The 67,989-nt window shown below is 39.9% G+C and overlaps 2 protein-coding genes and 2 pseudogenes across 2 annotated transcripts; 2 read left to right on the forward strand and 2 right to left on the reverse strand.

The window, feature by feature from the left end:
• Window positions 1-3,176: 3,176 nt before the first annotated feature.
• Window positions 3,177-4,418, reverse strand: LOC146618546 (spastin pseudogene; annotated as a pseudogene).
• Window positions 4,419-16,413: 11,995 nt separating this feature from the next.
• On the forward strand, window positions 16,414-17,594 carry LOC146618547 (uncharacterized). Its single transcript, XM_085371624.1, has 2 exons — window positions 16,414-16,580; window positions 16,723-17,594. Exon 2 carries the CDS (start codon window positions 16,768-16,770, stop codon window positions 17,551-17,553), a length of 786 nt encoding a protein of 261 aa, XP_085227750.1. The 5' UTR covers window positions 16,414-16,580; window positions 16,723-16,767; the 3' UTR covers window positions 17,554-17,594.
• A 4,368-nt stretch (window positions 17,595-21,962) lies between these two features.
• On the forward strand, window positions 21,963-50,597 carry LOC146618548 (polypeptide N-acetylgalactosaminyltransferase 17-like). Its single transcript, XM_085370088.1, is given in 11 exon segments — window positions 21,963-21,979; window positions 23,032-23,142; window positions 23,144-23,190; window positions 26,709-26,883; window positions 40,307-40,504; window positions 41,004-41,121; window positions 44,866-45,051; window positions 45,221-45,358; window positions 45,703-45,798; window positions 49,297-49,458; window positions 50,463-50,597. Coding segments are annotated over 11 exon segments (1,383 nt in total).
• Window positions 50,598-59,415: 8,818 nt separating this feature from the next.
• Window positions 59,416-62,832, reverse strand: LOC146618549 (spastin pseudogene; annotated as a pseudogene).
• Between the last annotated feature and the right edge of the window lie 5,157 nt (window positions 62,833-67,989).

Below are 67,989 nucleotides of genomic sequence, written 5' to 3' on the forward strand. Positions count from 1 at the left end.
TCACTTGTGAATATTCATATTTAAGAAACTGGCAATAGTGATTTTGTTAACAAGAAAGGCTTTTTGCTGATTGGTTTATGGGTGTCTGGGCAAATAAGCCTTACTTTCATAAGACTGCATTTTTAGTTATGTTTTTGGCAGAATTTCTCTCAGGAAAGCTTCAACAAGCTCCAGCGTGAGCCTGTCTGTGTGTGTCTGATGCTTGGCCTCTGACAGCAGCCAAGTCATCTCTCTCAGAGAGACTAGCCAAGTGAATACGGACAGCCAGTGATGTGTAAACTGTGTCCTGCCACAGGCGACTTTAAAGTCTGCCTTATCAGTGGGTTATACATATATGCTGAGGTCAAAGGAAAACTAAATATACACACACCAGCACTTTGGTGAATTAACTCGAGTCTTTGCTTTAATCTGTGCTAAGTACAGTAGGAGGTTTGGTAGTACATATGAAGATAAGTTCACACATGCACAGAAACATCAGAAGACACATGAAAGTATAGATATTTCTATTTTAGAAAAAAAAATCCATCGTATCTTGTTTTTTTCTTTACGTTTCTTTGAAGCTGTTTAATATAATCTAAGTTGTAGCTCGTTTGTGCAAGTGTCTCTCTTTTTTTCCTTTGATGCTTTTGATGATATATTTTCCCTGTTCTACCAGACCCAGTGAAAAATGCAGGGAGCTTTCCTGTAGTTTAATATTCTTCAGGCTGCAATAGGTTTCTGCTCAACCACTCTGCTCAGAATATATGTCTTATTCAGTTTTGAGAGTGTGGTAAACCATGTTTTATCTTTGCAATCATAAATTCTTTTTACATTTTGTTTTGCTTTGAATACTACAGATATTATTTGTCATATTATCGGTAGTGTTTGTAGTTGAATAGTGTTATATTATTATTATGTGTTAGGATTTGATCAATCCATGACGTGCACAAATGCATTCACAATGGTCTTTAAAAGCAAATACATTTTTTTCTCTCTAACAGCTGCTGTATTTACTTTCCTCTTCAGTCCTTCCTGTACTTGGTCAACCTCCTCTCCTCTTCCCAGTCGGTGTGGCAACTGCTGGGCCGACAGTCTTTGGCCAACAAAAGCGAATACACCCTGAGGGAGATGCCAACCTCCATACCTGTAAGTGTTTTTCTTCTTCTTCTTTTCCACACACTGCAGTTTTTTTTTGTCATCCATCTGAGGGCATGTTTGCACTTTTTATTTGGCCTCCAAACACCACCCACCCATTTGTTTTACTTCAAACGCATTCAAATAAACCCTCTCACACTGAGACTGATATACGTTCTCCACCTTACCCATTGTAAATTTCCACACAGTTTTCGTTTTGCACCCTATCCGGTGCATTCTTGTTCAAAGCCTCTCATTTTACTCCACAGGATTTGATTGACAGACTGATTGCCGTGAATTCGGATGGGAAGATTCATTCTCTCTTCCACTACGAAGAGAGTCACACATTCGGCCTAAGGTGGGATTCATTATTTTTTTCATATTACTTAACATCAGTGGGGAAGTAGACGATATCAGATTATCACCTGGTGACTGCACACACACTTCAGCCTCTGGCAATAGGAGACTGGCATGGTGACGTAATCGGCCTTAAAATGCGGCCTTTAAGGCTGCAGACCCTGAATTGGGATACAGCCTCTGAATCGCTGCATCTTGTAGCTGTGTCGTCTTAAATTGGTCATGTGATTTTGACGCGCCGGCGCGTCCGGCAACCCCAGAGGTTTAACTTAATATTTAAGTGTCTCTTGGTTTTAGACTAGTTGTTTAGTCTAATTTGATGTTTTAAACCAGAAAAGGAAGAAGAGGGCTTAGAATTACAGGTAAGAACTGCTCAGTGGTATGTGATAAACTGTAAATGTAAAGCTTACAGGTCAGTCCTCATGTTTTTAAATCAGATTTTGAGTCTGTACATGGCACATTATGCTTTTGCATGTTGTGAAATGTGCTGCAAAACAAACTGAGGTAAACTAACTGGTTTACTGTGATGGATTTAAAGTGCGTGTGACTGGTGCGCAGTGGCTGTGGTGCTCACGGTCAGAGTTCAGTCACAAAGAGGGTAACAGAGATGAATTTAAAGTTAAGGTGATGGTGCTTAGATTCATTCACAGACTGAAACCTTCACACCAACTTTATCCTGTGTCTCTTAGTTTTAGACTAGTTGTTTAGTCTATTTTGATGTTTTAAACCATATCACAGGGTTTTTACTTCACCATTTACGGGGTTTTAACAAGCAAACAAAAGACAGATCGTGATGTTTGAAAATGTTTTGGAAATATTCTTTAAAGATTAGATGTAAAATACGCAGAGGATAAATTCAATTGGTTTATTAGTTTATTACATAAGTTGAAAAAAAGTTAAACAAGTAAATAAAGAAACAACGTAAAAGAAAAGTAAACAAAACAAATCGGTAAATAAAGGAAAATGGTAATAAGAAGGGGAAAAAAAAGAAAAGAGAAAACCCCAACAATCCCCTCTGAGCAAGCACTAGGCGACAGTGGGGAAGAAAAACTGCCTTTAAACGGGCAGAAACTTCCGGCAGAACCAGGCTCACGAGGGGCAGTCAACTGCCGGGACTGGTTGGGGTGAAAAAAGATGAAGGAGAGAGGGAAGAAGTGTTAGGAGAGAAGGGGAGAGGAGAGGTGAAAATTAAGATGGAACAGAGGTGGAGGGAGACGAGGTGACGTCAGCAGTAGAAAAAATAGAAAGAGTAGAAAAAGCAGGAGTGTCCCTCCTCCAGAAGAAGCGGAAACGTTTTTTCTTCTTTTCCATGAGCTTTTCCACGACCACTTTTTTCTCTAGGATGAGGGTTCTCAACTGATCGGTTGTTTCTTCAACTTCCTTCTCAAGTTTCTGGCATCTTTGCTCCATTTCTTTTAATAGATTGCACTTGTCTGTATTTTGCTGTTGTTTTTCCTTGTGCATCTTTTCTAACTGCTCATTTCTTCTTGTGATTTCTTGAAGCTTACGCTGCAGGTCTTCATTTATTTTCTCTTGTTGCTGCTTTTGTGCAAGCATTTCAGCGTTTTCACACTTCAAGTTGTCTGAGTTCAACAACATCTCATTAATGACCTCTGAGTGTTTTTTCGCCATTTCATTGATCCTACGCTGCATCTTTGAACGTCGTTTTTCCAATACTTCTCCTTCCAGTTCAGGTGTTCTGTCCTTCATTGTATTAATTTGTTCAGTTGTAGATTTCTTCTCTCCAAGTCCTGGAGAATACGTTTTTTTTCTTTTTCCTGTTGCTCTTTCTCTTGAAGAAGCTCTTTATTTTTGCACTCTGTTTCATCCAGCCTGACTGGATTTGGATTTATTGAAGAAGGACCACCAAAATCTTTGTTCTATTTGGTGTACATGTTAAGAGTTGCTGGACTAACAGTTGGTTTGATTTGCTTCAGAGAATCCTCAAAGTCTTTCATCTTAATGTTGCGCACCTCAGCAGCAGCTATAACACGGACTTGTTCTGGTGCCAACTCTCTTATTGGGCCAAGTGCAGCATCTTTGGCTAATGCTGTCAAATCGCTCCCTGAATATCCTTCAGTCACTTTTGCAAGACAGGACAGTTCGTCTTGGCTCAGTGGACTCCCGTGCGTTCCCAAAAGATTTTTCAGCAGCGTAAATCTTGTCTTCTCATCGGGTAAGGTCACATATACTCTTTTTGCAAAGCGCCTTAATATTGCTTCATCGAGCTCCTGGGGCCTGTTCGTTGCTCCCATTACAAGTACTCTGTCATCCTTTCCTGACTGCAACCCGTCAAACTCAATGAGGAACTCAGTTTTTAAACGGCGAGAGGCGTCGTGCTCCCCCTCCCTCCTTTGACAGAGCAAGCCGTCCACTTCATCGATGAAGATTACTGAGGGCTGTCTCTCTCTTGCAACTGCAAAGAGTGCTCGTACGAGCTTCTCGCCTTCTCCCACATATTTGGAGGTCAAACTAGCAGCACTGATGTTGAAGAATGTTGCATTAGACTCTGCAGCAACTGCTTTGGCGAGCATGGTCTTCCCATTTCCTGGTGGGCCAAATAAAAGCAAGCCACGTGCAGGAGCTCTCAGACCAGTAAAGAGATCAGGTCTTAAGGCAGGAAGGATGACAATTTCTTGAAGTGCTTGCTTTGCCAGATCCTGCCCTGCGATGTCATCAAATGACACAGTCGCTCCACTGTATACAATTTCATTTGTAATTAAGCTGACCAGTTTACTGTCCACATTCTTTTTCATATCCCTCTTCGGGGGCTGTTTCACAGCTGCCGGTCTTCCATTCTGAGTTTTTCCCACCCGAGCGGTTTTCTTTGCATCAGTTATTCTTAATGGAGGTCTTACAGAAGTGGAGGGTCTGATGGTGGTGGAAACACCTGCGGGTTGACTTTTAGGAACTGACTTTGGCTTACTTGCAATTGTTTTGGTCGACATTTCTCTTGCGCGACTTCCCCCCTGTTCACAGTCATAACACGGTAAACTAGTCATAAACGAAAACGTTTAGGCTATTTATCGCATTTAAAGGTCTTTCTTTGGGACAACGTCACAGAACACAGAAACGTCACAGGGCTTTGGAGCGTGATGTTACAGAGGTTTACAAATACTTTCAAATATAGCTCTGGTCGAACGTTTGAAGGCTGCGAACAAACTGACTAAAACTTGCTGCTCCTGACCCCTATTTATAGAAAAACTTCAAAGGCTCAAAGGCATGTGCTTGTGACATCATCACATGTCCTTGTGACATCATCACATGTCCTTGTGACATCATCACTCTTCATGAATCAGATTGTCACATGACATTTTAGAATGGGGATGTTTTTTTTTAAACCGTTTTCAAATTTAACCCTCTGTGGTCCAGGGTATAATTGGCCGTTCTTGACTATTTTTGATTTTACCTCTATATTTCACCTTTAAAATATGTTTTTCTTGCCTTATTTGGCACCATTATTTTCAGCACAACCTCAAATATCTGAAATTTGAGTTATTGTTTTCATTTTGGTATACTATATTAGCACAGTTGATCTAAATTAATAACACAATAAATTGTGTGTGCATCTCCTGTTTTGTCATGGTTGTATGTCCCGGTTCGTGACAGGCTGCATGAGCTCATCTGGTGGGAGTGTAGTACTGTAGTATTTCAGGCATAAAAACGTGGTTTTCACAGACCTTGTCACAGGGTCTGAGTCTAAGATTCAAATTGTAAACACACAAACACTCAGGCTTGCTGCAAACCTTAGCTGATCCCCCGTGGGCTTAATTTACTGCCATTGTTTACGCACCATTGTAATTGCTTCTCTAGTTTGGCATTACACTTTAATTATGGAATGTAATTATATTTTGTCTATTTTTAGTTGTGGCATTGTGTTGTAATTAATGAAGGGCCTGCACACTCCAATATCAATTTACAATTTAAATTCTCCACAGCATGTTTAACTACATTATGTTGTGCCTTTCCAGAATCCCAGATTTACTTACACATCTCCCTTTATGATACATTAGTACTACATTTGACCTAAACCTTTTCCATCCTTTTTCCAAACTCTCATTCATTTTTTACCTGATAACCAAAAACTGTGATAGTGAAAGGCTGAAATATTTCTAGGGGTATGAGATTTCTGTGTGTTTTCTGTAGGTGAGCAGCTGCGAGAAGTTTGGCTACGGGGTGATGGTGACACAGGTGGCAGCAACTGCTCCGGGAGTTGTGGCTCTGCACAGTTCAGGTACTATTGCAGTTATTTGGACACAACAAACACTTGTCAGCTGTGATGCTTAAGGCTTATATTATAAGTTGTTGTTGTTGTTTTTGTGTTGTCGGTATAAAGGAGACTTAAGGCAGCTTAGGGAGAAATGTATTTGTCAAACCGTTTTTGTTTGGGTAAGAAAGAGTAAGAAGAGGCGTTCTTTTTTGATAAATGGATTCACATATCAGTTGTATACTGATACTAGGTTTATCCATATGCAAAAGGCTCCAGGAAATACCGTACTCTTGTCAAAAGAGGTCAAAAAATGAAGCTAGTGAACAAATATTTTAATCCTGCATTCTTTCTATTGGCTAGAAGGGGCGACTCAACTGGTTATGGGAAAAGAAGTCTGATTACTTATCAGCCCTTCGCTTATAACAGCACCGCTGCGTTCTGAAACCTATTCTCTCCTATGACTTTACCCACGCAAGAACAGTTCCCTGCTGTGTTGAGCAGCGCTGGCTGTGGAGCACTCATGTGTTCCATGATGTGACATATGTTTGTGCCATCGATAAAAAGGCAGACTGACAGAAAGAAGGATGACCTCAAAAAGTGATATAGTCCAGACAGAGCTTACAAATGATGGGCCATTTGCTAAACCTGCAGCACACACTGCTTTCTATTAAATACTGCACGTGCAAAGTATGTATAATATGTGCTTGTCCAATAGATATGCTGTCTTAGCAGCTATTTACAATGTTACATAAGAAACAAATGTGGGATCCAACCACCATGCTACTAAAGAGACACTGTGCGTTTCCCCTCCAAAGCAAACCCTCCACTTCAGTGATGGAGTCATGCAATTATTCTACTGGGGTGAAGACAGTTTAATTACAGCATCACTGCAATAACAGTATCCATCCAAAAAAAAAAAAAACATCAAATAAAATTTTAATTATTTCTAAATAAGAAATTCGTGATAAAACAGTTTTCCAATTAACCACTACATAACAGTAGTGTCTAGTTCTTATTTGGTAGGAAATGTCCACCAGTGCTGTAACGTTTTCAAAAATAATAGTAAAAGAAAAAAAGCATTTTGATGAAAAACTAAACCAGCGTGACCTACTGTACAAGTTTGTTTAGGCTGCTTTTGCAGCAGTGCTCTTTATAAAGTCTCCAGGGTGTGATAGTAATAAATCATCTGTGAATGAAACCTTTTACACGTTTAAAATCACTTTGTCTGCCATAGGCAAGAAATCTGTTCCTATAAATACACCGTTTAATTATGTGTTCGCATTGCAACTGCTGCTCTGCCAGAAGTGTAGGTAGAGCAAAGTCAACCTATACATTATACATATCCTCATATTTGAACATTCAATATCAATATATTTTCCACATATTGTGAATATAACGCTGAGTCCTGCCTGACAGCACATTCCCATGAGTGTGCAGAGAGGGAGAAACACGCAAACACCGTGACGAGACAAGAGCACGGGCAGTGTGATGTTACTTCACCTCTAGATGGCACTATTGCACAACCTACAACCTTCTGCATCGTTTCACTGGAATGGATGACAAGTACAGTGCAAAAACAATAACAGGAACAAACTGAGTCCGATATGATATACATATTTATGCCAAAAAAAAATGCCCGTTTGATCTTGTGTTTCCATGTAGGAACAGGGAAAAATGTCTATATTGTGTTGTCTGGTTCACCTCGGCAGAGTTCTATGGCTTTGGCAGGAGGGTTGAGAGGAAACAGAAAGGGCCTTTACCGCCTGCACCTGGCATGTTTGTGATGAAGCAGCTGCCTCTACTCCTGCTGAGCCTCCTCCCTGTACCTCTGAACCCGAGTGAGCAGAGAGCACCGACGGTCATGCACACACACAGATACTGTACACTTCAACAGACACTGGAGATACAAATGATGGGCCATTTGCTAAACCTGCAGCACACACTGCTTTCTATGTGAAAGAACCATTCTGTGAGAAAAACTCTACTGCTCATTTGATCTATGACCTCTGAAAAACAGTTCATGATTTCCATTACTATTCAATTATAAAAAAAAAAAAAGTACATTCCCTGGGTTATACAGCACTGATATGCAAAGCTTAATTGTATATCTGTAACTCTAGAACTGCAGTATTTATAGTTTTCTTAGTTTAATATTTCAATTTCATATTCTTCTTCTAAGTATAAAATCCCTTTTGTTATATTTGTCTCATTAATTTAACTGAAATACACTGAAAATTGCTCACAAATTAAGGTTTATGTGTCAATACAAATGCAGGTTTTATTGCTGGGAGCTTCCCGTGATGCACTGACTATTTCTTCTTCCATGACACTAATGTTTTGTCTTTGCTTCATCATTTATGTACTGTACTGTATCCCCAGTTTTCCAGCGAGGGCTGCGTACATTTTGATTGCATTAACGTTTTTATCCAGCCTTTATGTGCAAGCTTGAGCTGCAAAATTCAAATGTAGTTACTGACAGGCCAAAGTGCAACAGGGAAGAGATTAAATGGGATCAAAGGGAGTGGCATTATAAATTCCTTCCTTCCTGAGATTCAAATCCTCCAATCAAAACGGTGCCAGCAATGCAAAGACAGATTTCTTTAAAAGATTGGACACAATAACAAAGTCAGTCGTTTATTTATTAAAGCACTGTTAATAATTTTAGTTGCTGCTATTTCAAATAAATGTTTGGTACAACAAATTTCTCCGTGTTCTGTCTCAGGCTTTATTCGGGCCCTGGTACTAGAGCTATGGTCTGTTCTTGAGTGCAGCAGTGACGACATCAGAGTGGTCCGTCCCAAACCAACTCCCATTGACCCCACAGATAGGAGTTGCATTAAGGTATTGTATGTATGTGCGTGCGTGTGTGTGTGAGAGAGAGGGAGAAGGAGAAACTTCCTGGAGCCCACAATGCCCCAATTTTTAGATATCTACATAATAGTACAGACACAGATCTCTTAGAAGTTTTGCTTTTCCATCATGTTTTTAGCTCACTGGTTACAAAGGTGTTTAAATTGATTAAAATTAAATTGATTCCAATTATTATTAACCCAGGACTCAGAATAGTGGTCCATGTGTTGCTGTGATACCAGCAGCCATGTAGAAAATTCACTTGTGAATATTCATATTTAAGAAACTGGCAATAGTGATTTTGTTAACAAGAAAGGCTTTTTGCTGATTGGTTTATGGGTGTCTGGGCAAATAAGCCTTACTTTCATAAGACTGCATTTTTAGTTATGTTTTTGGCAGAATTTCTCTCAGGAAAGCTTCAACAAGCTCCAGCGTGAGCCTGTCTGTGTGTGTCTGATGCTTGGCCTCTGACAGCAGCCAAGTCATCTCTCTCAGAGAGACTAGCCAAGTGAATACGGACAGCCAGTGATGTGTAAACTGTGTCCTGCCACAGGCGACTTTAAAGTCTGCCTTATCAGTGGGTTATACATATATGCTGAGGTCAAAGGAAAACTAAATATACACACACCAGCACTTTGGTGAATTAACTCGAGTCTTTGCTTTAATCTGTGCTAAGTACAGTAGGAGGTTTGGTAGTACATATGAAGATAAGTTCACACATGCACAGAAACATCAGAAGACACATGAAAGTATAGATATTTCTATTTTAGAAAAAAAAATCCATCGTATCTTGTTTTTTTCTTTACGTTTCTTTGAAGCTGTTTAATATAATCTAAGTTGTAGCTCGTTTGTGCAAGTGTCTCTCTTTTTTTCCTTTGATGCTTTTGATGATATGTTTTCCCTGTTCTACCAGACCCAGTGAAAAATGCAGGGAGCTTTCCTGTAGTTTAATATTCTTCAGGCTGCAATAGGTTTCTGCTCAACCACTCTGCTCAGAATATATGTCTTATTCAGTTTTGAGAGTGTGGTAAACCATGTTTTACCTTTGCAATCATAAATTCTTTTTTTACATTTTGTTTTGCTTTGAATACTACAGATATTATTTGTCATATTATCGGTAGTGTTTGTAGTTGAATAGTGTTATATTATTATTATGTGTTAGGATTTGATCAATCCATGACGTGCACAAATGCATTCACAATGGTCTTTAAAAGCAAATACATTTTTTCTCTCTAACAGCTGCTGTATTTACTTTCCTCTTCAGTCCTTCCTGTACTTGGTCAACCTCCTCTCCTCTTCCCAGTCGGTGTGGCAACTGCTGGGCCGACAGTCTTTGGCCAACAAAAGCGAATACACCCTGAGGGAGATGCCAACCTCCATACCTGTAAGTGTTTTTCTTCTTCTTCTTTTCCACACACTGCAGTTTTTTTTTGTCATCCATCTGAGGGCATGTTTGCACTTTTTATTTGGCCTCCAAACACCACCCACCCATTTGTTTTACTTCAAACGCATTCAAATAAACCCTCTCACACTGAGACTGATATACGTTCTCCACCTTACCCATTGTAAATTTCCACACAGTTTTCGTTTTGCACCCTATCCGGTGCATTCTTGTTCAAAGCCTCTCATTTTACTCCACAGGATTTGATTGACAGACTGATTGCCGTGAATTCGGATGGGAAGATTCATTCTCTCTTCCACTACGAAGAGAGTCACACATTCGGCCTAAGGTGGGATTCATTTTTTTTTTCATATTACTTAACATCAGTGGGGAAGTAGACGATATCAGATTATCACCTGGTGACTGCACACACACTTCAGCCTCTGGCAATAGGAGACTGGCATGGTGACGTAATCGGCCTTAAAATGCGGCCTTTAAGGCTGCAGACCCTGAATTGGGATACAGCCTCTGAATCGCTGCATCTTGTAGCTGTGTCGTCTTAAATTGGTCATGTGATTTTGACGCGCCGGCGCGTCCGGCAACCCCAGAGGTTTAACTTAATATTTAAGTGTCTCTTGGTTTTAGACTAGTTGTTTAGTCTAATTTGATGTTTTAAACCAGAAAAGGAAGAAGAGGGCTTAGAATTACAGGTAAGAACTGCTCAGTGGTATGTGATAAACTGTAAATGTAAAGCTTACAGGTCAGTCCTCATGTTTTTAAATTAGATTTTGAGTCTATACATGGCACATTATGCTTTTGCATGTTGTGAAATGTGCTGCAAAACAAACTGAGGTAAACTAACTGGTTTACTGTGATGGATTTAAAGTGCGTGTGACTGGTGCGCAGTGGCTGTGGTGCTCACGGTCAGAGTTCAGTCACAAAGAGGGTAACAGAGATGAATTTAAAGTTAAGGTGATGGTGCTTAGATTCATTCACAGACTGAAACCTTCACACCAACTTTATCCTGTGTCTCTTAGTTTTAGACTAGTTGTTTAGTCTATTTTGATGTTTTAAACCATATCACAGGGTTTTTACTCCACCATTTACGGGGTTTTAACAAGCAAACAAAAGACAGATCGTGATGTTTGAAAATGTTTTGGAAATATTCTTTAAAGATTAGATGTAAAATACGCAGAGGATAAATTCAATTGGTTTATTAGTTTATTACATAAGTTGAAAAAAAGTTAAACAAGTAAATAAAGAAACAACATAAAAGAAAAGTAAACAAAACAAATCGGTAAATAAAGGAAAATGGTAATAAGAAGGGAAAAAAAAAGAAAAGAGAAAACCCCAACAATCCCCTCTGAGCAAGCACTAGGCGACAGTGGGGAAGAAAAACTGCCTTTAAACGGGCAGAAACTTCCGGCAGAACCAGGCTCACGAGGGGCAGTCAACTGCCGGGACTGGTTGGGGTGAAAAAAGATGAAGGAGAGAGGGAAGAAGTGTTAGGAGAGAAGGGGAGAGGAGAGGTGAAAATTAAGATGGAACAGAGGTGGAGGGAGACGAGGTGACGTCAGCAGTAGAAAAAATAGAAAAAGTAGAAAAAGCAGGAGTGTCCCTCCTCCAGAAGAAGCGGAAACGTTTTTTCTTCTTTTCCATGAGCTTTTCCACGACCACTTTTTTCTCTAGGATGAGGGTTCTCAACTGATCGGTTGTTTCTTCAACTTCCTTCTCAAGTTTCTGGCATCTTTGCTCCATTTCTTTTAATAGATTGCACTTGTCTGTATTTTGCTGTTGTTTTTCCTTGTGCATCTTTTCTAACTGCTCATTTCTTCTTGTGATTTCTTGAAGCTTACGCTGCAGGTCTTCATTTATTTTCTCTTGTTGCTGCTTTTGTGCAAGCATTTCAGCGTTTTCACACTTCAAGTTGTCTGAGTCCTGGAGAATACGTTTTTTTTCTTCTTCCTGTTGCTCTTTCTCTTGAAGAAGCTCTTTTTTTTTGCACTCTGTTTCATCCAGCCTGACTTTCAGCACTTCGTATTTTTTCTTTATGCCTTTGAGTTGGTCCTGCATTTGTGTGACCCCTTCCTTTTTCTGTCCGAGGATTTGTGCAGTTTGTTCCATAGCTTCATCAAGCGTTCCTTGGAGCGCCTGATTCTTTTGCTCCATGTTTTGGAGATCCCTTTGCATCTCCCCAATAGTAGCATTCGCGCGTTGAAGCTGGGCAGACGTTTCTTTTAATTCAGCACTCTTTGTCTTGTTTTCCTTCATCAGGAACAAAATCTTCTGTCGTGCTTCACCAAACTTTCCTTCCCAGGCCTCACTAATAATTTTTGTGTAAGGCTGGCGTTGCTGTTGTTTTTCCAGCTCTTGATTTCGTGCTTCCAATTGTCTGCACTTCTCCTCCAGTTGAAGCTTCTCTTCTTCAATTTGTTTAATTTTTGCATGTAGGTCGGAGTTTTCCTGTAATGTCCTTTGGACTGATGAGGCACCAATGGATCGTGTCATATCAGGCTTCCCTCTTGAAGTGAGTGGCCGGCCAGACCTCGAAGGAGAGGCAGCAAGATTGTTTATTCTTTGTTGGCATTTTCGTGGATACATTTTTAATCCTGTGCACAGTGACTCTGAAGAGGTTTACAAATACTTTCAAATATAGCTCTGGTCGAACGTTTGAAGGCTGCGAACAAACTGACTAAAACTTGCTGCTCCTGACCCCTATTTATAGAAAAGGCTCAAAGGCATGTGCTTGTGACATCATCACATGTCCTTGTGACATCATCACATGTCCTTGTGACATCATCACTCTTCATGAATCAGATTGTCACATGACATTTTAGAATGCGCCCCCTGCCGCCATCACAGTAGGCCAGACAAAGGATACAGCTTCAGCTATGGTGGTACGTGTGTAGTCGGTTGCAATGTTAGATCTCACGATCGTGAAGGCAAGAAACTGGATTAATCTTTTAATCGTTTTCCATCCTGGCGGCAACGTGAGGGATCCCATGTATCCGATATCACCAAACAAAGACGCCAGGCATGGATTGCAGCGGTGAGACGAGCGGATATCGAGTTCCGTGCAATCCCCAGCTTTTTGTTGGTTTGCTCGCGGCATTTTCTCTCCGGTGAGTTCTAAAGTAATTCATATCACTATCCGATTGTTGAGTCTGACGTCACTAGCCGTGTCTGGGCCTAAACTCTGCTGCAGGTCCATATATCAAATGATCACTGTGGCATTACTGAGAGTTAAAACACTGTCTTAAGTCTTTCATCTTTAATAAAATTATCAGCGTTCTGCTCTACCAGGTGTAACAACTGAGTTAAACATCCAGGCATCCATGACAATGGAATTTATGACATATGAGTTAGAAGTTAGCAGCAAGTTAGCTCGCTAGCTTCTATCTAAATACAATATAGCATGTCCTGACTGCGGGGTTTTGGAAACAAATTAAAACGTACAGCTTTCTTATCACTTCCAACATAAATGAAGACAGAAAACTAAACAGCAGTGACAGTGGCTGCAAATTTTACCAGGGTTTTAGTCAAATGCCCCCCTGTGATTTTACCTGCACCCTGCGATTTGATTTTTAGTTATTTTAACAGCAAACTGAAGAAAAGCCTTGACTCCGTTGCTCCACTCACCACCAAAAAGATTAACGTAAAACATGCATCACCCTGGAGAAACGAAGAAGTCAAAAAACTCAAAAGAAATTGCAGGGCAGCAGAAAGGAGATGGAGGAAAAATAAAAATAATATCAACCATCAAATATTTTCCGAGCAATTTAAAATGTACAATAATACATTAAGGAAGTCAAGAAATTCATACTTCGCCAAAATAATCAGTATTAACAAAAATAATCCCAAGGTCCTCTTTTCCACCATAGATCATTTATTTAACCCTGATTTTAACAGCTCCCAAAGAACCCCCACAGACTCGCTCTGTGAGCAGTTTGCAGACCACTTCAGGGGAAAGATCAGCGCCATCAGATCTGATATTTTATCTAATCGCGATATGATTGTAAACACATCTGAGGGCTCGATTGTACCTGAGGAGACACTGGACAGCTTTGTCCTGGTTAATGCTGAGAACTTTCAGAAGGTTTTCTCCACAGTGAGACCCACCACATGTCTTTTAGATCCAATCCCCTCTTCACTCTTTAAAACACTTTATGGATTTTTTGAGGCTGAGCTTTTATACATGATGAATTGCTCTCTTCAGTTGGGTGTCTTCCCTGCTGCCTTTAAAACGGCGGTGGTGAGGCCCCTTCTGAAGAAGAGCAATTTGGATTGTAATGATTTTAATAACTACAGACCTGTATCCAACTTACCATTTTTAAGTAAAGTCTTAGAAAAACTTGTTTTTACTCAGATTACTGATTTTCTCAATGATAGACAGATCCTGGAGATATTCCAGTCTGGATTTAGGGTGAACCACAGCACAGAGACGGCTCTCCTAAAGGTTTTAAATGATCTTAGATGTAACTGGGACGCCCAAAAGCTCTCAGTCCTGGTGCTGCTGGATCTAAGCGCAGCCTTTGATACAGTAGACCACGCTATTCTTTTAAACAGACTAAAACACATGGTGGGCCTCTCTGGTGCTGTACACAACTGGTTCACTTCCTATCTCTCTGACAGATCTTTTATGGTGAGTATGGATACATGCTCCTCTAAGATCCATAAAATGACATGTGGTGTGCCTCAAGGGTCGGTTCTAGGCCCTGTACTTTTTAATTTGTATATGTTGCCTCTCGGCAGTGTCATCAGGAGGCATGGAGTGAACTTCCACAGTTACGCTGATGACACGCAGCTGTACATCTCCGTGTCTCCTGATGACACCAGACCAATGGATGCCCTTTTTAACTGTATCTTGGATATAAGATCTTGGATGGCAGAAAACTTTTTACAGCTTAACCAGGACAAAACTGAAGTTTTAATTGTCGGTCCTGAGGCTCAGAGAGAGAAACTCTTGTCTAAATTAGAGGCATTTTCACTATGTCCTTCGCTACAAGTGAAAAACCTGGGTGTTATTTTTGACTCTGAGCTTGGTTTTATCCCACATGTTAAACATGTAACCAAAATTGGATTTTATCATCTAAAAAATATAGCCAGAGTCCGCCCTATTCTCTCTCGGGCCAACACGGAGATGCTGATGCATGCTTTTATTGCCAGTCGCATTGATTACTGTAATGCCCTGCTCTCTGGTCTTCCTAAGAAGAATATTTCAACTTTACAACTCTTGCAAAACTCGGCAGCTCGTGTGCTGACGAAGACCAGAGGGCGGGCCCACATTACACCGGTTTTAGAATCGCTGCATTGGCTCCCCGTGTGTTTCAGGATCGATTTTAAAGTTCTTTTATTGGTTTTTAAATGTCTTAATGGTCTTGGGCCTTCTTATCTCTCAGATCTGCTTTTACCATACGAACCCTCGCGGACCCTGAGGTCCTCTGGTACTGGCCTTTTGATTGTCCCTAAAGTCAGGACACATACTCACGGAGAGGCAGCTTTTCAGTGGTATGGTCCTCGTCTGTGGAACAGCCTGCCGGAGGAGCTCAGGGCCGCAGAGAACGTACATGTTTTTAAGAACAGGCTCAAGACCCACCTTTTTAATTTAGCTTTTACTTAGCGTTTATTTATTTTTTATGCTTATTTATTCTATCCTGTTATTCTATTATTAATTTAGGATTTACCTAATATTTTTTGATTTTATTCTTATTCATTTTTTAATCTTCTTACTCTATTTATATTTATATTTATATTGTATCCTGTTCTTATTTATTTTATCATTTTACCCTGTATATATCGTATTGCGTCATATCTCCAGTGTTTCCTCGGAGGGCGCTCTCTGCACCGGGGCTGTTATTGACCGTGGCTGCTGGTCTCTGGGGTCCTCTCAGCCTGGTTGGGGGGCTCCTTGGCCTCCCTCCGGCTGTGTGCCCAGCCCGGAGGCTGCGGTCTGTGACCGGCTCCCGGTGCAGACGGCTCTCTGTTATAATGTTTCCTCACTTGGCTCATGCGAGCCCAGCCCAATTTTTACTCTTTAAGTGTGCGCGTGTGTGTATGTGTGTGTGTGGGTGGGGGTGGGGGGATATATGTGTATTGAGAGTGTGGGGAGTGAGTTGGAGGGTGGGGTGGGCTGCTTTTAACTATGTAAAGCACTTTGTGCTACATTTTTTCTGTATGAAAAGTGCTTTATAAATAAAGCTTGATTGATTGATTTGTAGGGTTACTGAAGTTGGGCTAGCTGGTATATAATGATGTGCTACGTGACCGCTAGTAACACAGCTATGTTAGCACAATATAAACACGCTAACTTTTTTTCCACTCGATAAAAGTTAACGTGAGTGTTCTCGGTGGTCAGGAACAAATGTAATCGCATGGCAGGATGCTGTAAAAGGACCAAACCAAAAGGCTTTTAGTGGGGTTTTTTTCAATGCGCTGCGGTCATAGATAATGAGATAAAACATGCTAATGTGTGATGCTGCAGAACCACGTCATGTCGACTGAGTAGCTTTTGATTTGGCATTATTGCAGGCAAACCAGCATATGAAATGGATGTAACAAATCCAGACTGGGCACCAACACTGCACATGGGGCACGACGACAAACCTGTGTCAGACTCGGACCGGCACGCAAGGCGTATGCAACGGAAGCGAAAAAGAGCACCCATTGCAGGTAAACACCCCCCTCTGAAAACATACTAAATTGCTCTTATGGTACACTAATCCGCACATAACTTAAAGATGAATCACACACCTGTCATTGGAATATTGGTGTACATTAACCTTAAGTCTATGCACTATTTTTTATCTTACAGGCTTGATGATCGATGAAGGTCTGACAGAAGAACAACAACCATGTCATGGAGGCAGTGGACAGCAGTTGTGTTGGACAAGTGGAGGTTGACGTACCAGCTGCAAATGTGGACAGTGGTGATGGGAGTGACAGCGTCACGGAAGCTGAAGGGCAGACGAAGGACTGTGTGTGCAGTCAACAGGGCAGAGCAGAAATAAACCGGCTGTTGGAGGAGAACAGACTGCTTCGAGCACAGTTGCAAAAGACAGAGCTGAATGAAACTTTCTTAAAGGACGATACCGAAAAAGTAAGATATTACACTGGACTATATTGTTATGCTGTCTTAATGTCCCTCTTCAACACTGTCAAAGATTTCCTGCCAATACCGAAGAAACTGACAGGTTTCCAAATGCTCTTACTCACACTAATGCGTCTGAGACTTGATCTTCCAGTCCAGCATCTTTGTCATCTATTCCATGTGTCGCACAAAACACTGTCTTCTGTCTTCACCGATACCATTGATGTTTTGTATGCCCACTTAGGAGCACTGGTGCACTGGCCTGAGAGGCACTGTCTGCAGGCGACAATGCCTCCACAGTTTACTGAAACTTTTGGAAAACGAGTAGCAATCATTGTTGACTGTTTTGAGATTCGAACAGAAAGACCATCTAATTTAAAGGCACGCGCACAAACATACTCTCATTACAAGGGTACACAGACCATAAAATACCTCATCGGGATTACACCCCATGGAGCTATTTCTTTCATTTCCAGGGGATGGGGGGTCGTGCATAGAGCAGGGCGATATGGCCAAAAATATTTATCACGATATATATTTGAAAATTTGCGATAACGATATAACCGACGATATAATTGATGCGAGACAAAATACAACTCCACAACATTACTAGCGCAAAAAGACAACCTTCCATTTATTTTCACTTAAACAAGAAGCTGGTTTTTATGTACATTAAAGCTTTATAAAAATGTAACAGTGCAAATGCAAATTCCTTGCTGAAAGTTTAACCAAAAGGCATTTCCAGTAGAAATGGGCTGACATATCCTGAGCATAACCATGTATAATATCCACTGAAGTTAAAAAGAGGTGCTTTGCAACATTAAACTGCAGTGTGCAGTACGCATTTTTCGGACCATAAGGTGCACGGGATTATAAGGCACATTAAGCGAAACAAAGCAGTCAGATAAATCAAACTTTATTAAACTCATTCTTCTTGCTTCCTCCACTTCTGTACCATTGATTCATTAATGTTGAATTCTCTGGCAGCTGCTCTATTCCCATGTTGTTGCAGTATATTAATGACTAACCTGGTATTGTGGATAGATTATCTCAGTTGTTCTCCTGACTGAAGTTTGGTCCGTTTACAGCATCCTGCCATGCGATTGCATTTGTCTCTAACCATGAAGAACCTTCACGTTAACTTTTATAAGTGGAAAAGTGTTAGTGTTCGTCCTCCAGCTTCACTGTTTATGTTATGCTAACATAGCTGTGTCGCTAGCGATCACGTAGCACATCATTATATACCAGCTAGCCCAACTTCAGTAACCCTACAAACGTCACTGCTGTTTAGTTTCCTGTCTTCATTTATGTTGGAAGTGATAGCAGAGCTGTACGTTTTAATTTGTTCAGAAATCTCTCAGTCAGAACATGCTATATCATGCTTAGGTAACTAGCGAAACTAGCGAGCTAACTTCCGCTAGCTTCCTGCTAACTTCTAACTCCATTAAATGTAATAACTTTTTGTTTTCATGGAAGTTAAACTTTATAGTTACACCTGGTAAAGCAGCAATGCTGATCGTTTTACTAAAGATGAAAGAATTTAGACAGTTTTTAACTCTCAGTGATGCTGCAGTGTTGTTTGACCTGAAGCATACGGAGTTTAGGACCCAGATTACTCCCAGATTTAAGAGCATCTTAGTCCGACAAATACGACAATTAACGACGACCGCTTTCATGTTCTGCAAAAAAATGTGCTTTGTCGTGTATCTGACAGACAAACACCAAACCAGTTCCACATCACGGAAGTTGCACCATTTTTACAAACCAATTCTGGTTCATCTGTTTCACTCAACAATCGGCCATGTGCGTATGAAAACAAAGGCACTGCGCATGCGCGTTTTACTCCCATTCTATCGCGATATTTCATTTTCCTATCGTTGCCTAACATTATACCGGTATTACCGTGAATGGTATAATATGGCCCAGCCCTAGTCGTGCATCAGATAAACACATCATAGAGAGATGTGGCATTCTTCAAAAGCTGTTACCAGGGGACGTAGTATTGGCTGACAGAGGCTTTGACATCAGAGATGCTGTAGGAATGATGTGTGCGGAGGTCAAGATTCCAGCTTTCACAAAAGGCTACTGTCAACTTGATGCAAGGGACGTTGAACAAACGAGAGCAATTGCCCACCTGAGAATTCATGTTGAGCGAGTAATAGGTAGTTTGCGCAACAAGTTCAAAATGTTACACACAGTCTGATTACTCTTATCATGTGAGGCTGAAGACACAACACTTCTTGATAAGATCGTTAAGGTTTGCTGTGTTTTTGTTAATATGTGCCCCAGTGTTGTTGTCAAACCAGGGCCAAATGACACTTGCTCCTGTTGAGTATTCTTAAAGCTGTTCTTTTGGATGTACTGTACATTGTAAATAGTTGTACTTTGTGTGAAGTTGTTTTAATAAAACAAAAAAGAATAGTATATTTGTTTGTTTTTCTTTATTATAGATCTATTCACATGTACACAGCAATCACATAAAAATGAAATGCAAACTATTTACATCGCACCACACAGCTGTCATCAATCTTTAACCACAACATGAAACATTACAGGCTATTTAGAGCAGCACGTTGTTTCGAGAAGTATTTCCCAACAAGTTCAGGAAGGCACATTTTACGAAAGAAGTCTTGTGCTTTCTTTAAGCGCGGTTTCCAGAAATCCACAGCAGGGAAGACGCGAGTCACAGCAAGGTCTCTCTGTGTCCACACAACGAGGCCACAGTGGCTGGCGCCCGTAACAAAGACTCAGCGTCTCTGTTGTGTAAACACGCCAGTGATTGGGGTAATGTGGGTGACTGTGTAGTGTAGTTGGTGTAATAGTTTTCGACTCCACACAGTCACTGCTTTGCTGTGCTTCTGCAGCGTATCCAGTAATGGTGACAAATCCTCCAGCGTTGCAATAGGAAGCTGCTCTTAAGCGCAGAAAGAATTGTTTCCAGGGATTTCTATTTGTATCCAGCTTGGCGTGCAGGATCCTTTGTGTAATCTATGCTTACATATGTATTTTACACACAGACAATGTGAAAAATACAACACATTGCTATGGATTGATGCTGAAAGTGCTAATTGCACTAAAAAATTTAGCTGAAAAAAATAACACCAACTAAATAGATAAGCATGTCTGTTAACAAAAACCCCCAAACGCTTTACCCAACTGGGGTTTTTCAACTACCTCACTGACAGAATGAGCCCAGGTATTGCCAGTGCCACTGATGGAAATGAGCCACAGCAGCTCTTCAGCACCTACAAATGAGACCTGCCCACACCAACAAGCAAGAAGGGAGACCAGGTGGCGAGCATCGCCACACTTTCCAATCCAATAAACTACCATTGCAGTTAGTAGTAAGTGGTTGATTAGTGCAGCAACAACAAAAACACACTGAATGTCATTTTAAAATACACAAAATGTTTTATTTTACATTCTATCGAAGTTCCTGCTGGAAAGTGCTGTACTGTACAAGATGCTTCCCTCACCGCAAACTCAGGTTTACTGCTGGATAAATTTTATTTCCACATTAGTCAACTCAACAACCAAGACAGAGCACAATAGAGACAATAAGGGGGTGGCTGTAGCTCAGGCGGTAGAGCAGGTCATCTGCTGATCGGAAGATTGGTGGTTCGATTCCTGGCTTCCCCCAGTCTGCATGCCAAATATCCTTGGGCAAGATATTAACCCCAAATTGCTCTCCGATGCATCCATCGGAGTATGAATGTGTGTGAATGTTACTTAGAAAGCACCTAGAACAATGTGCTTGTGCGAATGGGTGTGAATGGGTGAATGCACAAGTTGTGTAAAGCGCTTTGAGTGCTCAGAAGAGTAGAAAAGCGCTATATAAGAACCAGTCCATTTACCAATATGTGCACTGGTCTAATGATGTTTATGGCTCCCAAAGTATCGAGTATTGAGGTCTATTGCACTGTTGACTATTTACAAAAGTATTGCACAAAAGGTATTGCACAGTGAGGTGAAGAGGCACTACAGCTTAGTTGTTCCCCCCTCCTTTGTCCTCCTGTTTCCCCTCCCTCTCCCCTCCAGAGAGGAGTTAAACAGTCTGATGGCGTGTGGGACAAAGGAGTTTTTAAGTCTGTTAGTTCTTGTCTTGGGGAGAAGCAACCTGTCACTGAACAGACTCTTCTGGTTGTTAATGGCCGTGTGCAGAGGATGCCTGGCATTGTCCATAATGTCCATCAGTTTCTTTAGTGTCCTTTTCTCTGCCACTGTCACCAGGGTGTCCAGCTTCATGCCGACCACAGAGCTAGCCTTCCTGATCAGTTTTTCCAGCCTGGATGAGTCCTTCTTTGCTGTGCTGCTCCCCCAGCACACCACAGCATAGCACTTTAAGAATCTAAAAGATAACAAAATCTGATAGGTAAAAATAACATTTTGAACCAACTAGGTGGTTCCCAAAAATCTGGCGTGCTGTGAGTCCTTAAAAAAATTGAGGAAACCGGAAAAGTAGCAGGACTAAATAACTCTGTACAGCAGATGAACTGTATCTGGAAATCATGTCCTTAAGATGTAGAAAAATATAAAGAAAAGCAAAGACTTGAAGTACCTGAGAGATGCACTGGCCCTTTAATGGATCCATCTGCTGTTTGCTGAAGCCTCATCAGAAACGGTCTCAGTGGAAGGCTGTCAGGAAGCCATTTTTAGTGAAGAGAAACAGGGAGAAAAGGCTGAGGTATGGTAAATTACACGAGAACTGGACTATATCAGTGGCAACAGGTCTTACAGCATTATGAATTCATATTTGACATTTTTGGTTCAAATAATTGTTGATATGACTCCAACAGAGGGTGTTTACATCCATCTGTAAAACACGATGAAGGCTCTGCCAGTGGTGTTGGGAATCTTGAGAAAGCTGATGGAAATATGAACCAGATATTAAGATTTTCATTAATCATGCAGTCCCAGCTGAAAAGCATCTAGTTGGAAAAGGCATATTTTTATTCATTACGACAATGATCCCAAACACACGGTGAATACAATAAACGTATACCTAGATCAGTCATGGATTGGCCTCCCCAGAGCCCAGACCTCAACATTTATTAAAGCAGTGTGTTCCGGAAAGAGAGAGTCCAGGCTATGTTCGATAGTAAAGGTGGCCATACCAAATATTGACTTTCAAGTACATTTTTGCCTTATGTACTGTATTTCCATTTATGTTTGCACGTTTCAGTGAATTGCTCTGCCTATTTCCCATTTTCCCAGCAGAATATAATGAAATGAGGATGCCTCAAGACTTTTGCAATATTGTATCAGAAGGAGAAAAAAGGTGACAAATGTCCCAGTTCTTCGTGGTTAATCTTGTTAATGTTGCCTTCTGTTTTCTAATGGTTTCCTGCCAAAAACCCTAAAAAAGTGTTCTCCAACCTCGTGAATTGAAAACACTGGATTTGTTATAGAATAACTTCTAATTAGCTATTATTTCACAGAGGAAATAAGATAATCGATAAAAGAAAAAAAGACGTGAAAAGGAGACAATAAAAGAAGCCCCTTCCTTTCCCACATGTGCTAAACTTAGAGCCAAAGCCTCACCCTGCCGCTTTCCGCTTCATTAGAGCTGTTTAAACAAAACAAGTTTAAAATAGGGTTTCTATCTGAAACAGCACATGCAGTTAAAAGGCCAATGTGGAAAATAAATCCTTGTGATTATAGTTGAACAGGAAGCAGCACTTGCTCTGCCTTTCAGCCCCATTGAACAAGACGTCAGCAGCTCTATGGAGGTAGTTTAGTCTTTTTTACAAATTCAAAATTAAATATGCGAGCACTCAAAAATTAAGGTTCACTGAGAAATGTCCTCATTTTTTAAAAAGAAAGGCATATTCCTTGTTATTTAATACAACATTCAATTGATCAGAAATGTTAGAAATCATGGTAAATGGGCTCATCAATACAAAATCATGATTGTCTTTTTAATTGTATAACTTTGTAGACTACTTTTCCCAAACCATCACTCTAGTGCTCCACTGGCACCTCGTATTACTTAATGCAAGTAGTTTACAGGTGTTGTGTCGTGTCTTTCTACAGATGTAGAAAGGTCAGCTACTCAAGAGACCTTCCCCAAATCTCCCTCATCTTCATCTTCGTCAACGAGGCTCTGTCGGTGATCCTGCGCTCAGTCCACTCAGCTGTCAATCACACACTTGCTCAAGGAGGTCATCCTGGTGGACGACAACAGCGATGACGGTCAGTATAGATTAAATATTTTCTTCAGCTAATACCAAATAAGAAGAGTGGCTTTTTCGCCCTCTGATTAGAAGATGGTTTATAGTGAGTGAAACACAGAATTTCCATCTAAAATCCACTGAGTCATCAGCAGGATTTCTACTGAAAGCAACAAAATACACATCAAATTGTCATTCAGCATCCCAGAAATAATTATCTTATACAATAAGTGTCATGTAACCTGAATATAATTATATAATTAAGTTTTATATTATTATAAAACTGAAACTAGTGAATAACCTTTGCACTGTCCTCTTCCTGCTGTGACAAAACAAATTTCCCACGTGTGGGACTAATAAAGGTTATCTTATCTTATCTTATCTTATCTTATCTTAAAAAGGTGGCGCGGTCGTTGATGCTCAGGAAGCAGTAGACCCCCGTTGGTGTTGTTTAGAGTGAGTTGGAGCTTAAAACAGCACCGCAGGGAGCTGAGTGAGAACTTTTATGTCATCTCTCTATTTGCATGTGTGCTTCTGTATTTCTTTATTTATCAACTGTGTTGTTGTGGTGATGAATTTGTATGTTTTTTATGTTTGTTTTCAGCTTTTGATAGTGTAGCAGTGACAATAGTTGGCATACATTAGTGGTTATTTAGGATAGGATGAGCTAATAAGCCATCATGTCTTTGTATTTTGCTAGGAAAATGGGAAATAGATGCAGCAGTTTACTGAAACTTGCAAACATAAGATGCCAGATGCATCTCTCAGGTTGTGTGTCAGTTTTGTGTTATTTCTTAAGGACACAACTTTCAAATTCTGTTCGTCTGCTGTAGATGTTTTTATTTAAGCTGCCAGTTCTTTTGTCCTCTACTTGTTTAGTTTCTTGACATATGTCAAGTTTTTGGCTAATAGCTCTTTGGTAATCACCTTGCTGGTGTGTTATCGTTGTCATTTTTTGTGCAGGAAACAAATTGTGTATTTGTGACAAGCTGCTGGTAATGTGCCAGTAACGAATTTGTCCCTTGAGTTAGGTGCCTTTATTATGTGTGAATGATTCATAGGAACAAACAAATAAAGGACTGCACTGAAAATTATGATAAAATGATGTCCAAAGAAAAATTTGAAGGACCTTCAGAAAGCCTGAAGAACGTGAAATAAATTACAGAATTAAAAGACAGTTCGGTTCCTTGGAAGCAAAATGTAAAGACAAAATGTTCACACATGGCTCTATGCAACTAAATAAGAGCTTTAGGATTGTCTGAAAGTATTTGTTTGGGTTTTTGCTCGTAATTATCTGCTCCACTCTATGTTCACCTGTTCCTTATTACCCGGCTGCTCTAAAGTGATTTCTGCCAATCTTTGTCAGCTCATCTGTGAGCTTGTTTCACTCATGCGCTCTGCAACAGTCCCTCATGTTATTCTCTGCTTCACAGGTTTTTTACTCATTTTCCACCCCTTGGGCTTTGTTCTCCCAATATCAGCTTTATTTAAATAAGCTTTCTTTATGGTGGTTTTGCTGATTTTCTGTATTCATTTGGAAAAGCTTACAAACCTAACACAAATAATTGGGGTATAACCCTCAATCTCATTGGGCCTGTTTGAGTGCACATATGTCAATGAACTTAAAAAGGGCTAGTATGTGCACTTTGCTAAAGAAATGCTTTGATTATATATATATACAGTGAGTATATTTTCATAGGTACAGTGGGGCAAAAAAGTATTTAGTCAACCACCGATTGTGCAAGTTCCCCCACCTAAAATGATGACAGAGGTCAGTAATTTGCACCAGAGGTACACTTCAACTGTGAGAGACAGAATGTGAAAAAAAAATCCATGAATTCACATGGTTGGATTTGTAAAGAATTTATTCGTAAATCAGGGTGGAAAATAAGTATTTGCTTGGTGTGCAAAAATCAACTGTGGGAGCAATCATCAGAAAATGGAAGACATACAAGACCACTGATAATCTCCCTCGATCTGGGGCTCCACGCAAGATCTCATCCCGTGGGGTCAAAATGATCATGAGAACGGTGAGCAAAGATCCCAGAACCACACGGGGGGACCTGGTGAATGACCTGCAGAGAGCTGGGACCAAAGTAACAAAGGTCACCATCAGTAACACACTACAACGGCAGGGAATCAAATCCCGCAGTGCCAGACGTGTTCCGCTGCTGAAGCCAGTGCATGTCCAGGCCCGTCTGAAGTTTGCCAGAGAGCACATGGATGATACAGCAGAGGATTGGGAGAATGTCATGTGGTCAGATGAAACCAAAGTAGAACTTTTTGGTATAAACTCAACTCGTTGTGTTTGGAGGAAGAAGAATACTGAGTTGCATCCCAAGAACACCATACCTACTGTGAAGCATGGGGGTGGAAACATCATGCTATGGGGCTGTTTTTCTGCCAAGGGGACAGGACGACTGATCCGTGTTAAGGACGGAATGAATGGGGCCATGTATCGTGAGATTTTGAGCCAAAACCTCCTTCCATCAGTGAGAACTTTGAAGATGAAACGAGGCTGGGTCTTCCAACATGACAATGATCCAAAACACACCACCCGGGCAACAAAGGAGTGGCTCCGTAAGAAGCATTTGAAAGTCCTGGAGTGGCCTAGCCAGTCTCCAGACCTCAACCCCATAGAAAATCTGTGGCGGGAGTTGAAAGTCCGTGTTGCTCGGCGACAGCCCCAAAACATCACTGCTCTCGAGAAGATCTGCATGGAGGAATGGGCCAAAATACCAGCTACTGTGTGTGCAAACCTGGTAAAGACCTATAGTAAACGTTTGACCTCTGTTATTGCCAACAAAGGTTATGTTACAAAGTATTGAGTTGTATTTTTGTTATTGACCAAATACTTATTATGTAGTGTGAAGCGCTTTGGGGTCCTTAGGGACTAGAAAAGCGCTATACAAATGCAGGCCATTTACCATTTAGTGCTTAGTGGGTTGCCCTTTGTGTTCTTATCATGTTGTTTCACACAACCAATACTAAGGCTTGATGTGAGGTTTATAAAGGAGTGCAGGCTGCCAGTGAGAGAAGTGAGACAAAAGAGTTGTCATACTGGGAATGGTTGCTTAAGCTCACTCTGCTGTCCTTTCATATTTATCGACATGAATTCCAATTATTGTGATTGCATGAAAATAATTATGCAAGCTAGGCATAATGTGTCAGGCTTTGATTGTTGCTGCCAGAGGGGACTCTGGAACAGCATTTTTCTTTTTTTCCTCCTTTCTTCAGTAAAGAGGGCTGCAATGGATCTGATGTTAGAGAAGCTAAGAAAAAAATACAAGCACTTTCTTTAGCATGTAGGGATTCTTCTTAAACTCGCCAACTTAGCTGCAATGGTGATATATTCTTTTCAGGCTTTATTAGTCCTGACATCAGATCAAATACTGGAAAACTCCAGCTGGCAGACTGTTCAAGGATAGATGTGCAGATTATAAGCTAAACTGCAGATTCAAAGATCAACTAAAGATCAGTCTTTATAAGCATTTCTGACTTGTTTTGTTTGATGTGTTATCTTCATTTTCTGAACTGTAGAGCAACTGAAAGGTCCACTGGAGGAGTATGTGAACAAACGCTATCCCGGCCTGGTGAAGATTGTAAGGAACCAAAAGAGAGAGGGATTGATCAGGGCCAGGATCGAGGGTTGGAAGGTAGCCACTGCTGAGGTGACAGGATTTTTTGATGCCCATGTGGAGTTCACCCCATCATGGTGAGTGGGTCCTATCATCTAGCGGGAAGCACGGTGTTATTAACAGTCAGGAGTGAATTTTTGGTATTTGGAAAAAGGCTTATTTTAGTGTAAATTAAAGTGAAACACAGCATTCAAAAACAAAAATGACATGTACTCAAAATTAAATCTGGAAAAAAACATATCTTTGCCAAATGTATGAACATTGGAATAACTTATAGAGAGATACTCCCATACGGTTTATGACAAAATTTAATCCAAAGTGATTGATGGCCCTAATCATGACCTTTTGACCTCCCCCCTCCCCCCCGGAAGCGAGTAATGACCGTGACGAATTGCATCCGGAGAAGGGGGGGGGGGCGGGAACCCCCCGACATCCGGAGAAGGGGGGGCGAACCCCGGAAGCGCGCCATCTGTCGCTAAGCGTGTCGAATTGCATCCTGAGAAGGGAGGGGGGGTAAACCTCCGGAAGCGCGCCATCTGTTGTTGGGAAAAAAAAAGAAAAAAGTTTTTAGAGGGAGGAGAATAAAAGCAGAGAGGAGGAGTTCACAATTTCTAAGCCTCAGACACACAAGATGGATTTCATTCTGCAGCCCAGCAGCTCTCCTGTGTCCGATGAGATCTGCTCTCCCAAAGAAGAAGGCTTTGAATATGCCATATTCAATTACAGCATATTTACTAAGGAAGGCCTCGATCCGGACCTTATGACACTTCCGGAAATACTCCGGAATTGTCTAGTCATTTTCAGACCTGATGCGTCATGTTCCATATACATGAGGGGAGGGGTTTGGTTCCTGAAGCACAGCGGTGATGCAGCAGCTGATTTTGTGCTGTATAGAGAGACAGAGCGGCAGCTAGTTTTCCGCAAACTCATAGTCTGAATTCTGTTTCAATATTATGACGATTTTCTCTGTATTTCTTAATGGGAATAAAGAGTGACTTCCTGTAGAGATTTCAATAGTATTTTATTTTCCTATAATACAGACGCAGTAAAAAAAACCTTTAAGATGATCTGCCTAGCAACAAATTGCATTTTTAGGCTACACCATAGCTTGTGATGAAAAGAAGAACTTTCTATCCGCTTGTAACCTACAGGCTGCCTACCCCGTATGTGTAAAAATGAATAAATATCCCTTAGTGAATACTTTTCTTTGAATACTACTTTTCCTTTTGAGAATCCCTTTTACAAGGGACTGAAAAAACAAACCATAATTGCCGTGACAGGCGATCTTGTTTCACACACACACACACACACACACACACACACACACACACACACACACACACACACCGCGGGTCAAGGAGGAGTGAGATATCAGATATCAGTTTTTTCTCAATGCTTATAACCTATAACGCGCCCCCCAAAACAATATTATTATTATTAAAACATCTATAAGGTAGGTTTTGCGCAGCCTGCTCCTTGTCAGACCAAAGTTTTTTTCTTCATTACTTTTAGCTACTTTTACACTGGGTTTTCTCAATAGACAGAAAATGAAAATGAGGAGTCAACAGCCGATATTATCATTGCTTGTAACCCGGTAAATAATTTCGTACATCTCCCCATAAAATAAGCCTTAGTGGAAAAAAGCTCATATTCGAATAAGTTTATTCCCCTCTGTGGGAAAGAGTTTTTTTCTCAGAGTCAACCATGAGGCGAGTTTTGTCAACAGCAATTGTCCATTTGGTAAAACAAATATCCGCCTCTAAGTCGTATTTTACCGTTGCAGAATGTGGAAAACAGACAGCCCTCACAGGAGGCACCCAGGGGCCCACCTCACACACCATAGTTAAAATATTTAAATTTCAACTAAATTTGTAGTAATGATCGGATTTCCTCACTTATCTACACCACACTCCTTGATTTCTTATCGTTTCTTATCGTTCCTCTGTCCCTTAATAGAAACTATCCTCCCTTTCAGTTGTCTTTTGCACTTCCATATCGCAAAGCAGTTACTGTAGGTTATTTTCTGCTTATGCATTAATGTAATTAATTAACTTATTTATCCTTAAGTACGGTAATGACTTGAGTTCTAATGCTTTTTGTCTCTTGAGTTAGCCGTCAATGTGGGATTTTTTTACCCTTTTGTTCAGTTAAAGCTGCCTTTCATTCTTCAACGCAGCTTAAACTCTAATAGGTAAGCTTTCTTGTAATTTCTTAGTTCTGCAGGCTTCTTGAAAGACATCCGAGACTCTTCTTTGGATGCTGGATGCCTTTTGTTTTGTTTTCTGTCAAGATGATCCCACACTGCTTCGATTATCTTGAGGTTCGAACCCTGGAGAGATCAATCCATGACTGATGCGTTGTTTCATCCAGGCATACTTTGACTACAATGGCAGTATGTTTGCGATCATTGTCGTACTGAAAGTTGCTGCCAATCAGACATTACTTGGTATTACATGGTCGATCAAAATCTGGTGGAACTTTTCTACATTCATAATTTGATTAATTTGGATAAGAGCTCCAACAACACTGGCTGAAATCCAGCCTCAAAGCACGGTAGAGTATCCACGCTGTGTTAAAGACGGCTATAGACATTCACTGTTGTATCTCTCTTCGGACCTCTTCCATGCATATTTCAAATTTGGATTCATTACTCCATAAGACATATTACAGCTGATTTCTTTTTCCAGTCAATTTCTTGTGTAATTTGGCACACCTCAGCCTTATTTTTCTCTGTTCTCCTTCCTTAAGAATGGCTTATTAACAGCCACCCTTCCAACTCAGATAACTTTTGATGAAATGTTTACAGCACTTGAGTTACTCGCCACGGCCATCCTAAATGCTAAGAACACTAAACTTTAATTCTAAATTACGTTAACCAGAAAAAACAAGCCAAAGTCGAGATGTTGCTGAGCTGACCTGTGCTATGCTATGCCTTCTAAAGCACGTATAATGTAAACAGAACTGGTCTTTGCACAGAAGCCTGTGGAGCTTCATAATTAACCTCAGTGTGTGAAGAGCACTCTCCATTTAATAATAGCTGTAATAAAATGTTATGGCCGACGGTGTTAAACGCTGCACTTGGGTCTAGCAGGGAAGATTTCAACTTTTCAATACGAATGAAGGCTGAAAACTGATTAGATTAATGTCTGATGATCTTTTCTGTGCTTCTTCAAGTTTGTAACACCAAACATATTAAAGGATGATGTAAGGCTCACAGGAAGAGTTTAATTAGACACACATTTACTATTTTCTTTATACTCTTTCTTTCTTGACATGTTTAATATGATTACTATCAGAGGAGAAAATGACCCTTGTGTAGTTTAAAAAAGTTTTATTTAATCAAACTGTAATGTTGTTGAACTCTGACGGACGTGTCTTTTAATCTTGTCAACAAATCCTTAATCATCTAAATCTGCCATTTATCATCTAGTAAAATGTTCCCTCTGCTTCTGCTGCACATCTCCCCGGACACTCTCCGCTTCACCTGTCCTGTGCAGGTGGTCCAACCCCTGCCTGCCTCCTTAAACTGGGGTGTTTAAATCTCTTTACCTCTGTTGTGAACTTCACACAAAGTTTGTGGTAACAAAATCAAACTGACGAGGATCTCGTTTGAAAAACACACACTCACGAGACAAAATAAAAACAGACTGCTCAAAGCAAAAGCAGAGCCCTCACAGCTGGTAGTACAAAACACAGCGACAACATGCGTATTAGATACCCTCAGTGCCAGAAGCATAAATATGAAAAAATGTGATCACCAAGAGTATCCTAACAACGGCGTTGAGGTGGGTGTTACAGTAAAAAAAAAAAGTAGCCAAATTTTCATCTGAAAATGTTGAATTTTAGTAAAAACAATGCTCTGTAGTTTGATACTGTCGTTACAGACTAAGCAGATGTTTAAAGCCTTCGGACGCTCATTTGAAACGCACTCATTCTCCTTATCAGCTGGAAACATTAAAGCCGTAAAATGACTTTTTCAAACGGATAAAAACTATTGAACAACAGCAATGTTGAGCCTGTTCCAAAATTTGGATGTACATGTGTTGAAGGTGTGGGTCTTGTTGAATTATTAAACATACATTCTTTAATTTTTCGAGCCACAAAAACAACAACTTTTAATTTTCTTCTGCTTGAGTATCGGCCTCGGGTAGCTCTACTTATCATTGCTCAGTCAGTTGTCTGTTTGTGCTACTTTTTTAAGGAGCAGCGTATTATTGGTAAGGGTGACTTTATGTGTTTAGCTACTTAAGTGGAAGTACTGTGGATAGTTTTACCTTACATACATAGATCTACCAATACAGCTTCTGAGGTAACTGTTTACAAAATGTTATAATCTATTCAAAGGTTCTTTGCAATTTTACATTGATAAACATTATCCTTAACACATTTGGCCCACATAAAGTACTATGGCCATCACACTGTCATTTAGAATTGTTTAAATAACTCCTGTCTTAAGTCCTTCCATCAAAAAAAAAAAAAAAAAAAAAAAAAAACATGGTTCACTTTTACATCACAAAATGTTAGAAATATAAGTCGTTCATAACAAACTGAAAGGTTGGGAGTTTAAAAATCCAAACCGATGGAAGAATCAGAATCAGAATACTTTATTGATCCCTGGGGGAAATTATTTTTTGTTACAGTGCTCCATTATAAACCAACATTAAGACAAGACAGACAATACACTAACTAAGAATAGTACAATATATACATATATATACATACATACATACATACATACATAAGTCACTCATAAATAAATAGCTGGAAAAGAAACATGTGTAGCTGTAGCAGCAAACAGTGTGTTAAGTGGATGCGTTGTACAGGGAGATGGCCACAGGCAGGAAAGATTTCCTGTGTCGTTCAGTGGTGCTTTTCGGTAATCTCAGTCTCTCACTGAACGTGCTCCTGTGACTGACCAGCATGTCATGGAGTGGGTGGGAGGTGTTATCCAACATTGTCTTTATCTTGGACAGCATCCGCCTCTCCGACACCACCTTGAGGGTGTCCAGCTCCATCCCCACAACATTGCTGGCCTTACGGATCAGTTTATCGAGTCTGTTGGCATCTGCGACCCTCAGCCTGCTCCCCCAGCATGCAACAGCATAGAGGATCGCACTGGCCACAACAGACTCATAGAAAACTCATAGAAAATAGGAAGCAGAAGTAGAAGACTATAACGTCTCAGAGCACACGGTGTCTATTATTGTGTAGACATGTATAAATAAGAGCTTAATAAAGATGCTTAATTTCTTAAGAAATAAACAGGTGGAGTGATCTTTATCAAAAGTGGATGTTGCATCTGTGGCTAAACCACTGTACCCAAAAAAACTTTAAAAATCTACTGTGTGTGAGGCTGTGTAAGTAAAGCTTGCCCTTCACACCCGCGTGTAATAAACCATTTGTTGGGGGGTTGTGGATTTGGCACCTCAGCATTGTGAAAGTGGGGAAACATGTTTCTGGCTGTGCATAAGATTTCTGCTTACAAATTAGAATCTCAGTTCTAAATGAAATTCAGATGTTTTTTTAAGTATGGCTAATGTATTATTTGACTTCTAAGACACACACACACACACACACACACACACACACACACAAAAGAACAACACAGAGAAGAAGAAGAGGGGGTCGTTTTACTACGCATCATAAAAACGCAATCATTCATAACATGGACAGTGAGAAGTAAAACTCGTCGTCTTACCACATGTTATATTCTGTAAACTTAAAATAATCCGCAGAAATTAGAGTTTAGTGTTTTAATTCATCTATTAAAAAACACGAGTCAACATTACTGAAGTGACGCTTTAACGATGCGTCTTATCATCGTGTTTATGATGATAAAACATGTTCTCTCGTTAGTAGATGTCTGCGCTGTCACTTGTCACGAAAATGTTCAGAGCCAGGGTTCCTCTTTAATTACCATTGATCGTTAATAGGGTCACAAAAGATTTGTCGCATTATCCCCATAAACAAAATGCTTTTATAGAAATCATTGTGATACAAATATTTAGATTCTTGATTCACAATGTGCACGAACTCAAAATCTTTAGAGGTTCATATTTACTGATACTGTCGTGACCTTCCTTCTGTGATTGGATTTTCACTTATTGTCGGCTTTACAGTCACATAAAATTCATTCCAATTTTTTGCCTTTGCTTCAATTAAGGTGTTTCTTTAAATCTACAGCAGCTCCCTTTTCAAAAGGTTTACTGACATAGTAAGGAAGTAGCTAGGGAACTCGGTAAGTATGAGCAACAACAGCTTAGGGACTGTTTCTACAATAAAGAGGAATTCATCATCATCTGCAGTTCATCAAAAAAAAAAAAACAATTCAGCAGATCCTCAAAGTATGGATACAATCTGTTTTCAGCTGTAGAGGTACGCTTCACGTACTTATCAACATGCAGTTTAGAGGCTTGCATTAGAGTGCTTTGGTACTTGGACCTCTTTTATTTAGCACGGTTATACCGTTGTGTATTTAGCTATATAAATATGCTCAAGAGTCTATCGTATGTTTGTCATGCAATTAAAAATTCAAAAATATAATTTTTAAATCAGTAACTTTGCAAATTTAGCGCGGACCCTCACCCCTCCCTCCGGCTCCCACGGCCCCGCTGTCACCGTAAGACTCATACTCTTCCCCCCACGTATGCTGCTATTGATCGTTGTCAGTTGTCAGTAAACCTTTTGAAAAGGGAGCTGCTGTAGATTTAAAGAAACACCTTAATTGAAGCAAAGGCAAAAAATTGGAATGAATTTTATGTGACTGTAAAGCCGACAATAAGTGAAAATCCAAAAAACGCCTCCAATCCTAATGATCTCCCCCCCCCCTCTCCCTCTCTCTGTGTGTGTGTGTGTGTGTGTGTGTGTGTGTGTGTGTGTGTGTGTGTGTGTGTGTGTGTCCTCACAGAAGGAAGGTCACGACAGGAGCTTTTTTCAATCAGTTTTTACAAGAAGTGTAGCTCATACAATGGTATAAATGTATTATTTGCGATACTTTATAAATATGAACCTCTAAAGATTTTGAGTTCGTGCACATTGTGAATCAAGAATCTAAATATTTGTATCACAATGATTTCTATAAAAGCATTTTGTTTATGGGGATAATGCGACAAATCTTTTGTGACCCTATTAACGATCAATGGTAATTAAAGAGGAACCCTGGCTCTGAACATTTTCGTGACAAGTGACAGCGCAGACATCTACTAACGAGAGAACATGTTTTATCATCATAAACACGATGATAAGACGCATCGTTAAAGCGTCACTTCAGTAATGTTGACTCGTGTTTTTTAATAGATGAATTAAAACACTAAACTCTAATTTCTGCGGATTATTTTAAGTTTACAGAATATAACATGTGGTAAGACGACGAGTTTTACTTCTCACTGTCCATGTTATGAATGATTGCGTTTTTATGATGCGTAGTAAAACGACCCCCTCTTCTTCTTCTCTGTGTTGTTCTTGTGTGTGTGTGTGTGTGTGTGTGTGTGTGTGTGTGTGTGTGTGTCTTAGAAGTCAAATAATACATTAGCCATACTTAAAAAAAACATCTGAATTTCATTTAGAACTGAGATTCTAAGTTGTAAGCAGAAATCTTATGCACAGCCAGAAACATGTTTCCCCACTTTCACAATGCTGAGGTGCCAAATCCACAACCCCCCAACAAATGGTTTATTACACGCGGGTGTGAAGGGCAAGCTTTACTTACACAGCCTCACACACAGTAGATTTTTAAAGTTTTTTTGGGTACAGTGGTTTAGCCACAGATGCAACATCCACTTTTGATAAAGATCACTCCACCTGTTTATTTCTTAAGAAATTAAGCATCTTTATTAAGCTCTTATTTATACATGTCTACACAATAATAGACACCGTGTGCTCTGAGACGTTATAGTCTTCTACTTCTGCTTCCTATTTTCTATGAGTTTTCTATGAGTCTGTTGTGGCCAGTGCGATCCTCTATGCTGTTGCATGCTGGGGGAGCAGGCTGAGGGTCGCAGATGCCAACAGACTCGATAAACTGATCCGTAAGGCCAGCAATGTTGTGGGGATGGAGCTGGACACCCTCAAGGTGGTGTCGGAGAGGCGGATGCTGTCCAAGATAAAGACAATGTTGGATAACACCTCCCACCCACTCCATGACATGCTGGTCAGTCACAGGAGCACGTTCAGTGAGAGACTGAGATTACCGAAAAGCACCACTGAACGACACAGGAAATCTTTCCTGCCTGTGGCCATCTCCCTGTACAACGCATCCACTTAACACACTGTTTGCTGCTACAGCTACACATGTTTCTTTTCCAGCTATTTATTTATGAGTGACTTATGTATGTATGTATGTATGTATGTATATATATGTATATATTGTACTATTCTTAGTTAGTGTATTGTCTGTCTTGTCTTAATGTTGGTTTATAATGGAGCACTGTAACAAAAAATAATTTCCCCCAGGGATCAATAAAGTATTCTGATTCTGATTCTTCCATCGGTTTGGATTTTTAAACTCCCAACCTTTCAGTTTGTTATGAACGACTTATATTTCTAACATTTTGTGATGTAAAAGTGAACCATGTTTTTTTTTTTTTTTTTTTTTTTTTTTTGATGGAAGGACTTAAGACAGGAGTTATTTAAACAATTCTAAATGACAGTGTGATGGCCATAGTACTTTATGTGGGCCAAATGTGTTAAGGATAATGTTTATCAATGTAAAATTGCAAAGAACCTTTGAATAGATTATAACATTTTGTAAACAGTTACCTCAGAAGCTGTATTGGTAGATCTATGTATGTAAGGTAAAACTATCCACAGTACTTCCACTTAAGTAGCTAAACACATAAAGTCACCCTTACCAATAATACGCTGCTCCTTAAAAAAGTAGCACAAACAGACAACTGACTGAGCAATGATAAGTAGAGCTACCCGAGGCCGATACTCAAGCAGAAGAAAATTAAAAGTTGTTGTTTTTGTGGCTCGAAAAATTAAAGAATGTATGTTTAATAATTCAACAAGACCCACACCTTCAACACATGTACATCCAAATTTTGGAACAGGCTCAACATTGCTGTTGTTCAATAGTTTTTATCCGTTTGAAAAAGTCATTTTACGGCTTTAATGTTTCCAGCTGATAAGGAGAATGAGTGCGTTTCAAATGAGCGTCCGAAGGCTTTAAACATCTGCTTAGTCTGTAACGACAGTATCAAACTACAGAGCATTGTTTTTACTAAAATTCAACATTTTCAGATGAAAATTTGGCTACTTTTTTTTTTTACTGTAACACCCACCTCAACGCCGTTGTTAGGATACTCTTGGTGATCACATTTTTTCATATTTATGCTTCTGGCACTGAGGGTATCTAATACGCATGTTGTCGCTGTGTTTTGTACTACCAGCTGTGAGGGCTCTGCTTTTGCTTTGAGCAGTCTGTTTTTATTTTGTCTCGTGAGTGTGTGTTTTTCAAACGAGATCCTCGTCAGTTTGATTTTGTTACCACAAACTTTGTGTGAAGTTCACAACAGAGGTAAAGAGATTTAAACACCCCAGTTTAAGGAGGCAGGCAGGGGTTGGACCACCTGCACAGGACAGGTGAAGCGGAGAGTGTCCGGGGAGATGTGCAGCAGAAGCAGAGGGAACATTTTACTAGATGATAAATGGCAGATTTAGATGATTAAGGATTTGTTGACAAGATTAAAAGACACGTCCGTCAGAGTTCAACAACATTACAGTTTGATTAAATAAAACTTTTTTAAACTACACAAGGGTCATTTTCTCCTCTGATAGTAATCATATTAAACATGTCAAGAAAGAAAGAGTATAAAGAAAATAGTAAATGTGTGTCTAATTAAACTCTTCCTGTGAGCCTTACATCATCCTTTAATATGTTTGGTGTTACAAACTTGAAGAAGCACAGAAAAGATCATCAGACATTAATCTAATCAGTTTTCAGCCTTCATTCGTATTGAAAAGTTGAAATCTTCCCTGCTAGACCCAAGTGCAGCGTTTAACACCGTCGGCCATAACATTTTATTACAGCTATTATTAAATGGAGAGTGCTCTTCACACACTGAGGTTAATTATGAAGCTCCACAGGCTTCTGTGCAAAGACCAGTTCTGTTTACATTATACGTGCTTTAGAAGGCATAGCATAGCACAGGTCAGCTCAGCAACATCTCGACTTTGGCTTGTTTTTTCTGGTTAACGTAATTTAGAATTAAAGTTTAGTGTTCTTAGCATTTAGGATGGCCGTGGCGAGTAACTCAAGTGCTGTAAACATTTCATCAAAAGTTATCTGAGTTGGAAGGGTGGCTGTTAATAAGCCATTCTTAAGGAAGGAGAACAGAGAAAAATAAGGCTGAGGTGTGCCAAATTACACAAGAAATTGACTGGAAAAAGAAATCAGCTGTAATATGTCTTATGGAGTAATGAATCCAAATTTGAAATATGCATGGAAGAGGTCCGAAGAGAGATACAACAGTGAATGTCTATAGCCGTCTTTAACACAGCGTGGATACTCTACCGTGCTTTGAGGCTGGATTTCAGCCAGTGTTGTTGGAGCTCTTATCCAAATTAATCAAATTATGAATGTAGAAAAGTTCCACCAGATTTTGATCGACCATGTAATACCAAGTAATGTCTGATTGGCAGCAACTTTCAGTACGACAATGATCGCAAACATACTGCCATTGTAGTCAAAGTATGCCTGGATGAAACAACGCATCAGTCATGGATTGATCTCTCCAGGGTTCGAACCTCAAGATAATCGAAGCAGTGTGGGATCATCTTGACAGAAAACAAAACAAAAGGCATCCAGCATCCAAAGAAGAGTCTCGGATGTCTTTCAAGAAGCCTGCAGAACTAAGAAATTACAAGAAAGCTTACCTATTAGAGTTTAAGCTGCGTTGAAGAATGAAAGGCAGCTTTAACTGAACAAAAGGGTAAAAAAATCCCACATTGACGGCTAACTCAAGAGACAAAAAGCATTAGAACTCAAGTCATTACCGTACTTAAGGATAAATAAGTTAATTAATTACATTAATGCATAAGCAGAAAATAACCTACAGTAACTGCTTTGCGATATGGAAGTGCAAAAGACAACTGAAAGGGAGGATAGTTTCTATTAAGGGACAGAGGAACGATAAGAAACGATAAGAAATCAAGGAGTGTGGTGTAGATAAGTGAGGAAATCCGATCATTACTACAAATTTAGTTGAAATTTAAATATTTTAACTATGGTGTGTGAGGTGGGCCCCTGGGTGCCTCCTGTGAGGGCTGTCTGTTTTCCACATTCTGCAACGGTAAAATACGACTTAGAGGCGGATATTTGTTTTACCAAATGGACAATTGCTGTTGACAAAACTCGCCTCATGGTTGACTCTGAGAAAAAAACTCTTTCCCACAGAGGGGAATAAACTTATTCGAATATGAGCTTTTTTCCACTAAGGCTTATTTTATGGGGAGATGTACGAAATTATTTACCGGGTTACAAGCAATGATAATATCGGCTGTTGACTCCTCATTTTCATTTTCTGTCTATTGAGAAAACCCAGTGTAAAAGTAGCTAAAAGTAATGAAGAAAAAAACTTTGGTCTGACAAGGAGCAGGCTGCGCAAAACCTACCTTATAGATGTTTTAATAATAATAATATTGTTTTGGGGGGCGCGTTATAGGTTATAAGCATTGAGAAAAAACTGATATCTGATATCTCACTCCTCCTTGACCCGCGGTGTGTGTGTGTGTGTGTGTGTGTGTGTGTGTGTGTGTGTGTGTGTGTGTGTGTGTGTGTGTGTGTGTGTGAAACAAGATCGCCTGTCACGGCAATTATGGTTTGTTTTTTCAGTCCCTTGTAAAAGGGATTCTCAAAAGGAAAAGTAGTATTCAAAGAAAAGTATTCACTAAGGGATATTTATTCATTTTTACACATACGGGGTAGGCAGCCTGTAGGTTACAAGCGGATAGAAAGTTCTTCTTTTCATCACAAGCTATGGTGTAGCCTAAAAATGCAATTTGTTGCTAGGCAGATCATCTTAAAGGTTTTTTTTACTGCGTCTGTATTATAGGAAAATAAAATACTATTGAAATCTCTACAGGAAGTCACTCTTTATTCCCATTAAGAAATACAGAGAAAATCGTCATAATATTGAAACAGAATTCAGACTATGAGTTTGCGGAAAACTAGCTGCCGCTCTGTCTCTCTATACAGCACAAAATCAGCTGCTGCATCACCGCTGTGCTTCAGGAACCAAACCCCTCCCCTCATGTATATGGAACATGACGCATCAGGTCTGAAAATGACTAGACAATTCCGGAGTATTTCCGGAAGTGTCATAAGGTCCGGATCGAGGCCTTCCTTAGTAAATATGCTGTATTTGAATATGGCATATTCAAAGCCTTCTTCTTTGGGAGAGCAGATCTCATCGGACACAGGAGAGCTGCTGGGCTGCAGAATGAAATCCATCTTGTGTGTCTGAGGCTTAGAAATTGTGAACTCCTCCTCTCTGCTTTTATTCTCCTCCCTCTAAAAACTTTTTTCTTTTTTTTTCCCAACAACAGATGGCGCGCTTCCGGAGGTTTACCCCCCCTCCCTTCTCAGGATGCAATTCGACACGCTTAGCGACAGATGGCGCGCTTCCGGGGTTCGCCCCCCCTTCTCCGGATGTCGGGGGGTTCCCGCCCCCCCCCCCTTCTCCGGATGCAATTCGTCACGGTCATTACTCGCTTCCGGGGGGGAGGGGCGAGGTCAAAAGGTCATGATTAGGGCCATCAATCACTTCGGATTAAATTTTGTCATAAACCGTATGGGAGTATCTCTCTACTTATTCATGATAACAACAATGACAATAATAGAGCTTTGGGTATCAGTGTTAAAAGAGTGCTACAAAGTGCAAAGAAACCATGGAAAGAGAAGACAAAGGATAGCTGAAGCTGCATAAAAGGAAGAGCCAAGCTATTTCACGCCTGAGAAGTTTTAAAATGAGACACTTGAGGCTGTGGGATCAGGTTGAACGGATTTTATTTAAAAAAAAACATCACAAGCACACATAAAACACACACCAAAACAGGACCCCTCTTGGAGAACTTGTCGTAAAAGTAAATTTTTAGTAACCATAAAAAATGAAGGTTTTGTACTAATTCAAAAAAGCTGAGCGCTTGGTGGTGAACTGAATCAAAGGCTAAATACTGTCAAGAAATTAGCATGCAATGAGGGACCTTATTAACCCCGCTAAGACAACTGCCACATCCTGTTGATGTCTTTTTGTGGATCTCATTTTCGAGCTCAGTGCATAACTTAAGGTATACCGTGCAGTTCTCTCACTGCCCCCTGCAGAGCTCAACTCGGCTGAATCAAACAGAATTAGTGATAAAACTGGGACGACACAAGGAACTTTCTATTTGACTGAAGTGGATGAAAAAAGTGGTGCTCTTAAAAGATGTTATAAACTTTGTTTCTGCACAAAGTAAAGTCAACTAAATGTGTGAGTGTGTGTGTGTTTGCACTTTTTTCAGGTCAGAACCAGTTCTAGCTAGAATAAAAGAAAACCACAAGAGGATTATCTTGCCGTCAATCGACAACATCAAGCACGATACCTTTGAGGTGGAGCGCTATGAGAACTCTGGCCATGGCTACAACTGGGAACTGTGGTGCATGTACATTAATCCACCCAAAGAGTGGTGGGAGGAGGGAGACATGTCTGCACCAATAAGGTATGCCAGCTTCTCCCATTTAAACGTGAACACAGATCTCACACTTCTGAGATGTATTTTTTTCCACTTCTTTAAGATTTTCAATAAAACTGCCACCAAGTTCTTTTTTTAGTTTTGGGGAAGATTAGGGGAAAACAAGAAAAAAAGCTCCTGATGGGAAACCAGACTTCATTAAAGCAATAAAAAAATTACAGCCTAAATTAGAGAGTGGTGAAAATAGGATTTTAATTATCTGATTATCACCCATATATTTGTGTTAAATTGGATTTCCTTCCATTCTTTAATTAAAAATAAGAATAAATTGCATGAGTATGCACAAAAATGTTTAGATTTACCCTCCACATAATAGGCTGAAATATAAAGTGTGAAACTTTGCATAGTGGAGATTTGGGTTGTAGAAAAGTACTCCAAAATAAACATCAGATAAAGCCACAAAAAAACACATTCTGGTGTTTGCAAACGCTCAGTGTCACATGATAGTGTGTTTTCCTGGCTGCAGGACGCCTGCCATGATTGGATGCTCCTTTGTGGCCAATCGGGACTACTTTGGAGAACTCGGTCTACTCGACTCAGGCATGGACGTCTACGGAGGGGAGAACATCGAACTAGGCATCAGGGTTTGTGTGTCACCCAGTTTCCTCTTGTTCCTGCTCCCTCTTTACCCCTGTAGGTTTTAAGTGGAGCAGTGGCCACCGTAGCGTGGCACCACTGATGAGGCCCCATTAAGAGTCCTGGAGGACCAGTCCTGTGTGAGCAGCTCACAGCAGGGCAATGGAGATAAATAGGTCACGTAGAGCAGAGCAGGAAGGTTGGAGTTTGTTTCTGTACATTTTGAGAGATTGGAGAGTCTTTTGTTTTTCTGCAAGGTTATTAGATTTTTCCTGAAAAAATAACGTCAAACATTTTCACAACCCGAGTGTGTTGGCTTTTATCCAGCAAGCTAAACAATCAAATATTTTTAGAAAGACAAAAACGGTTGCCTTGTCTTTGAGTTGACTTGGTCATAACTTGAATCTGAAATGGAAAGTTCTTATATCTTGTCATCAAAAATATCAAGATTCCCCCCAAAATTAAGTCTAGATAAGTAAACGTGTACAGATGCAATAAAACAGCTAAAATTCAGCTTCAACGCACCTATAAATATATTACAACTGCTGGAGATGAAGTATTAGCAAAGACATGAATCTAGCCCACAATGTCACATCTCAAGAACCACATTTCTTTCTGTTCCTCTTTTACTACAAAGCAGTGGGACACATATCCAGAGTTGCCCTGCGACAACAACATTTCTACATTTCACTACAACCCTTACAAGAGGATTGTTTGGATGTGTCCAGGGAGAAGGCCCTCATTCAGAGAAACTCTTTCATAACAAGCACTTGAATCAATGACTGTTTGGGTTTTAACAGGATTCTTGGGATAATGAATGTTAAGCGGTAGATATCAGCACCTCTATGGGGCAATTTTGCATGGTTGTTGTCCAACATCTTTTACATGAAATCATAGTACTGCTTATTTATCTTAGAGTGTGGCAGAGAGCAGTAAAATGTTTTTTTTTGGCATACCCTCTGTTGGTTAGCACCCGTGTCCTTGGGTAACAGAAACACATAGGTTATCTTTAAAACCTATGTGCCCATTTTCTGTTTGTAGTGCTCCTTATCTGTGGATGGAACATGTTTCATATTGTTCCCAGTGTGAAGAAAGACTGACGGACCTACTTTTTATCCAGTAGGAATGTTTGTCAGGAGTGAAATAGGTTGCATCTGTGCAATTGTTTGGCGACCTGTCAGTTTGAAGTTTCTGTTACGCTCACATCACTTTGACGTGGGTTCAGATAGCTTGGATATCCATGTCTTCATTATGTTCACAGCAGAAGGCTCGTGGGTTGGACACACTCAGCAGATACTTTATTAGATACACCTTGTCAGTATTAGGTTGGACACTCTTTTGCCTTCAGAGCTGTTTTAATTCTTCATGGCATAGATTCAACAAAGTACTGGAAACATTCCTCAAAGATTGATCGTGGCATGATGGCCTCATGCAGTTGATGCAGATTTGTCAGCTGTGCATTCACGATGGGAATCTCGTGATCTATCTGATTGAGATCCCCTGACTGTGGAGACTTTCCTGTTAGCTCACAAGAGTAGCACCTGATATGGTCCTCTGCTGCTCTAGCCCAAATTCTTCAAGGTTCACGGTTCAAAGTAATGCAAAAGTGGTTTTTAAGAAGAAGTTATCTGTTTTACTGTTGCCTTCTTGTCAGCTCAAAGCAGTCTCTGGTCGGGTCTGGTATCAACAAGATATTTTCACCCAGAGAACTGTCTCTCATTGGATATTTCCTCTTTTTTGGACCATCCCTTGGGATAACCCTAGAGATGGTAATACAGAAATATCCTAGTAGATCAGGAGTTTCCAAAATACTCAGACCAGTCCTTCTGTCAACAACAACCATGCCTAACGTGTCTTAAATCTTCTTTCTTTTCCATTTTGATGCTCAGTTCTTCTGTGAGTACCCTGCCGAGATCCACTTTCTGGGTAAATTATTCATTATGAGAGCAGTTAATCTCCTTTTGAAGCTTGTGGATGTGCACAACAATTCTACCTAACAGTGAGAGGTCAATTCAGGGTCCAGTGGTTTGATCTCACTCACAGTCCTGCATGAATGAATTCACAGCACCATGTCCTGTTCTCATCTGTTCTTCAAGGGGTTTTCCTCTGAAGCCTCTGTGTTTGTTTAAGGGCTGTGTTTTTCTGTGGCTGGGATAGTTCCTAATTGGTCAGTTGCTGGCTTTGCACATTTGTTCTCCAAACCTGCAGAGGATACCTCAGTCTTGACCTGCTGATTTTGATGGCTATCATTGTGAATGAAGTAAGGATTACAGCTAGGTCATTGGATTCCACCACTGATCAACTTAGAGATTGTAGCTACATGATGCCCTTATTTGGGCATGTCCATTTTTCCTGAGGTTGTGTAGAAGCTTTTGGAAAAAGGGATGAGTACCACTGGCTGTTTCCAGAGAGGATCCTGGGAGGAAGTTATCTTGTTCAGCTTCCTATTTCTTCAATAGCAAGTCTGCTAGGTCAAAAAGCTCTTTTTTAAAGTTTTGCATTAAGAGCTGTTTCAGTAGCTCTAGATGCACCATAACATTGTTCTAGCCATTCTGATATCATTTTCAGCTCAGCTGCTGGGTGGTTTGTATGAGGAGATAATTGATTCAACCTTCATGCTCTGAGGTTTCTTTTCTAAACCACTTCACAAGCAGGTGAAGCTCTTCTGCTGCAGTTAATTCTTAAACCTTTAGCACCAAAAATGAATGATGTCCAGTAGTTCTCCACTTTATCATTATACTTTCTTTGACCTCTGTTAATGAGAAGCAACAAAAGGAACGAATCTTGGTCAGGAAGAAGAAATACTCTTGTACACATTTAAGGCTATTCATCATCTCTCTCCTCCATATCTCTCTGATCTGGTTCAGATCACTGCCCCATCTCGATGTCTTAGATCTTCTTCTTCCCTTTCTCTCTCCGTCCCTTCCCCCCGTCTTGCCACCATGGGGAGCAGGGCTTTCAGCTGCTCTGCTCCACGACTCTGGAATTCCCTACCTCCTGATTTAAGAAATATCTCTTCCATCTCTCTCTTTAAGTCCCAACTCAAAACTCACTTGTTGTCTTATGCTTTTATGATTGTGTAAACTGCTTGCTTTTATGCTTCTTTTTTTATTCTGTTGTTGTGTAGCTCTTGGGGCTATGCTAGCATTCATGTCTTATTGTTCTGGCCCGCTGTCCTACATCAAAGCTGGGAAATAGCATGGTGAACTGTAGAAGATGTTTTGGCCACATCTTCAAGCATGACTTGTGCTTCTGACCGTCTCTTCTTGTTGATCTTTAATGACATGCCTGGAATCATCATGGTGTATTCGCTGACTGGGAGAGTGCTCTGGATGATACGTTGTCACAGCAAACAATATAAGTAAAAAAACATGCATTTATGTATGTATACTCACAGTTGGAGCTTAAAAGTTAACCCAGTGCTGAAGTGCCGAAAACCTCAGCTCCTCTTGATGCCCCTTAAGGTTGGCTAGAAAAAAATGAATAAAAGCAACAATTAGATATTTTTTATATAACAGAAAACAAGAAGAAAAACCGAGAAGGACTTCTAAATGTACAGATTTAGCTTTCATTAGTTCCAGCACAAAGAAAACACGTCCTTCCAGGTGCTCTATGCTCCAGCTGTTAGCTGTAATTGACTTTATAAATCAGGACATCGCGGCGACTGTGCATCTGCCTATTTATATTTCCTGCTGCCCAGCAGCCAGCAGTATATTATTGTGAGCTTTAATTCATACTCCTACTACCCACAGGTGTGGCTGTGTGGAGGCAGTATGGAGGTGCTGCCTTGCTCCAGAGTGGCTCATATTGCACGAATGAAGAAACCTTACCACAGTAACATAGCTTTCCACACACGCCTTAATGCCCTGCGTGTGGCAGAGGTCTGGATGGATGAGTACAAGTCCAATGTCTACCTGGCCTGGAACATCCCCATGGAGGTGAGAACGGCATTTTTCTGCACCAAGACCTCTCTTAGAGAGGATGCTGTCAGTCATGCTTGTCTGTTTGTGACTATCAGATGTCCATGTTCAGAGCCAAACAGTTTTTCTTTTGGTTCCACAATTTATGTAGAGACTTTAGGCATAATAACTTCCTTTGCTCTTGCAGAACCACGGTATTGATTACGGAGACATATCACAGAGGGTTGCACTGAGGAAGAGTCTGCAATGTAAGAGCTTTCACTGGTACCTAGACAACGTTTACCCAGAGATGAGGAGGTACAACGATACGCTGTTCTACGGTGAGGTGAGCCATGAAGGACAAAGACACAGGAAAAAGTAAGTTTGTAGATGTAAGATCTGATGTACAAATTAAACCACTGAAATTAAATAAATGATACTTACACAAAGTCCTAAGAAACTTGTATCTCCTCCACAGACCAAAATATAACAAGAAAGCAGGGACTCAGACAGCATGTACATCCACATCTTCTCAGCTGTTAATAGAAAATAAATGAGATTTAGAACTTTGTCTGATCCACACTGACACATCCTTGTTTTTAGCCTTTATACATTTTTAATCGGTAATTATTTTGGGGAATATTCATATTTTATGAATTAAGTCTGACTCTTTTTTTTTGTGTATTTAAGGTCCGCAATTCTAAAGCAAGCCACCTGTGTATGGATCAGGGTGTGAAGGAGAACCACACAGCCACCCTGCACCCATGCCATGGGTGGGGTCCTCAGGTACAACACTCTTCCTCACCACCATACTAAAGAGTATACTCCATCTTTTTCCAGTTGCTTTGCTTTCTCATGAAAACATACAGTGAGCTTCTCCGGTGATGTGATTTGCAGCTGTGTCTCAATCACAGGCTCAGCTGAAATCCTCCAAGGAGCGAGTTCTGCTGTCAGAATAAAATTGTGTCTTGCACTTTTTGTGTTGAAGCCCTGAGTCAGCCAGTGTCAGCTCTTCATCCCTTCAGCCCTAAGGGCCTCTCTTTTTAGCTCACAGTGGTAAACAGGTGCTTTAGGCAGAAAGTCAAGGCTTCAGTGGTAAAATGCTAAAGGAGCTAAAATTTCAATTCAATTCTGGAAAAATGAGTGCCGCTGATAGGTTTGTAGCTTGAACCCATCCGCTGGAACGTTAAAGGCAATATAATTACACTGCAAAGCAAGACACGAAGTAGGCAAGCTTCATGTTACTCGTGCACGGGAGAGAACCGGACAATCGCCGTTCCTTCGCTTGGCCCCAGTTGCTCTCGTCCGTCCTCCCGTACCACTGTCCTTTTATTGAGGTTACATGAATATGCATAAGTTCGTTAACATATGACGTCTACATACACACAAAGAGTAATAAATTCAAATTCAAATTTTATTTGTCACATACACAGTCATACACAGTACGATATGTAGTGAAATGCTTGGACAACTGCTCGTGACCTAAAGAAAACAAAAAAGGAAAGGCTATGAATAAGGTAGGAAATAAATATGAAAAATTAAAAAGGGGTAAATTTAACTAGGAAGGAATAAAATATAAATTAAGGTTAAAAATGAAATAACTGTACAACACAAATTAGAATGAAGGGTAAATTTAACTGGGAAGAATAAGATAAAATATATAAATTAAAGTTGAAAATAAAATAACTGTACAACAAAATACACCAATACACAGTATAGAACTATATAAGAATGTATGAAGAAATCTAAATATAAATAAATATATACACAATAACAGCAGCTGTACAAGTATTAACCGGAAATGAAGAATATAGTGACCAGTGTTGTGCAAAAACAAAGTCCAGAAAGTCCAGTGTGTGTGTAAGAACTGTATGTGTGGGTCAGTACTGTGTGGTGGTGTGATTGAGAGACCGTATCGCCTGCGGGAAGAAGCTCCTCCTCAGTCTCTCTGTGTTGGTCTTCAGGGAGCGGAATCGCTTTCCTGACCTCAACAGAGAGAACAGTCTGTTGTTGGGATGGCTGAGGTCCTTCACGATCTTCCTGGCCTTGGTCCAGCACCGCCTGCTGTAGATTGAGTGCAGGTCAGGGAGCTCGGAGCGGATGGTGCGCTCAGCTGACCGCACAACCCTCTGTAGAGCTCGTCTGTCCTGCATGGTGCTGTTCCCGAACCAGGTTAAGATGTTTCCCGCCAGGATGCTCTCTATGGTGCACGAGTAAAAGTTCCTGAGCACTTTGGAGGGCAGTTGGAAGTCTCTCAAGCGTCTGAGGTGGTAGAGACGCTGACGGGCCTTTTTCACCACGGTGTTGATGTGACAGGACCATGACAGGTCCTGCGTGATGTGAACTCCGAGGTATTTGAAGCTGTCCACTCTCTCCACTGGGCACTCGTTGATGACGGGGGTCTGGTAGTTCCTCTCCTGCTTAGTGCTGAAGTCCACTATCAGCTCCTTTGTCTTACTGACGTTTAGAAGGAGGTTGTTCCTCTGGCACCAGTTCTCCAGATTCCTAATCTCCTTCAGGTAGGCCGTCTCGTTGTTATCAGAGATCAGGCCCACCACGACGGTGTCGTCAGCAAACTTGATGATGGTGGTGGAGCTGGTAGTGGCCACACAGTCATATGTGTACAAAGAGTACAGCAGGGGGCTCAGAACACACCCCTGGGGGGCTCCAGTGCTGAGAGTGGTGGAGGCTGAGACATGTCCGCCCATCCTTACTGCGTGCGTGTGTGTGTGTGTGTGTGTGTGTGTGTGTGTGTGTGTGTGTGTGTGTGTGTGTGTGTGTGTGTGTGTGTGTGTGTACTGCTGATCAAAGGGTCAAACATCCTTGGTCAGGAAGAGGGTAGCCTCCCCCTCACCCTAGATGGTTCATCCTAGATAACACGGTGAGGAAGTCCTGCAGTTCATCTAAACAAAGACTAGACTAGAACAGACGCAACTACGTTAATCCTACCATAAAACAATAAAACACGGTATGACCTCTCATGCTCCCAAAGTGCTGTCTAATACACACACAGTTTGCAGACTATCAAGGATCAAAACCTCTACCAATCTACAATTAATTACAAAACTCTAAGCATATATAAGTAAATATTTCTAAGCATAAATGACAATCAACAATACAAATCGAACAGCCGCATCACACTTTCTTCACAAGACATGCTTCAGTTGCATTTTTTAAAGTTATCCTTTTGATGGAACAAAAAGTCTTCAGTTTTTATTAGACCACCAGTTTTTCACACTTGCACTTCCACGGAGATAAAAGCGACCCCATGGTGTCTTAGCGTGGGTTCTCTCCAGGTAGTCCGGCTTCCTCCCACAGTCCGATGACATGCACGTTAGGTTAAATGGTGACTGGCTGTAGGTGTGTATGCAAAACAGATAAAGCACATAAGTGCATAAAATAAAGTGCGATATGAATATCTGTGAAAAGATGAATGTAACTTGTAGTGGTCAAAGATACTAGAAAAACATTTTAATAAATACTCTGTTCTTAAGAAGAAGCAGTGACATCTAGGGACCACAAGTGGGATTTTTTAAGATTTTGAGTCCAAACGCTGTTAAATCACCTAACTTTTGTATGATGTACTGCAAACAGGATGCAGTTACTCTGCAAAAAGACCCAAACTGGGCTGACTGGGTGGTTGATGGAAAGCTTTATCTTTATATCTTTTGCAAGGCATTGCAACCACTATTCATGCTTTGTTAGGAACAGAATGCGATATAAACAATTTCCCAATCAGTCTTTATCGTCAGCACACTCAAAGCCTCAGAGCTAGATGCAACCAAAGGAACTGTTTTATCTGCACTGCTAAAGTGGAAATTACTATTAATCTGAACGAAAAAGCTGAAGTGAAAGACACAAAGGTTAGAAAACAGAGCGGGAAGAATCTGACTCACTTCTGCTTTTTCTTTCTGTCAAGTTGAGAAAACTGCAGAATTTGGTGTATATAAAATGTTAGGGCTATATGTGGGTTAGAACTCTGCTGAAACAACACTGTGATTAGCAGTGATGTACAGGAAAATCTTTGTGTTTAGCACTCAGTGAAGAACAAAGACATGTTTTGCCTCTCAGCAGTATTGGGAACAACACCATCCTCTTGTTCAAAGCAGCAAAAAAAAAACCCAACAGCTTGCATAATCAAGGAAAATTCCTGCCAGGTTACCTTCAACTTGTACATCATCACATACTTATTTCATCGTTAGCTAATAAAGAGAAGAGTATTCACTCAGCCAGTTCAGTAACTTTCCGTTTACTGTATGTGTGACGTATCTGTTTTCCTCTTAGTTAGGACGCTACACTAAAGAAGGTCAGCTGTTTCTGGGACCCCTAGGCAGCACTGGTGAGGACACTCGTTGTGTGGTGTACGATCAGATGAGCAACTTTCCTCAGCTCCTCAATTGTGAAAAGGTGACCAACGTGAAACAGAAGACATGGCATTTCTCTCAGGTCAGAAGTGTAAAGAAATCTCTTTTTCAATGATATAACTGAGTGTTTATAAGAGAAACTAAAATTTACTGGCATAGAGTTGAGAGGAAAAGTATCTATATGTCAGATTTTAAAAGGGACCTATTGAGCTCATGTCTGGGTCCATTCTTTTTTCTCTTGGACTCTAATATGAGAGTAGCTTTGCATGAATCTTCATTTCTCTCATACTCAGCATTGCTGCAGCCCCGTAGTTCATGCTTTATCTGACAGAACCGCCTTTATATTCCGAATACCTCCGTTGAAGCCACCTTTCTTTGTGTTAAAACCCTCACAAACAGAAGGTTTTAACACCGGGGCCAGTAGGACTTCACAGATAGATCTGTCTGTTTGTGATGACTATATTAGGATATCATCTCTGCTATTACTGAAATCAAAGCAGTCTGGTTAACGGGGATTATTTGCACATAAATTGAGACTTTGGCTATGATTAATATGAACAATAACTGTTGTAAAATTATATTTATGCTAGAAAATAAGGGGTCCTCTTAAGACAACTAAACCCAGACTGCTTAAAGGGTAACAAGCGACTCAATATACCTTTTACTTTGGCATTGATTCTCTTTTTCTTTTAATGTGAAAAACCTTTTGTAAGTCAATTTTCTGTTGGTCTTTTAGTTCTGTTTGGGTAACCTTTAAAAACTAAAGAGTTACAGCCTGTAGCACGGGAAGAGGAGAGCTTGAACAGTGATGCTGCAGACCTTCTGCCACATCGATTCTTTGTCACACAGCAGGACAAGCAGTGAAGAGTCCTGCAGACGTAGAAGTCTTAGGGAAATAGGGAGACCTTACTTATTTTATATAGATGTAAGGTAAAAAGTTAGTGCCATTTGTTTAAGAAAGAGGTTGCAACAGTTCACATAAGGCCCGGTCTGGTTACATACTGTTCTGTCACCATCACGCATTGTTCACAGACCATCTGTGAAATCTGTTAAAACCAAAGTATTGTATCTCCTTCTGCCTTGCAGAACGAATCGATCATAAATCGGGCTACTGGACGCTGTCTGGAGGTGGTGCCGGCTAATGTTTACTCCGGCCACCTGCTGGTCCTGCAGCCCTGCTCGGGGCAGAGGTGGACCATCAAGAACACTATGAAGCAGTGATCGCCTGGCCAGTTTCATTGGGACCAATTACAAAGGCTATTTCCAAGAGCTGTCACCTGACGTTACCTTGGCCAGTGGACAATCAATGATGCGGGGGCTCCTTAGCTTTTGAAATAAGACTCAAAAATAGATGGCTTTAAGGAGACGAGTGATGAGGTGGTTTGGAAACAATTGATGTTTTTTTGTTTTTGTTAGTTTTTTTTTAAAAACATGGACATTCAACGTGGTGAAAGTTTAGCATGAGGACCATTTCTCTATATGAATTTTACAAACTTTCAATGTGATGTTGCCATAATTCCTGTGTGCCACTTCTTTACAGTGTTTAAGTTTTAGTAGACATTTAATCGACCAAAAGCGTGTTCTTTCTTATGTGAAGGGGAAAAAAAGTTTCCATCTTCCATCAGTCTTTCTGCAATATTTCATTCATTTTGTGCCACGGACCGGCCCTAAATAACTAAAATGTGTTCATAACACACGGGAAAAGACACAGGGGAACTGAGGTAACGATAAAAACAATAAATATGAACGATAAAACGAAGAAAAAAACCCCCGGTAAACCATAAATTGCACACCTGAACCTCAACACTCGCGGCCCGGTACCAAACGACTCACGGACCGGTACCAGTGCATGGCTCGGGGGTTGGGGACCGCTGGTCTATGGTACTTAGAAATTAAGGAATGGCTACTCGTGACAGGAGAAAATTTTACACAGTTTAGCAAAAATGCCTGAAAAGTGATTCTTATGTTTTTCAGAAAATTCAAATCCTTGTAAATATTTATAATTTGAAGAAAAATATGCTAAAAATATTACTTGGTGTACTTTTTTTTTCAAATCACCCCAACAAGGACTCTGGGCTAAATCTCACTTCTATGTTTTATGGATTCTGACTTTTATTGCTATTTTTCCACCAAGCATTCTGTAGCATCAGATGCAATATATCTCGTAGCATGAAGTACTGTAAGCAGTTGGGTACAAAGTTTCTTTGCGCTAAGTTAATTTATTTGGTTAACTGCTGTGTGCCATAACTACTGAAAACCTAGTCAAACATAGGAAGCACTTTTTTGGACAAAGGGTTGGAACATGAACGAGAGAGGAGGATTGAATCAGGAATGCACAAAAGTACCAATAGTGGAAATGCAGGAGGCCTTAAAGGCTGAAATTATTAACGTACTGAGATGTATATGATGTCATATATTAAATTGCATAAGTGTGATCAGCTGGATTTTTGCTCCCAAGATTGTCTTCCAATAAACAACTGGTTTCCTGGGTTGTGCTTTGTTACTGTGTTTTAGGATACATCTGCAGTCTTTAAATTTGTCATACTTTAATTAGTATGCTTATTTTTTTCAGTTTAATTTTATTTTCAAGCTTGTTTGTAATTTTTTGCTGCTAAACTCATGCTTTATTTTGCTTTTCTGGACTATAAATAAGGTAGAGACAGCAAAGATGAGCTACCATGCTGGCCTGCTCTCCTTTTAACTGCTCCATCCATTTTCATGGTTGTGGTCAAAATATTTTCGGCATGCTGTGAGATTAGTCCTCAAAATCATCCCCCAAAATAGACTACTTCAAAAGAGATTTCACCCTCAGCTTCCAGCTGCATGGCATCTGCTGTAACTTACACCAACTCGACTTAAGAGTACTTTCATCACATTTTTTATAAAAGCGCTTCTACACAATATTACCCAGCCACAAATAAAGCAGCCAGGTGGCCGAACATTAAAGGGACTGTTCTATAAATGACAAGTTATGGGTTCAATCCTGAAGCAACCATATGTCCTGTAAATAGTGTCCTTGAATCAGACACTGACCTCCTACTGCTTACTCTCGCTAAACTGCTCTGGATGAAGCATCAGCTTAAATGCTTAAGATGTAAATAAAACAGGAGGAGACTGCTGGGAGCACAAGGGCCTGTTTCTAGCAGAGAGGGGGAGAGAGGAGTGAGGCGGCTCTGAGGGACAGAGCCTGCATGCTAACATAACACTGAATGCTGATCAGACTCTTAACGAAGAGACTGCTCATCGTTCTCTGGCGTGAAATAGGATTACCATATGTTGGTTAAAGTCCTGCTAAATGTAAGCCAGCAGTAAATGCTAACAAGGACAAACTGATCAAATAAACTCACTGCGTTACTTAGATAAGGTTGTATTTATGGGGATGGAAATTTGTATAATTTGTAGATTTTAGCATGTAAAAAAATGGAGCTATTTTTAAAGGATGACAAAAAATCTAGAAAATGAATGTAATTCATTGACATTATTGTATCATAGTTTGCATTGTTCTGACCAGCAGTGTCCTGCAGCTCCCTGTGAGCACTTAATGAAAGAGGTTATGGTTTAATGTCAGAGCAGAGAACTCACAGTTGTCAAATATGATTTTGCTCTAATATGCACCATGTGGCGCTGTATGTTTTCTGTGATTGGAGGGTAGTGTCACTGCAGCTGTCACCCCAGCCTGCTCTCTGCTCTGCCTCGGGAAAAAAGCAGCAGAGATACAGATGTAATTACTTGACAGAACAGCAACACTGTATGAAAATGTGACAATTTCATAAAACCCACTGCAGCAAGGGTAACAGATGATACAACACACAATACTGTGCACAACTCTTTAGGCACAGATGTTGGCAGCGAAGCATGGTGAAGCATCCCGCTGTTTTAGTTTTTGTTGTTTTGGGGGTTTTTTTGCAGAGAGCATGTCAAAACTAGAGACTAGAACTACAATTAGATCTTTTATCATGCAAAATAATCAGATCGCTTAAGTTCATTCTGTAGCGTGACAATGACCCCAAACAGAGCCAGAGTAATAGCTTCAGAACATGTACTGAATGTGCTTTATTAAAGGGTTTTTATCAGACTGTGATTTACGTTTACTTCACCTTATGTGTTCATTGTTGAGTAAAAGCTATTGATACCAATTATTTTTATACTATATCCTCACTTCACAGTGAGAATCAAAATCTGTTTCTTCTTTCTTTTGTACTAAACATGTTCTCACACTCTGGAGCCATTTTGGTAACATCTCCAGGCACTTATTTGTCCAATTATTTTTAAGCTATATCTATATTAACTTTAATTTCAGTGATCATAAAAGTTATATACTAGAATAAAAACAGTTTTAAAGTTTTAGAATAGAATAGGATAAACCTTTAATACTGCACAGATGAGAAATTTGGGTGTTACCCAGCTCTTATGGCAAGGGGAATATAAAATATAAAATTGAAAAATTTATAAATTATAAAATTTGCTGACTTTGCACCAAAATGGCTCCAGAGTGTGAGAACATGTTTAGTACAAAAGAAAGAAGAAACAGATTTTGGTTCTCACTGTGAAGTGAGGATATAGTATAAAAATAATTGGTATCAATAGCTTTTACTTTTACTTTTACTGTTAGCGCCGGTGTCCTTCTATTATAGTGATACTAAACAAGGCAGGAAATTATATTTTTATTCTACAAAATGAAATGAATGTATCTACTCTGCAGAAGTGTTTGTGAATTTCAACAGATCGATTAGCTTGCTGCATTATATGTATGAACTGCATTTTTATCAGTTGCAGTTTCACCATCTCAGTGCCTAATGCTTCCCTCTTGTGGTGTCATGGTGGTTAGAAATAAATATGATATGTTATATGAAGTATATAATAAAAGCAAAGGCTTCACGTAAAGAGGGATTGGGACAGCTTTTAAGCAGGGTGACCTGCAGTATCCCACTGATTAACAGCCTCAACTGACACGTTCATGATGACTTTTGCTTTGTTCCCATTCCTCAGATCGATTTTCCCTTTATAAGGTTTGCTAAACCAGATGCTATATTTATGCTAAAAGTGGCCATAAAGAGTAAGGTCAGAAGGAGGAAAGGTAATACAGCAATGAAGAATAAAGGCAAAGTCAAAGACCGATTCCAGCTTTAAAAGCTATCTATGTATTTTTTTGTACATAGATTTATATGAAAAAGATGATCTGATTTCTAGCAGCAAAGGGCACATGCAAAAAAGCATTGGCAGGATAAATTCAGTTAAAGCAGTTAAATCAGTGCAAAGGTACAGAAAAATACTTATATTAGTTTGGAAATCAACAAGCAAAGAAATCCAGATAGATGTGATTTTTCCCATTCAATAGTACTTTTAATGTTCATAATTAAAAATGCTTTTGATTAATTTTGTCAGTAGGAGTAAAAGTTTGATGATTTTTTTCTCAGTGTTACTGCTCCATTAATAATAAGTGTTTAATAATTAATAATAAGTGAATCCAAGTTTTACCCCAATGTTTCCACCATTCCTCTCACCTAACCCTCATTTCCTCTTCAGGCCTTGCCTTTCAACCACACACACCCTCTACAGCAAATTAACAATATCTGAAAGTCATGTCCTTAAGAAATAAGAGGGGAAAATCGAGTTAAGACCCAACACAGGACCTGAAAGGTGCATCTAGCCCTTCAGCTGATTCATCTACCGTTTGCTGAACCCTTGTCAGAAATTGTTAGAAGAAGAAGAAGCTATTCTTAAGGATGGGAAACTCTTGATTGATGGAATCTTGAATATAGAAAAGTAACAATGGATTTTAATCCACAATGTAATGCCATTGGGAAAGCATGTGATTGGCAAATGCATCATTTTTCAGGATAGCAATGATCCCCAAAATACTGTCAGTACAGTAAAAGCATACCTGGATAGAAAAACATACAATAGAACAGCATCAGTCATGGCTTGGCCTCCCCAGAGCCCAGACCTCAATATTACTGAAGCAGTGTGGGATCATTGTGACACGAGAACGGAACAAAAGGCGGACAACACCCAAAGACGTGCTCTGAATATCCTTCAAGAAGCCTGGAAAACTGTTCCTGTGGAAATGACAAGAAAACTAGAACTGAAGAATAACAGTTACAATGCCAAATATTGACTTTCAAGCTTGTTATATTGTTATAAACTCTATTTTACGTATATTTCCATTTATGTTTGCACATGTTCAATAAAATCATTGCTCCTGAGGCAACGAGGAATGGCTAAAGATTTCTGCCACTACTCCATAACAAACATCAACTAAAAGTGTTTGATAAATGCATTCTATTTGCTTTTTTAAAAATCACAAAGTGAGAGATTTTTTTTCAATTTAAGTGAGCATTATGTTAATGTTTTAAATGTCATGGCATAGGATCAGATCGCTTCAAAGTAAATTATATTTTGAAATGTACAATCCCTTAAACACTGTGTCCTGATCTTGAACTAATAACTACTGAGATCTCAAGTCTACTGCATAATAAGACAAACAGCACCATTTAGAAAATTTCTTTTTATTGCAAGTATTCTTAATGCTTTGATGTTTTGTACAGATTTTCATATTTACAGTGATAATTAGTATTCGTCTAATAAATAATACAACTGAAAGTCATTCTCTAGCCTACATGTTTAAATATTGCACGTGCAAAGTATGTATAATATGTGCTTGTCCAATAGATATGCTGTCTTAGCAGCTATTTACAATGTTACATAAGAAACAAATGTGGGATCCAACCACCATGCTACTAAAGAGACACTGTGCGTTTCCCCTCCAAAGCAAACCCTCCACTTCAGTGATGGAGTCATGCAATTATTCTACTGGGGTGAAGACAGTTTAATTACAGCATCACTGCAATAACAGTATCCATCCAAAAAAAAAAAAACATCAAATAAAATTTTAATTATTTCTAAATAAGAAATTCGTGATAAAACAGTTTTCCAATTAACCACTACATAACAGTAGTGTCTAGTTCTTATTTGGTAGGAAATGTCCACCAGTGCTGTAACGTTTTCAAAAATAATAGTAAAAGAAAAAAAGCATTTTGATGAAAAACTAAACCAGCGTGACCTACTGTACAAGTTTGTTTAGGCTGCTTTTGCAGCAGTGCTCTTTATAAAGTCTCCAGGGTGTGATAGTAATAAATCATCTGTGAATGAAACCTTTTACACGTTTAAAATCACTTTGTCTGCCATAGGCAAGAAATCTGTTCCTATAAATACACCGTTTAATTATGTGTTCGCATTGCAACTGCTGCTCTGCCAGAAGTGTAGGTAGAGCAAAGTCAACCTATACATTATACATATCCTCATATTTGAACATTCAATATCAATATATTTTCCACATATTGTGAATATAACGCTGAGTGTGCAGAGAGGGAGAAACACGCAAACACCGTGACGAGACAAGAGCACGGGCAGTGTGATGTTACTTCACCTCTAGATGGCACTATTGCACAACCTACAACCTTCTGCATCGTTTCACTGGAATGGATGACAAGTACAGTGCAAAAACAATAACAGGAACAAACTGAGTCCGATATGATATACATATTTATGCCAAAAAAAAATGCCCGTTTGATCTTGTGTTTCCATGTAGGAACAGGGAAAAATGTCTATATTGTGTTGTCTGGTTCACCTCGGCAGAGTTCTATGGCTTTGGCAGGAGGGTTGAGAGGAAACAGAAAGGGCCTTTACCGCCTGCACCTGGCATGTTTGTGATGAAGCAGCTGCCTCTACTCCTGCTGAGCCTCCTCCCTGTACCTCTGAACCCGAGTGAGCAGAGAGCACCGACGGTCATGCACACACACAGATACTGTACACTTCAACAGACACTGGAGATACAAATGATGGGCCATTTGCTAAACCTGCAGCACACACTGCTTTCTATGTGAAAGAACCATTCTGTGAGAAAAACTCTACTGCTCATTTGATCTATGACCTCTGAAAAACAGTTCATGATTTCCATTACTATTCAATTATAAAAAAAAAAAAAGTACATTCCCTGGGTTATACAGCACTGATATGCAAAGCTTAATTGTATATCTGTAACTCTAGAACTGCAGTATTTATAGTTTTCTTAGTTTAATATTTCAATTTCATATTCTTCTTCTAAGTATAAAATCCCTTTTGTTATATTTGTCTCATTAATTTAACTGAAATACACTGAAAATTGCTCACAAATTAAGGTTTATGTGTCAATACAAATGCAGGTTTTATTGCTGGGAGCTTCCCGTGATGCACTGACTATTTCTTCTTCCATGACACTAATGTTTTGTCTTTGCTTCATCATTTATGTACTGTACTGTATCCCCAGTTTTCCAGCGAGGGCTGCGTACATTTTGATTGCATTAACGTTTTTATCCAGCCTTTATGTGCAAGCTTGAGCTGCAAAATTCAAATGTAGTTACTGACAGGCCAAAGTGCAACAGGGAAGAGATTAAATGGGATCAAAGGGAGTGGCATTATAAATTCCTTCCTTCCTGAGATTCAAATCCTCCAATCAAAACGGTGCCAGCAATGCAAAGACAGATTTCTTTAAAAGATTGGACACAATAACAAAGTCAGTCGTTTATTTATTAAAGCACTGTTAATAATTTTAGTTGCTGCTATTTCAAATAAATGTTTGGTACAACAAATTTCTCCGTGTTCTGTCTCAGGCTTTATTCGGGCCCTGGTACTAGAGCTATGGTCTGTTCTTGAGTGCAGCAGTGACGACATCAGAGTGGTCCGTCCCAAACCAACTCCCATTGACCCCACAGATAGGAGTTGCATTAAGGTATTGTATGTATGTGCGTGCGTGTGTGTGTGAGAGAGAGAGGGAGAAGGAGAAACTTCCTGGAGCCCACAATGCCCCAATTTTTAGATATCTACATAATAGTACAGACACAGATCTCTTAGAAGTTTTGCTTTTCCATCATGTTTTTAGCTCACTGGTTACAAAGGTGTTTAAATTGATTAAAATTAAATTGATTCCAATTATTATTAACCCAGGACTCAGAATAGTGGTCCATGTGTTGCTGTGATACCAGCAGCCATGTAGAAAATTCACTTGTGAATATTCATATTTAAGAAACTGGCAATAGTGATTTTGTTAACAAGAAAGGCTTTTTGCTGATTGGTTTATGGGTGTCTGGGCAAATAAGCCTTACTTTCATAAGACTGCATTTTTAGTTATGTTTTTGGCAGAATTTCTCTCAGGAAAGCTTCAACAAGCTCCAGCGTGAGCCTGTCTGTGTGTGTCTGATGCTTGGCCTCTGACAGCAGCCAAGTCATCTCTCTCAGAGAGACTAGCCAAGTGAATACGGACAGCCAGTGATGTGTAAACTGTGTCCTGCCACAGGCGACTTTAAAGTCTGCCTTATCAGTGGGTTATACATATATGCTGAGGTCAAAGGAAAACTAAATATACACACACCAGCACTTTGGTGAATTAACTCGAGTCTTTGCTTTAATCTGTGCTAAGTACAGTAGGAGGTTTGGTAGTACATATGAAGATAAGTTCACACATGCACAGAAACATCAGAAGACACATGAAAGTATAGATATTTCTATTTTAGAAAAAAAAATCCATCGTATCTTGTTTTTTTCTTTACGTTTCTTTGAAGCTGTTTAATATAATCTAAGTTGTAGCTCGTTTGTGCAAGTGTCTCTCTTTTTTTCCTTTGATGCTTTTGATGATATGTTTTCCCTGTTCTACCAGACCCAGTGAAAAATGCAGGGAGCTTTCCTGTAGTTTAATATTCTTCAGGCTGCAATAGGTTTCTGCTCAACCACTCTGCTCAGAATATATGTCTTATTCAGTTTTGAGAGTGTGGTAAACCATGTTTTATCTTTGCAATCATAAATTCTTTTTACATTTTGTTTTGCTTTGAATACTACAGATATTATTTGTCATATTATCGGTAGTGTTTGTAGTTGAATAGTGTTATATTATTATTATGTGTTAGGATTTGATCAATCCATGACGTGCACAAATGCATTCACAATGGTCTTTAAAAGCAAATACATTTTTTCTCTCTAACAGCTGCTGTATTTACTTTCCTCTTCAGTCCTTCCTGTACTTGGTCAACCTCCTCTCCTCTTCCCAGTCGGTGTGGCAACTGCTGGGCCGACAGTCTTTGGCCAACAAAAGCGAATACACCCTGAGGGAGATGCCAACCTCCATACCTGTAAGTGTTTTTCTTCTTCTTCTTTTCCACACACTGCAGTTTTTTTTTGTCATCCATCTGAGGGCATGTTTGCACTTTTTATTTGGCCTCCAAACACCACCCACCCATTTGTTTTACTTCAAACGCATTCAAATAAACCCTCTCACACTGAGACTGATATACGTTCTCCACCTTACCCATTGTAAATTTCCACACAGTTTTCGTTTTGCACCCTATCCGGTGCATTCTTGTTCAAAGCCTCTCATTTTACTCCACAGGATTTGATTGACAGACTGATTGCCGTGAATTCGGATGGGAAGATTCATTCTCTCTTCCACTACGAAGAGAGTCACACATTCGGCCTAAGGTGGGATTCATTATTTTTTTCATATTACTTAACATCAGTGGGGAAGTAGACGATATCAGATTATCACCTGGTGACTGCACACACACTTCAGCCTCTGGCAATAGGAGACTGGCATGGTGACGTAATCGGCCTTAAAATGCGGCCTTTAAGGCTGCAGACCCTGAATTGGGATACAGCCTCTGAATCGCTGCATCTTGTAGCTGTGTCGTCTTAAATTGGTCATGTGATTTTGACGCGCCGGCGCGTCCGGCAACCCCAGAGGTTTAACTTAATATTTAAGTGTCTCTTGGTTTTAGACTAGTTGTTTAGTCTAATTTGATGTTTTAAACCAGAAAAGGAAGAAGAGGGCTTAGAATTACAGGTAAGAACTGCTCAGTGGTATGTGATAAACTGTAAATGTAAAGCTTACAGGTCAGTCCTCATGTTTTTAAATCAGATTTTGAGTCTGTACATGGCACATTATGCTTTTGCATGTTGTGAAATGTGCTGCAAAACAAACTGAGGTAAACTAACTGGTTTACTGTGATGGATTTAAAGTGCGTGTGACTGGTGCGCAGTGGCTGTGGTGCTCACGGTCAGAGTTCAGTCACAAAGAGGGTAACAGAGATGAATTTAAAGTTAAGGTGATGGTGCTTAGATTCATTCACAGACTGAAACCTTCACACCAACTTTATCCTGTGTCTCTTAGTTTTAGACTAGTTGTTTAGTCTATTTTGATGTTTTAAACCATATCACAGGGTTTTTACTTCACCATTTACGGGGTTTTAACAAGCAAACAAAAGACAGATCGTGATGTTTGAAAATGTTTTGGAAATATTCTTTAAAGATTAGATGTAAAATACGCAGAGGATAAATTCAATTGGTTTATTAGTTTATTACATAAGTTGAAAAAAAGTTAAACAAGTAAATAAAGAAACAACGTAAAAGAAAAGTAAACAAAACAAATCGGTAAATAAAGGAAAATGGTAATAAGAAGGGGAAAAAAAAGAAAAGAGAAAACCCCAACAATCCCCTCTGAGCAAGCACTAGGCGACAGTGGGGAAGAAAAACTGCCTTTAAACGGGCAGAAACTTCCGGCAGAACCAGGCTCACGAGGGGCAGTCAACTGCCGGGACTGGTTGGGGTGAAAAAAGATGAAGGAGAGAGGGAAGAAGTGTTAGGAGAGAAGGGGAGAGGAGAGGTGAAAATTAAGATGGAACAGAGGTGGAGGGAGACGAGGTGACGTCAGCAGTAGAAAAAATAGAAAGAGTAGAAAAAGCAGGAGTGTCCCTCCTCCAGAAGAAGCGGAAACGTTTTTTCTTCTTTTCCATGAGCTTTTCCACGACCACTTTTTTCTCTAGGATGAGGGTTCTCAACTGATCGGTTGTTTCTTCAACTTCCTTCTCAAGTTTCTGGCATCTTTGCTCCATTTCTTTTAATAGATTGCACTTGTCTGTATTTTGCTGTTGTTTTTCCTTGTGCATCTTTTCTAACTGCTCATTTCTTCTTGTGATTTCTTGAAGCTTACGCTGCAGGTCTTCATTTATTTTCTCTTGTTGCTGCTTTTGTGCAAGCATTTCAGCGTTTTCACACTTCAAGTTGTCTGAGTTCAACAACATCTCATTAATGACCTCTGAGTGTTTTTTCGCCATTTCATTGATCCTACGCTGCATCTTTGAACGTCGTTTTTCCAATACTTCTCCTTCCAGTTCAGGTGTTCTGTCCTTCATTGTATTAATTTGTTCAGTTGTAGATTTCTTCTCTCCAAGTCCTGGAGAATACGTTTTTTTTCTTTTTCCTGTTGCTCTTTCTCTTGAAGAAGCTCTTTATTTTTGCACTCTGTTTCATCCAGCCTGACTGGATTTGGATTTATTGAAGAAGGACCACCAAAATCTTTGTTCTATTTGGTGTACATGTTAAGAGTTGCTGGACTAACAGTTGGTTTGATTTGCTTCAGAGAATCCTCAAAGTCTTTCATCTTAATGTTGCGCACCTCAGCAGCAGCTATAACACGGACTTGTTCTGGTGCCAACTCTCTTATTGGGCCAAGTGCAGCATCTTTGGCTAATGCTGTCAAATCGCTCCCTGAATATCCTTCAGTCACTTTTGCAAGACAGGACAGTTCGTCTTGGCTCAGTGGACTCCCGTGCGTTCCCAAAAGATTTTTCAGCAGCGTAAATCTTGTCTTCTCATCGGGTAAGGTCACATATACTCTTTTTGCAAAGCGCCTTAATATTGCTTCATCGAGCTCCTGGGGCCTGTTCGTTGCTCCCATTACAAGTACTCTGTCATCCTTTCCTGACTGCAACCCGTCAAACTCAATGAGGAACTCAGTTTTTAAACGGCGAGAGGCGTCGTGCTCCCCCTCCCTCCTTTGACAGAGCAAGCCGTCCACTTCATCGATGAAGATTACTGAGGGCTGTCTCTCTCTTGCAACTGCAAAGAGTGCTCGTACGAGCTTCTCGCCTTCTCCCACATATTTGGAGGTCAAACTAGCAGCACTGATGTTGAAGAATGTTGCATTAGACTCTGCAGCAACTGCTTTGGCGAGCATGGTCTTCCCATTTCCTGGTGGGCCAAATAAAAGCAAGCCACGTGCAGGAGCTCTCAGACCAGTAAAGAGATCAGGTCTTAAGGCAGGAAGGATGACAATTTCTTGAAGTGCTTGCTTTGCCAGATCCTGCCCTGCGATGTCATCAAATGACACAGTCGCTCCACTGTATACAATTTCATTTGTAATTAAGCTGACCAGTTTACTGTCCACATTCTTTTTCATATCCCTCTTCGGGGGCTGTTTCACAGCTGCCGGTCTTCCATTCTGAGTTTTTCCCACCCGAGTGGTTTTCTTTGCATCAGTTATTCTTAATGGAGGTCTTACAGAAGTGGAGGGTCTGATGGTGGTGGAAACACCTGCGGGTTGACTTTTAGGAACTGACTTTGGCTTACTTGCAATTGTTTTGGTCGACATTTCTCTTGCGCGACTTCCCCCCTGTTCACAGTCATAACACGGTAAACTAGTCATAAACGAAAACGTTTAGGCTATTTATCGCATTTAAAGGTCTTTCTTTGGGACAACGTCACAGAACACAGAAACGTCACAGGGCTTTGGAGCGTGATGTTACAGAGGTTTACAAATACTTTCAAATATAGCTCTGGTCGAACGTTTGAAGGCTGCGAACAAACTGACTAAAACTTGCTGCTCCTGACCCCTATTTATAGAAAAACTTCAAAGGCTCAAAGGCATGTGCTTGTGACATCATCACATGTCCTTGTGACATCATCACATGTCCTTGTGACATCATCACTCTTCATGAATCAGATTGTCACATGACATTTTAGAATGGGGATGTTTTTTTTTAAACCGTTTTCAAATTTAACCCTCTGTGGTCCAGGGTATAATTGGCCGTTCTTGACTATTTTTGATTTTACCTCTATATTTCACCTTTAAAATATGTTTTTCTTGCCTTATTTGGCACCATTATTTTCAGCACAACCTCAAATATCTGAAATTTGAGTTATTGTTTTCATTTTGGTATACTATATTAGCACAGTTGATCTAAATTAATAACACAATAAATTGTGTGTGCATCTCCTGTTTTGTCATGGTTGTATGTCCCGGTTCGTGACAGGCTGCATGAGCTCATCTGGTGGGAGTGTAGTACTGTAGTATTTCAGGCATAAAAACGTGGTTTTCACAGACCTTGTCACAGGGTCTGAGTCTAAGATTCAAATTGTAAACACACAAACACTCAGGCTTGCTGCAAACCTTAGCTGATCCCCCGTGGGCTTAATTTACTGCCATTGTTTACGCACCATTGTAATTGCTTCTCTAGTTTGGCATTACACTTTAATTATGGAATGTAATTATATTTTGTCTATTTTTAGTTGTGGCATTGTGTTGTAATTAATGAAGGGCCTGCACACTCCAATATCAATTTACAATTTAAATTCTCCACAGCATGTTTAACTACATTATGTTGTGCCTTTCCAGAATCCCAGATTTACTTACACATCTCCCTTTATGATACATTAGTACTACATTTGACCTAAACCTTTTCCATCCTTTTTCCAAACTCTCATTCATTTTTTACCTGATAACCAAAAACTGTGATAGTGAAAGGCTGAAATATTTCTAGGGGTATGAGATTTCTGTGTGTTTTCTGTAGGTGAGCAGCTGCGAGAAGTTTGGCTACGGGGTGATGGTGACACAGGTGGCAGCAACTGCTCCGGGAGTTGTGGCTCTGCACAGTTCAGGTACTATTGCAGTTATTTGGACACAACAAACACTTGTCAGCTGTGATGCTTAAGGCTTATATTATAAGTTGTTGTTGTTGTTTTTGTGTTGTCGGTATAAAGGAGACTTAAGGCAGCTTAGGGAGAAATGTATTTGTCAAACCGTTTTTGTTTGGGTAAGAAAGAGTAAGAAGAGGCGTTCTTTTTTGATAAATGGATTCACATATCAGTTGTATACTGATACTAGGTTTATCCATATGCAAAAGGCTCCAGGAAATACCGTACTCTTGTCAAAAGAGGTCAAAAAATGAAGCTAGTGAACAAATATTTTAATCCTGCATTCTTTCTATTGGCTAGAAGGGGCGACTCAACTGGTTATGGGAAAAGAAGTCTGATTACTTATCAGCCCTTCGCTTATAACAGCACCGCTGCGTTCTGAAACCTATTCTCTCCTATGACTTTACCCACGCAAGAACAGTTCCCTGCTGTGTTGAGCAGCGCTGGCTGTGGAGCACTCATGTGTTCCATGATGTGACATATGTTTGTGCCATCGATAAAAAGGCAGACTGACAGAAAGAAGGATGACCTCAAAAAGTGATATAGTCCAGACAGAGCTTACAAATGATGGGCCATTTGCTAAACCTGCAGCACACACTGCTTTCTATTAAATACTGCACGTGCAAAGTATGTATAATATGTGCTTGTCCAATAGATATGCTGTCTTAGCAGCTATTTACAATGTTACATAAGAAACAAATGTGGGATCCAACCACCATGCTACTAAAGAGACACTGTGCGTTTCCCCTCCAAAGCAAACCCTCCACTTCAGTGATGGAGTCATGCAATTATTCTACTGGGGTGAAGACAGTTTAATTACAGCATCACTGCAATAACAGTATCCATCCAAAAAAAAAAAAAACATCAAATAAAATTTTAATTATTTCTAAATAAGAAATTCGTGATAAAACAGTTTTCCAATTAACCACTACATAACAGTAGTGTCTAGTTCTTATTTGGTAGGAAATGTCCACCAGTGCTGTAACGTTTTCAAAAATAATAGTAAAAGAAAAAAAGCATTTTGATGAAAAACTAAACCAGCGTGACCTACTGTACAAGTTTGTTTAGGCTGCTTTTGCAGCAGTGCTCTTTATAAAGTCTCCAGGGTGTGATAGTAATAAATCATCTGTGAATGAAACCTTTTACACGTTTAAAATCACTTTGTCTGCCATAGGCAAGAAATCTGTTCCTATAAATACACCGTTTAATTATGTGTTCGCATTGCAACTGCTGCTCTGCCAGAAGTGTAGGTAGAGCAAAGTCAACCTATACATTATACATATCCTCATATTTGAACATTCAATATCAATATATTTTCCACATATTGTGAATATAACGCTGAGTCCTGCCTGACAGCACATTCCCATGAGTGTGCAGAGAGGGAGAAACACGCAAACACCGTGACGAGACAAGAGCACGGGCAGTGTGATGTTACTTCACCTCTAGATGGCACTATTGCACAACCTACAACCTTCTGCATCGTTTCACTGGAATGGATGACAAGTACAGTGCAAAAACAATAACAGGAACAAACTGAGTCCGATATGATATACATATTTATGCCAAAAAAAAATGCCCGTTTGATCTTGTGTTTCCATGTAGGAACAGGGAAAAATGTCTATATTGTGTTGTCTGGTTCACCTCGGCAGAGTTCTATGGCTTTGGCAGGAGGGTTGAGAGGAAACAGAAAGGGCCTTTACCGCCTGCACCTGGCATGTTTGTGATGAAGCAGCTGCCTCTACTCCTGCTGAGCCTCCTCCCTGTACCTCTGAACCCGAGTGAGCAGAGAGCACCGACGGTCATGCACACACACAGATACTGTACACTTCAACAGACACTGGAGATACAAATGATGGGCCATTTGCTAAACCTGCAGCACACACTGCTTTCTATGTGAAAGAACCATTCTGTGAGAAAAACTCTACTGCTCATTTGATCTATGACCTCTGAAAAACAGTTCATGATTTCCATTACTATTCAATTATAAAAAAAAAAAAAGTACATTCCCTGGGTTATACAGCACTGATATGCAAAGCTTAATTGTATATCTGTAACTCTAGAACTGCAGTATTTATAGTTTTCTTAGTTTAATATTTCAATTTCATATTCTTCTTCTAAGTATAAAATCCCTTTTGTTATATTTGTCTCATTAATTTAACTGAAATACACTGAAAATTGCTCACAAATTAAGGTTTATGTGTCAATACAAATGCAGGTTTTATTGCTGGGAGCTTCCCGTGATGCACTGACTATTTCTTCTTCCATGACACTAATGTTTTGTCTTTGCTTCATCATTTATGTACTGTACTGTATCCCCAGTTTTCCAGCGAGGGCTGCGTACATTTTGATTGCATTAACGTTTTTATCCAGCCTTTATGTGCAAGCTTGAGCTGCAAAATTCAAATGTAGTTACTGACAGGCCAAAGTGCAACAGGGAAGAGATTAAATGGGATCAAAGGGAGTGGCATTATAAATTCCTTCCTTCCTGAGATTCAAATCCTCCAATCAAAACGGTGCCAGCAATGCAAAGACAGATTTCTTTAAAAGATTGGACACAATAACAAAGTCAGTCGTTTATTTATTAAAGCACTGTTAATAATTTTAGTTGCTGCTATTTCAAATAAATGTTTGGTACAACAAATTTCTCCGTGTTCTGTCTCAGGCTTTATTCGGGCCCTGGTACTAGAGCTATGGTCTGTTCTTGAGTGCAGCAGTGACGACATCAGAGTGGTCCGTCCCAAACCAACTCCCATTGACCCCACAGATAGGAGTTGCATTAAGGTATTGTATGTATGTGCGTGCGTGTGTGTGTGAGAGAGAGGGAGAAGGAGAAACTTCCTGGAGCCCACAATGCCCCAATTTTTAGATATCTACATAATAGTACAGACACAGATCTCTTAGAAGTTTTGCTTTTCCATCATGTTTTTAGCTCACTGGTTACAAAGGTGTTTAAATTGATTAAAATTAAATTGATTCCAATTATTATTAACCCAGGACTCAGAATAGTGGTCCATGTGTTGCTGTGATACCAGCAGCCATGTAGAAAATTCACTTGTGAATATTCATATTTAAGAAACTGGCAATAGTGATTTTGTTAACAAGAAAGGCTTTTTGCTGATTGGTTTATGGGTGTCTGGGCAAATAAGCCTTACTTTCATAAGACTGCATTTTTAGTTATGTTTTTGGCAGAATTTCTCTCAGGAAAGCTTCAACAAGCTCCAGCGTGAGCCTGTCTGTGTGTGTCTGATGCTTGGCCTCTGACAGCAGCCAAGTCATCTCTCTCAGAGAGACTAGCCAAGTGAATACGGACAGCCAGTGATGTGTAAACTGTGTCCTGCCACAGGCGACTTTAAAGTCTGCCTTATCAGTGGGTTATACATATATGCTGAGGTCAAAGGAAAACTAAATATACACACACCAGCACTTTGGTGAATTAACTCGAGTCTTTGCTTTAATCTGTGCTAAGTACAGTAGGAGGTTTGGTAGTACATATGAAGATAAGTTCACACATGCACAGAAACATCAGAAGACACATGAAAGTATAGATATTTCTATTTTAGAAAAAAAAATCCATCGTATCTTGTTTTTTTCTTTACGTTTCTTTGAAGCTGTTTAATATAATCTAAGTTGTAGCTCGTTTGTGCAAGTGTCTCTCTTTTTTTCCTTTGATGCTTTTGATGATATGTTTTCCCTGTTCTACCAGACCCAGTGAAAAATGCAGGGAGCTTTCCTGTAGTTTAATATTCTTCAGGCTGCAATAGGTTTCTGCTCAACCACTCTGCTCAGAATATATGTCTTATTCAGTTTTGAGAGTGTGGTAAACCATGTTTTACCT

This window comes from Diplotaxodon limnothrissa, linkage group LG14, assembly GCF_057381915.1.
Source record: "Diplotaxodon limnothrissa isolate DT_005_m linkage group LG14, D_limnothrissa_male_GT1.1, whole genome shotgun sequence".
In the NCBI taxonomy this organism is placed as follows: Eukaryota; Metazoa; Chordata; class Actinopteri; order Cichliformes; family Cichlidae; genus Diplotaxodon; species Diplotaxodon limnothrissa.

What these genes read in the sequence shown, in the direction of transcription:
- LOC146618547 (XM_085371624.1), top strand. Translation starts at nt 16,768, where the DNA reads ATGGAGGCAGTGGACAGCAGTTGTGTTGGACAAGTGGAGGTTGACGTA.